At 53.5% G+C, this 58,663-nt stretch overlaps 3 protein-coding genes and 1 long non-coding RNA gene across 10 annotated transcripts; 3 read left to right on the top strand and 1 right to left on the bottom strand.

Moving 5' to 3' along the window:
* Nucleotides 1–11,235: 11,235 nt before the first annotated feature.
* Nucleotides 11,236–21,025, top strand: GIPC1 (GIPC PDZ domain containing family member 1). 2 transcript variants are annotated; one of them, XM_059160237.1, is made up of 9 exons: nucleotides 11,236–11,364; nucleotides 13,553–13,639; nucleotides 15,259–15,345; nucleotides 17,301–17,621; nucleotides 18,380–18,565; nucleotides 18,664–18,844; nucleotides 19,610–19,722; nucleotides 19,999–20,080; nucleotides 20,216–21,025. In XM_059160237.1, the coding sequence occupies exons 4-9, from the start codon at nucleotides 17,334–17,336 to the stop codon at nucleotides 20,365–20,367; spliced, it is 1,002 nt and encodes a 333-aa protein (XP_059016220.1). In that variant the 5' UTR covers nucleotides 11,236–11,364; nucleotides 13,553–13,639; nucleotides 15,259–15,345; nucleotides 17,301–17,333; the 3' UTR covers nucleotides 20,368–21,025. The 2 variants fall into 2 exon arrangements, with proteins under 2 accessions (XP_059016220.1, XP_059016221.1); XM_059160238.1 differs by lacking the exon at nucleotides 13,553–13,639 and having other exon boundaries at nucleotides 11,275–11,364.
* A 2,025-nt stretch (nucleotides 21,026–23,050) lies between these two features.
* Nucleotides 23,051–26,196, top strand: PTGER1 (prostaglandin E receptor 1). Its single transcript, XM_059160236.1, has 3 exons — nucleotides 23,051–23,356; nucleotides 24,275–25,224; nucleotides 25,830–26,196. The coding sequence occupies exons 2-3, from the start codon at nucleotides 24,283–24,285 to the stop codon at nucleotides 26,094–26,096; spliced, it is 1,209 nt and encodes a 402-aa protein (XP_059016219.1). The 5' UTR covers nucleotides 23,051–23,356; nucleotides 24,275–24,282; the 3' UTR covers nucleotides 26,097–26,196.
* Nucleotides 26,197–26,795: 599 nt separating this feature from the next.
* Nucleotides 26,796–47,458, bottom strand: PKN1 (protein kinase N1). 4 transcript variants are annotated; one of them, XM_059160234.1, is made up of 22 exons: nucleotides 47,250–47,458; nucleotides 42,647–42,950; nucleotides 41,353–41,504; nucleotides 40,125–40,260; nucleotides 37,395–37,540; nucleotides 36,882–37,095; nucleotides 35,893–36,087; nucleotides 35,121–35,230; nucleotides 34,884–35,027; nucleotides 33,202–33,277; nucleotides 32,980–33,121; nucleotides 32,796–32,889; nucleotides 30,565–30,644; nucleotides 30,410–30,485; nucleotides 30,236–30,327; nucleotides 28,888–29,064; nucleotides 28,615–28,677; nucleotides 28,415–28,491; nucleotides 28,069–28,211; nucleotides 27,691–27,798; nucleotides 27,530–27,610; nucleotides 26,796–27,076 (listed from the first exon to the last, which is right to left on the bottom strand). In XM_059160234.1, the coding sequence occupies exons 1-22, from the start codon at nucleotides 47,268–47,270 to the stop codon at nucleotides 26,873–26,875; spliced, it is 2,835 nt and encodes a 944-aa protein (XP_059016217.1). In that variant the 5' UTR covers nucleotides 47,271–47,458; the 3' UTR covers nucleotides 26,796–26,872. The 4 variants fall into 4 exon arrangements, with proteins under 4 accessions (XP_059016217.1, XP_059016218.1, XP_059016214.1 ...); XM_059160235.1 differs by lacking the exon at nucleotides 47,250–47,458 and adding an exon at nucleotides 47,082–47,216; XM_059160231.1 differs by lacking the exon at nucleotides 47,250–47,458 and adding an exon at nucleotides 46,197–46,268.
* On the top strand, nucleotides 46,329–53,631 carry LOC131823648 (uncharacterized). 3 transcript variants are annotated; one of them, XR_009350628.1, is made up of 3 exons: nucleotides 46,329–46,466; nucleotides 48,021–48,261; nucleotides 49,214–53,631. It is a non-coding gene; the product is annotated as an uncharacterized LOC131823648 (long non-coding RNA). The 3 variants fall into 3 exon arrangements; XR_009350629.1 differs by lacking the exon at nucleotides 46,329–46,466 and adding an exon at nucleotides 47,127–47,239; XR_009350627.1 differs by lacking the exon at nucleotides 46,329–46,466 and adding an exon at nucleotides 47,519–47,766.
* The last annotated feature ends 5,032 nt before the right edge of the window (nucleotides 53,632–58,663 follow it).

The raw sequence follows: 58,663 nt of genomic DNA, 5'->3' as shown, positions 1-58,663 counted from the left end.
AAATGTACATTTGGCCTGTGAAGAACAGTTGAGTCCCCTCCCTCTTCTGGGCCTGCAGTTCCCTTGTCTGCCATAGCACTATGGAAAAGGCATGGCATCAGATTTTTGCCTTTAGAAAAAGAAGAAAACAGACTTTGGTGCAGGAGTCTGTATATATACACATAAGCATAATTCTAAATTTCTAGGGTTTGGGGCTGTGTAATCACAGTACTAAACTCTGGAGGGGACAGAATGAAAATCCTCTCCCCCACCCTGCAATTCAAGTCTGCCCCCAACAAATGTCCCATCTCTCAGGTACCTTTCCTGAGATGCACATATCAGCTTTTCTATTTTTACACAAATGGGATGAACTGTATGCTGCAATTTCCCCCCCTCACATACAGGGGAAATAAAGAGCTTCCTCATTCCTGTTATTGTTCATCTTATTCTGCCAGGACTACTTACCTGGGAGTGAAGATCCAGATCAGTGTTTGGTGGCCCCTACCCCTCCCTTAGTCATTGTTCTTGCTTCCAGCTTTGAATCCCACGGCAATCACTTTCTAGCTGTGTGACCTTGGGCAAGTGACAGCCTCTCTGTGCCTCAGACTCTTTGGCTGTAAAACAGGTATAATAACAGTACCTCTTCTAGAGTTGTAAGGTTTCCAGAGATGGAAATACACAAACACACACCAGGGCCCAGCACAGAATAAGCGCTGTGTGCCAGTCACCATATGAAGACTTCTTTGTCCATAGCTGGCAGCCCTAAAGGCTGAGGTGAGTCCAAGGCCTTTGGGGGTGCTCTCAGCTGAGCTCCAGGAACCCAACTGCCAGATGATCTCCTGAGACACTCCAATCCTGGCCCCGACCCAGCCTGAGGAAGCTTTACCTGAAGCGGGCTCACTTCCATGCTGTTGTGACCACCAGCTGACTGGAAAGATAAAGCAGAGCACCGGGCTCCAGACCTGCAGCTCCCAGTTTGAATCCCGACTCTTTCACGTTGCTGACATGTGTCCTTGGGCGGGTGACTTCACCACTCTGGGTCTCAGTAGCCTCCTTTAAAAAAACGAGACAAATGAGGTGCAGATTTCACAGTGGTCTAAGTGAAGAGTGGGCAAGGTAATGCATCCAGGAAGCAAGGAACAAGACGTCATGATCTTGGCTTCTGTGCACCCTCAGAGGGTGCTGAGTTCAAATTCGCTCACTGCATTCCCCCAAGCAAATGACAAAACATCTCAGGGCCTCAGGTCCCTCCCGTATAAAACAGGACAATCACCACAATTTAGCCTTCTCACTGCCCCCAAGTTAGAGCTAACCCCTGAGAAGGCCTCTGTGCTACAGGCCTGGCCAGAACAAGTGTACAATCAACATGAGCAAATATTCCTATTTCTAAAGCACTTAGCAGAAATCCTGTCTCAAGTCATCTTTTAATTTTTTTTTTTAAAGATTTTATTTACTTGGGGCACCTGGAGTGGCTCAGGATATGATCCCAGGGTCCTAGAGTTGAGCCTTCCATCAGGCTTCCTGCTAAGTGGGAAGCCTGCTTCTCCCTCTCCCACTACCCCTGCTTGTGTTCCCTCTCTTGCTGTCTCTCTCTTTCAAATAAATAAAAATCTTTTTATTTTATTTATTTGAGAGAGAGAGAGCATAAGCAGGGGTTAGTGGCAGGCAGAGGGACAGGGAGAAGCAGACTCTGCGCTGAGCAGGGAACCCAATATGGGGCTCAATCCCAAGACTCAGGATCATGACCTGAGCGGAAGGCAGACACTTAACCAACTGAGCCACCCAGGCACCCTCAATTTTTTTTTTAACTAAGCTCTATGCCCAACATGGGGCTTGAACTCCCAATCCAGACATCGAGGGTCGCACTGACTGAACCAGTCAGGCACCCCATGTCCCAGGTCTTCTTTAATATTATTCTTTTTTTTTTTTAAGATATTTTTTATTTATTTGACAGAGAGACAGAGAGGGAGGTGTCACAAGTAGGCAGAGAGGCAGGCAGAGAGAGAGGGGGAAGCAGGCTCCCCGCTGAGCAGAGAGCCCGATGTGGGGCTTGATCCCAGGACCCTGGGATCATGACCTGAGCCGAAGGCAGAGGCTTTAACCTACTGAGCCACCCAGGTGCCCCTCTTTAATATTATTCTTAATAATTAATTATTGAAGTACACAACATAGCACCTGACACATAGTAAGTATTTTTCCACTGAGTCAACATTGATTAACTCCCTACTATGCGCCCTGCCCTGTGCTTGATCCTGGGGACACAGTGAACAAAAGTGGCAAAAATTCTGCTCTTCTAGAGCTAAGGATTGACTCGGGGGAGAAAGAAAATAAAGATAAATAAATAAAACATCTAATGTACTAGAGAGTGGGGAGAGTGATGCAGAAATATAAAAAATTGGGGGGTAGAGAGTTTGGGGTACTTTTTAAATAGCATGGTCGGGGAAAGCCTCCCCAAGAAGATGACATATGAGTGAAGATTTGAAAGAGGTAACTTCTTCAAGTGGATACTGAGGGAATGGAGTTCCAGGCAGAGGGAGCAGCCTGTGCAAAGGCCCTAAGGTAAGAGTGTGCCTGAGTTGTTTGAGGACCAGCCAGCAGCCAGGGAGGCTGGAGCAGAGTGAGCAAGATGTGAGTGGGAGGAAGTGAGGGCAGCGGGAGACAAAGCAGACGGTGCAGGATTTAGTGGACCCCTGGGAGAACTTCAGGTTTTCCTCGGAGTGAGGCAGGAGCTTGCAAGCACTCGGGGTTTGGTTTTTTCTTCATTTTCCTTTGCTGGGATGGGAGGTGGGGAGTGTCATTTGATTGTATAACTTGAAGTCCCTGATATATGTTATCAGTCTCTTGAAATTTCAATGCACCAAACTTTCATATGAAAACAGCACAACACACACAAGTGTCTATATTTTCTATTAAAACCTAGTCCCTAGGGTTGCCTGAGTGTCTCAGTCGATTGGGCATCTGCCTTCGGCTCAGGTCATAATCCCACGCCCCTGGGATCAAGCCCCACATCAGGCTCCCTGCTCAGCAGGGAGACTGCTTCTCCCTCTGCTGCTGCTCCTGCTTGTGCTCTCGCTCTGTGTGTCAAATAAATAAATCAAATCTTTATAAATAAATAAATAAATAAATAAAATCTAGTCCTTAAAGTACATGTATTCGTGTTCCCTCCCACACACCTGAGAATGCTTTCCTGGTCTGCTGATTCCACGCCTACCTGGGGCATCTGAATTCTGAGTTCTCAAAATGTGATGATTCAGCCAGACATCTCCCCACTTCGTCACGAAGGGAGGAGACAAACCTCGGGAATGATCCACAAGGTCTCCCTCTAGAACAACCCTAGCTTCCTCAAGGTCACCAACCATGCCCTAATAATCTTTCATCACCAGCACTGAGAGCAGTGCTTGGTCCAGAACTGCACTCTGAGTGTTTGGTGAATAAGTAATTGAGTAACCAACTGGTTAGGACAAGAGGACCTGCAACGTCTATCCTATGACCACTCATGTTAGAGCATGTGCAGAGGAAGGACAACCCAGCCCCAGGGGGCTGCTGGTGGTTTCCCCTGGGAAGGATCCCCTGTGGCCCACTTCCTCCAAGTTCCCACCTGGTAGAAGTGGAAGTTCTCTGGCTCCAAGAAGCCCCTCTTTCCTGGGGACCTGTCCTACTTCATGATTAACGGGTTAGTCATTTAGCACAGTTCCTGAGTGTCAGGTCAATGCTAGGTCCTGGGAGAACCTGGGACAAGGCGATGTGGGCAGTCCTCCAGAAGCTCATCATCTTCTCCGAAACACAGATCTAACTAAAACAGAGATTTTAGGTTCTCGTGGCTTCCATAACAGGGTGCCACAAACAATGTGGCTTGGAGCAACAGGAAGTCACCCTTTCACACGTCGAAAGGCCAAGAGTCTGGAACCAAAGTGTGAGCAGGGTTGGTTCCATCTGGAGGCTCCGAGAAAGGATCTGTCCCATGCATCTCTGCTGGATCCTGGGTGTTCCATGCTCCCCACCCCCCCCCAACCTCACACGGCCCTCCCCCTGCACCCCTCTGTGTCTTCTCTTCTGTCTCTTCTAAGGACATTTGTTGGATTCAGGGCCCACCCTGATCCAGGCTGATCTCAAAATCCTTAACTTAATGACCTCTGCAAAGACCCTTACTCCAAATTAGGTCAAATCGACAGCATCAGGGACACAGACATATCTTTGTTGGGGGGGCACCATTCAGCCCATTACACTGGGCAAGGCACTTCCCATGACCAGAGGGCTTGGAAGGAAGAGGTCTGGCGCGCCCTGAGGAAAGAGGCCAGGGGACCGGCATATGTCAGGATGGGCCATGGGAGCCGAAGCCCCCCGGATGAGGCTGTTAGGCACCTGATGGGTGCAGACTGACAAAGGCTGGGCTGAGGGGCATGAGACCCTGTAGCCTGGGGTGGCTGGAACAGATAGTAGGAGAAAGTTAGGTGGGGCCTGGCTGGGGTGAGGCAGGCCAGCTGCCAGGGCCTTGCGGAGGCAGGCCTACATGCCTGAGGCAGAAGGAAAGCCTGTTGGAAGAGTTTGAGTCAGGAAAGACATGGCCTGATTTGCCTTTTTGGGAAGTTGGAGCTGAGGCCTGGGTGGTTTGTCTCAGTGGGGGGGCCACCTTTCTTTGGGAAGGTATTGGTGGACAGCAACATAGCTTAAGCCCATCTCCAGATGGAATACTACAGCAAAGGGTGTTTTGAGGGCAGATGGCCTCCTGTCCGGGAGAGGCGGGCCTACGGGGTCTTCAGCAACGGAGGGACAGGACCTGACTCGGCTGCTCAGAGGCGCCCTCTGGCCGCTGTTAGGGTTGCAGACCTGGTAGTGGAAAGCGGACAGAGCTAGGAGCTGTGCTGGAAGTCAACTGCTGGGGATGATGGGGCTGGACCCGGGTGGGGGCCAAGGCGGTGGTGGGAAATTACCAGTGGTGCATTTTAAAAAGAGGTCTTCCCATCGGCCCTCCAGAAGACAGCACTGCTGCTGGATTTCTTATCAAAAGGCAGGTGCCTGTCCTGGGTCTGAGGGACCTGGGGCCAAAGGACCCAGCCCGGTAAGGGCCACCTCCTTTGCTTCCCCTCCAGGTCTGTCAGACTAAGATCACTCCTACCAGGCTGACAGGGCAAGCCCAAACACAGGCCACAAACTCCGAGATCACTCTGCCAGGGTATTGTCCCTCTGCAATCTTCCTCCTTGGTCCTCTCTGTCCCCCAAGTCTCATCATCAGGCCCCACACTGAGGCAAGTTTGACCCACCCACCCAGAGGGATGTCATGTGTCTTGGGGTTGAAGCTAAAGCACCATACTGATGAGTCACTGTTCAACTTTGAGTCAGTAGTTCCCCCACTCTGAGTCTCAGTCTCCCCCTTTATAGAATGGGGGTGATATCCAGTGTGATTATTCACAAAAAGCAGGCAGCACAGGCCATGGCACAATAGTAAGAGCTTAATAAAGGCATCTGTTTCCAGGGGCACCTGGGTGGCTCAGTCGTTAAGCGTCTGCCTTTGGATCAGGTCATGATCCCAGAGGGATCCTGGGATTGAGCCCTGCATTGGGCCTTCCTGTTCTGCGGGAAGCCTGTTTCTCCCTCTCCCACTCCCCCTGCTTGTGTTCCCTCTCTCGCTGTCTCTCCCTCTCTCTCAAATAAATAAATAAAATCTTTTTTTAAAAAAAGGCATCTGTTTCTGTCCATTTCTATTATGATATAGTGTGTTTATTCATCTGTCTGACCTCAACACTGTTCATTAACAACAGCTGGTGTTCCCTGAGCATTTACAATCTATCTGGCACCACTGCAGGCATCTGACACAGAATAGCTCATTTCATTCTGCATAATCATAATAACTTTAGGAGGTGTGTTCTATTATTATTCCCATTTCACAGAGGAGGAGACTAAGGCACACAGGGCGAAGCCCAGGGTCACGCAAAGCTGCACAGATGATGGAGAAAAAGCAGACTGTATCCTATCCCAGAACCTGAGGTGGCCTAGAGATGGAATAAGAGACCCAGGGAAACTAAAACTGTAGAACAAATAGAAGAAAATATAGAAGAATAACTTTGTGTTTTAAGGGAAGAACCTCTTTAATGAAATTTCATGGGTGTGAACCACAAGCAGATAAGTCCTGTTATACCAACCACAGTTAGGAATTTTCACCCAACGAAGGATATAACGGATGAAGCAAATCATCACGTGTGAATATGTTTGTGATGCCTAATACTTTACCTTACCTCCCAGGGTCGCTAGGAGAGTTAAATGGCTTACTAAGTGTAAAGTTCTTAGAACAGTGTCTGGATGTGGGAAGCTCTGTCTAAACAGTATTTACCATTACTGAAGCTGCCAAGTGCTCAATATCACTGCGCTACCTAGTAGAACTATGCAAACGCACGTGTAATTTTAAATCGTCTAGCAGCCACATTAAAATAATAAAAGAAATAAGTGAAAGGAATTTGAGTAACACATTTTATGTAGCTCAATATATCCACATTATTATTATTATAACATGTTATCAGCATAAAAATGAATTAATGAGATATGATATTTTACAACTGCGCTTCTTTGTACTGTGTCTTAGAAACCTGGTGTGTATTTTCCACTGCCAGCATATCTCAATTTGTTGGGGTTTTTTCCTTAAGGTTTTATTTATTTATTAGCTAGAAAGAGAGAGAGAGCACAAGCAGGGGGGATGGCAGGCAGTGGGAGAAGTAGGCTCCCCACTGAGCAAGCAGCCCCATGTGGGACTTGACCCCAGGACCCTGGTATCATGACCTGAGCTGAAGGCAAATACTTAACCCACTGAGCCACCTAGGTGTCCCTGGCACATCTCAGTCTGTATTAGACATATTTCAAATGCTCATAACCACATGTGGAGATTTCACAGAGACGGAACAGACTGGACAGTGCAGGTCTTGCCTCCATGATGCAAATCAACAAATAAAAGATAGCAAGCCAAGTGGAAATAGGGCCAAGAGTATGAACAGGCAATTTACAAAAGAGGACAAACTGAAGGCCACTGAGTGAATAAGGAGAGGTTCAAAGTGACCAGAAATCAGAAAAATGGGAAAGATAGCAATGCTGTTGGCACTTGACAGTGAGTCCAAGTGGCAAAAATTAGAAGTTGGAAAAAGCTAGGCCCTTCTGCACTGACAGAAGATGTGACTGGGGACAGCAAGTCCAAGAGGCCACATAGAAATTGATTGTGCCCTGTAACCCAGCACCTCTGCATCCAGGTCTCTCTCCTAGGGGGATTCCCACCAGGTCAGTAAGGGGACATGTCCAAGGCAGCAGTGTGGGGAGCTGGAGGCTGTCTGGTGTCCATCCCCAGGGGACACAGTAGTGAGATGTGAGGGATATATCCATGGAGGACCAAGTGGAAATTAGAAGAAAACAGGGGTGCCTGGGTGGCTCAGTGGGTTAAGCCTCTGCCTTCGGCCCACGTCATGATCCCAGGATCCTGGGATCCAGCCCCGCGTCGGGCTCTCTCCTTAGCGGGGAGCCTGCTTCTCCCTCTCTCTCTGCCTGCCTCTCTGCCTACCTGTGATCTCTCTGTCTCTCCCTGTCAAATAAACAAATAAAATCTTAAAAAAAAAAAATAGAAGAAAACAGATTTAAGAGATTGGCAACATGGATGGATCTTTAAGGCCTACAGCAAAACAGGCAAACAAGCAAGCAAGCGATACAGTGCTAACTGGAAAACAAAAGTAGAAAACACCCACATCAAACAATGCACATTTTCAGGGGCACCTGGGTGGCTCAGTCAGTTAAGCATCTGCCTTCAGCTAGTGTCATGATCCCAGAGTTCTGGGATGGAGCTCCCTGTTGTCAGGTTCCTTGCTCAGCAGGGAGCCTGCTTCTCCCTCTCCCTCTGACTGCCTCTCTCTCTGCTTGTCTGTGCGTGCTCGCTCTCTCTCTCTCTGTCAAATAAATACATAAAATCTTTGAAAATTTGAATATTTTCAAGAAAATACTCAAAATGGGGCATGTTGGGGCACCTGGGTGGGTTAAGCCTCTGCCTTCGGCTCAGGTCATGATCCCAGGGTCCAGGGTCCTGGGATCGAGCCCCACATCGGGCTCTCTGCTCAGCAGGGAGCCTGCTTCCCCCTCCCTCTCTGCCTGCTTCTCTGCCTACTTGTGATCTCTCTCTGTCAAATAAATAAATAAAATCTTAAAAAAAAAAAAAGAGGGGGCATGTTGAGCCTCCTACCGTGCTGTACTAGAGATGGGAGGAAATTGGGGGTATTTTCCCCTAATGTTTATTTTGAAATTTTCAAAGATATAGAAAATGCACAAAAATGGTAAAATGAAAACCCATATGCTACTCTCCTGGATTCGGTGGTAATTGTTATGACCTTGCCACAATTGTGCTCACCTGTATGCACTCTCTCTCCCCACTCCCTCCTCTATATTAATATTAATGTATACCATATTATGATATTGTATATAGAATATATACATATATATTTTTGTAAGCCATTTGGCAGTTGCCGTTATCACAAATTTACCACTAAATAATTCAGTGTGTTTCTCCCCAAAATAAGAACATTCTCTTATCTAACCATAGAGCAATGCTTACATTCAGGAAATTTAATATGGCTGTATTATCTAATATCCACTCCACATTCAAATATCCTCGAGTAGCCCAAGAATATCTTTCACAGCTGTTTTATTTATTTTATTTTATTTTATCAAGGATCCAATCAAGGATCATATACTGATTTTGGTTGTCACCTCTTCAAACTGTTCCCCAGCGTTCCATTCATTCATGAAATTAATGGTTTGATTTTTCCTTTCCTGATATACATCTGTTTGAACACTCCAGGCGTTTTTGGTTTTTGTTTTTTGGTTTGGGGTTATTTGTTTATTTGTTGGCAGAAACTCCCTTAATCGGGAAGTATGTGGTTGTGTCCTCATGAGTAGATCCGGGTTAAACACTTTGAGCAGGACCAGGTACTTTGTAGGTGATGTCACAGCAAGGGGCATGTGAGGTTGGCCTGTCCCATCACTGGAGATAATAGTTTTGATCACTTGGTGAAAGTGGTGACTGCCAGGTTTCTCCCTGGTGCTTTTTCCAAAGTATCCTTCCCCCACTGTAATTAATGAGCAATTTGGAGCCTGGTCCTTTGAGACTGTGTGAATATCTACTTCCTCCACTGAGGAGCCTCGCCTGAATTAATTATTTCTCTCCTGACTGCAAAATGGGGATTTTCCAACTCAATCTTTCCTTCTGTATGTATTTTTTTAAAAAAAAAGATTTTATTTATTTACTTGACAGATCACAAGCAGGCAGAGAGGGGGGTGGGAAGCAGGCTTCCCGCTTAGCGGAGAGTCCGATGCGGGACTTGATCCCGACCCTGAGATCATGACCTGAGCCGAAGGCAGAGGCTTAACCCACTGAGCCACCCAGGCACCCAGCCCCAAGCTGGCATTCTAGATTATTTTTTCCAAAGGGAGCAGAGGCAGCCCTGGAGTCTGAACTCCTCAGCAGCTGGGCCTCCCAGCCTCTTGAGCTACAAAACTGGATAAAGAGGTGGCCTGCTCTGTGCCCTTGGACAACCCCCTCACCCCTCCCTGGGGGACCTTCTCATCAGCCAAAGGGGGGTTCAAGTGGACTCTGCTCAGGACTCTACTGTCCCTGTGGCCCCACATACTGTCCTATTCAGGTGTATAGAGGGCAGCTCAGATGCCAGGCGCAAACAAGGCAGTGGGTACAGTCCCACAGAGGGCACTGGCCCGGCCATAGCAACTGATCACCCAGTGGGGATGGCAGAGGTCAGCAGAACAGGAAGAGAAGGACAATAGCTGTGGCTGTTGCCACGGCAGTGGCAGTGTTTGCCAGCTGGGTGGGGCCAGACTCGCAGCCCTCAGTGGCTAAGCCCAGGCCTCACGCTCCTCTTTCACTCCGCCAGTCTGTAGGACCTGAGGGGCTGGAATACACAACAGCTCACCCTGGGGACTTCAGAGACCCAGTCATTCAATGAACATTGAGCAGAGTCTCAGCCATTAGAGGACTCCAAGTACTAAAATTCCCAGAACAAGCTCCTGGTCCAATGCCAACTGCGCCAGAGGTCGGTTTGGAGGTAGAACAAGGAAATCTCACCTGTCCTGGGAACTGAGTCCTGGTCTGTATGAGGTGCGTTTGTGCCTTTGTTTCTTGGATCTACTCCTGCCTGAGAAATCCCAGTTAGGAGGCAGACCTGATGATGGTGAGATCACCTGTCCTCTCATTCACACATGTACTGAGACGCTCCTCTCTCGCTGTCTGTCTCCGGACCCGGGCGGGGGGGGGGGGGGGCGGAGGCAGTTAGATGGAGGGGACAGCCTCATGAGAGGGCAGAGGCTTGGATTGGCTGGATACCCTTTGAAACCTAGACATATTATGTGCTCAGTAAATATTTGCTGGTCTAACCAACAGCCAAGCATTCCATCTCGCCTTTGTCTTTCCTACCATGCACCGTTTCATACAGTTTTGCTAGCTCCTAGGATATTGCACTCTCCCAAAATGTGCAGTATCTCGCTGTTCAGCCTCCGGACCTTTTGCACGCGCTGTTACCTCTACCAGAAGCACATTTAGTTTACTCGTTGAAATATCTGCAGAGATAGGACAGAGCCTGGCACGGAGCAGGGGCACATGAAATATTTGACAAGTGAATGAATGAATGAATGAATGTCCTTGTCCATTGTACACCCCAGGAAGCAGGGACACTCGGGACCCTCCCTATTCATCTCGATCCTCCGCCCGTTCGCCCGCCTGCCTAGAATGAATGCATCCTTTTTATCCGCTCCGAGGATGGCCGGGCTGGGGCAGGGGCAGACCGGGAGGAGCACTGGATTGGGGGCTGCCCTCGGCCCCCTCCCAGGTCTTCTAAAGGGTCAGCTTTTCCGGACGTGGGGAGTTTCCTTCTGCCCGAAACTTAGCCCCGGTCACCTGACTCCCACAACCAGCCCTCCCGCCCCTTACCACCCCGGACACCCTAGACCAACACTCAGCCAACAGCACGTGGTCCAGTGGGCCCAGCTTCCCATTGGTTGCCGGTCTTCCTTCCTCGCGATTGGCAGGGGCCCAGCCCCAGGTCCCCCCTCCGCGCCCTGTGGTGGTACAGCCTGTCGCGGCTTTAGGCGGGGTGGGAAGGTCCACTGCGCCGCGGCGCCGGGGGGGGCGGGAAGAGCCGGGCGAGGCGGAGGGATCCCTCTGGAATGTTTCCGTCGGACCCACCCGGGGCAGGGCGGCACGGCGAGGATTGGCCACGAGTGTCGGGCGGCGGCTCCTGATTGGCCGGGCTCGGGCGCGGACCCCGCCCCCCTGGCCGCGGCTGAGGGAGAGGCCCGGGCCGGAGTTTGCGGAGGGCCGAGCCGGGCGCGCGCAGGGTGGCGGCGGCGGCGCAGGTGAGTGCCCCCGCGGGCGGGGCGCGGCACAGCGGCTCCGGGGACCCCAGCGCGGACCTGCGGGGTAGCAGACCCACGGGGACTCGGCGGATCGAGCGGGGTGGGGCCAGCCCCATGGACAGGGCTGGAGGTCTAGGTTGGGCTCCAGGATGCTCGAGGCCCCTTCCCAGAGGGACGCCTGTCTCCCCGACGGGTTAGGGTCAAACGCCTGCCGCCACTGGGTTGGAGTCGACAGCCCACCCTGCTCCCTGCGGTCCTCTGGACAGTCCCGGTCCCCAAGGGGACGGGCGCGGGGTCGGTATTTCGTGAGCCCTGCCTGGGCACCTCCCTGGAGGTGCCTCGTCCCAATCCTCCAGGGGCCTAGTGGAACCTGGAGAGGACCGAGGTCCCGATAATAATAATGAAAACATCACCCCGGCTAGCATTTACTGAACGCTTCCGTATCAGGTATGTACCATGCATATCATTGAGTCTAAACACCTTATGGAAGGTGCTGTTACTTCTTTTAGAAGTGAAGCAACGAACCCAGAGAGGTGGAGTGACTTGCCCAAGGTGGCACAGCTAGTGAGTGACAGATCTGGAACTCAGACCCGTGCTTCAGAGTCCAGAACTGCAGTCTCAACCCCTAGACTAGATGACTTGGTGGCCCAGTGGCTTCATGGTTCAGGTGTTCCTGGACCAGCTCCTTTGCCGGCTGCTGTTCCCACCCCCCACCCATGCACACATCTGAGCCACACCTCCTGGTCTTTGCTTTCCCCCTTAAGAGGTCACCAGACACCAGTCCTACCTTGTCTCCCCTGTGCTAGAAAGACAAGACATGAACACTTAGGTCCTCAGAAGAGAGTGACACCTGCAGGGGAGACAGGAGGCCTGGGGTCGCTTTGCCCGCTGGGCCCCTCTGGGAAGCTTGGGCTGAGGCCTGGGCAGTAGGCGTTCTCCCCGGAAACGAAACGCCCAGGAGCCGGTTTTTCAAGACTGAATCAGAGGCCTCCCGCCCTCCTCTCCAAAGCAATATCCTATTAGAAAGGGGAGGCTAGGTGTTGGTGGCCCCCTGCCCCCAGCTTATGTCAGCTCCCAGGAACCCCCTTCCCCACTTCCTGCTGCCCCCATCATGATTCTCCATGGTTGTGGAGTTGCTAAGTTTCAGGCCCTTCCCAGGGAAGAGACAGTGGGATGCTGGGATTCAAGCCAATGTGCTTGGTGCTCAGGCTGGCACTCTTTTTCTCTATCCCTATGTTCAGGTTTGAGGGGACACTGGGAACGTGGGGAGGGGGTGGCAGTTAGCAACTCCATGGCATGTTCTGAGGATAGGAGGGCTCAGAGAGTAGTCAGAATGAGGACATCAGGTACATCCGTCCATTCTACAAACATTTATTGAGCACCTGCTATGTGCCAGGCATGGTTCTTGGCACAGAGGATGCAATAGAGAACAAGACAAAAATCCCTCCTCTGTAGGAGCTGCCATTCTAGTTGTGGGGGGAGAGGGACAGGCAACAAGCAAGTTAACAAGTAAATAAAGAAGGTACCTGCAGATGGTAGAAGTGCTAGGTGCTATGAATAAAATATGAGGGGGTGGCATGGTAGAATCTGGAGGGGGAGCTCTTGGAGGAGGTGACTTTGGAGACAGGATCTAAGGACAAAAAGAAGGTAGCCTCGTGAAGATCAGGCAAGGGGCTCAGCCCCATTAAGGACTCTGACACTAGATGGAGCTTGGAATAGTGTGGCTGGGCCACCAGCTGCAGCTAAAGTGTCAATTCTGCAGGGGTCTGTGGCTCATATTAAGGAGCTTTTCCTCTGTAAGGTGGGAAACTGTTGTAAGTTTTGAAGCTGGGGAGTGACACGATCTGGTTTACGTTTTAAAATAGAGACACGAAGTGAAATAGCAGCCTAAGACTGAAAGACAAGAGTCCTGCCAGGGCAACATGTAATTAAGTGCATGGGCCTGAGCCGTCTGGACCACAGGGGCGGTTCCAGCAGGCTGAGGCAAGCCAGGGAGGCTGCCTGGAGGAGGTGGCCTAGTCTAGCCCTCTGCAGGCCGATTTGTGTGGACTGGGAGGTTTCTGGGCCGGGCCATGCAGGGGAGGAGGCCATAATAATAATGACAATAATAGTAACAGTTTCCTTAAATCAAATGTCAGGCAAAATGCTAATCAGGTTGTTTGCATAATCTCTTTGGATTCCTGTACAGAAATTCTGCTGTTTTTTGGGGTTTTTTTTTGAATGAGAAAACTGAGGCCCCATCACATGAAGTGACTTGCCCACGGCTACACAGCTGGTAAGTGGCGAGGGTGGGATTTGAACCCAGGCTGCCCTGCCTCTTCTAGCCTGGAAGGCAAATTCATTAATCACTTACTTTCCTCACTGCCATTATTCCCTCCTCGCAGGTGAGCATTTGGAAACTCACCTGAACCAGGGCAGCAAGCCTAGGCAGAGTAATGAGCTTGGGAATTGGTGATCAGGATGCGGGGGCCCTGGGTCAAGGAGGAAATAGTAGTTAAAAAAAAATCACCATTTATAGAACCCTTCTCATGTGCCAGGAACATGTTCCAGGCACATGTATGATTTCCCTGGAGCTCAGAGAAGATAAGACACTTGCCCAAGGTCACACCGCTAGTAAGTGGAGAGGTCGGGTTCCAGATTCATGTTCACAGCATCCTGCTGAGATGTGTGAGGGGCAGCAGGAAGAGAACCATTTTAATCTTTTTAAGCATCACTGAGTGTGATGAAATAATCTGAGGGGACAGCATTGGTTTATTCATTCAGAATTTGCTTTTTGTCAAATATTCAGCAAATTCCTACTGTGATGGGTGCTGTGGATAGACAGATGAAGTAACCAATAAAATACTAGTATCCCAAATATATAAAGAGTTTCCACAAATCAATAAGAAAGACAGGCATTACAATAAAAAACAAACAAACTGCAATTTTTAAAAATGGGCAAAGACTTAAATAGGCAGTTCATAAAAGGACACATCCAAGTAGTTAATAAATGTCTTAAAAGTTGTTAAATGTGGAGCGTGGGTGGCTCAGTCGGTTAAGCATCCAACTCTTGATGTCAGCTCAGGTCATGATCTCTGTTGCAAGATCAAGCCCCTCAGCGGGCTCTGTGGTGGTGCCACAGAGAGCCTCAGTGGGCTCTCTGCTGGTGGTGGAGCCTGCTTAAGATTCAAGTCCCTCCCTCTACCTCTGCCCTTCCCTGCCACCACCCATTACAAAAAAAAAAAAAGTTGTTATGCATCCTTGATTATGAAGGGAGTGAAAACAAAACCACAGTGAAAAGTGAGGGAGATAGTCTGTGTCTGTGTGGCTGGATGGAGCACCTACCCTGTCCCTAGCACTGTGCTGGGAGGCAAAGAATGAGAACCACAGAGGTGGGGCTTGCGCTTTTGCGGGCAAGACAAGACTCCTTCGGGGCAGGGCCTCCAGCCTGTGCTCCTCTGCCTCCCCAGAGCCAGGCACAGGGACTGGTGGGCTAAGGAATATGAGGATCACTCATCCATCCATTCATTCAGCAAATATTTATTGAGCACCTGCTACACACCGGGCACTGTTCTCTGCACTGAGAGTATAGGAATGAAAAAGGCAGACAAAATTCCTTGCCCTTTGAGAAAACAGTGAACAAGAACAGTGGATGAAATGAGTTGTGGGAGAAGCAGAGGGCAGAGTCCGGTGCAGAAGCCCTGAGTCTGGGCTGCACCAGGGATGCCCAAGGAACAGGGGAAAGGCCTGTGTGCCTGGGAGGAGAGGAGGGGAGGGCAGTGATGGAGGGCAGATTTGGGGAGGTCTGTGGGTCAAGGGAAGGATGTTGGCTTTTACTTTGAAGGAAGTGGGAGCCCTGGGTTGGGGGGGTTGGTCAGAGCAGAGGACAGGTGTGATGTGACATGTGTTTTACAGGATCATTCTGGCTGCTGTGTTGACATAGACCGTGGAGAGTGAGGGCAGAAGCCGGCAGACTTGGAGGAGGCGACTGCACTAGTGTAGGTGAGAGATGCTGGGGCTGGAGCAGGGGTGACTGGAGGAGGTGTTGGAGAACAGATGAATGAATGCAGGTGCAAACAAATAGAGGCATGAGAGTGGGTGCAGCCAACTGGGCTTGGCTGAATCCAGGATGGCCCCCTGGAGGAAGAAGTTTTAAGGGAGGGAGCCAGAAGTCCTCTTTACACAGAAGAATGTGGCATAAGGAGATCCTTACCACAGCCTGGCCAGGTGGGTAGAAGTCCCCCCTTGCAGAGCAGACATCCCAAGTCCAGGGTGGATGGAGTTGCTTAGGGAGCCATGCTGTGTGGGCGTCAGACAGACCAGAGAGTGCAGCCGGCTTCCGTGACTTTGGACGTGTGACTCAAAAATGAAATCTGATCTCTTTCCCAGTCTAGAAGGCCTGCAGAGTCGACCCCTCCCACCCCCTGTTGCTTCCTGTAAAACCCCTCTTCTGTCTCCCATTGCTTGCTGCACTCTGGTTACACTGGGCTCCTGCTGTTCTGTGAGCCTGAGAGTCTGCTCAGAACCCTCCCGTGGCCACCACCTCACTCAGAGCAAAGGCCTAAGTCCTCCCTGGGCGCAGGAGGCCCTGCTAGCACTCTGTTCCAGCCACATAGGCCTCCTAGCTGTTCTTCAAACACACCAAGCATGTCCCCACTTCAGGGCCTTTGTATTGGCTGTTCCCTCTGCCCAGAGCCAACCTGCTCACATCCTCATGTGGATACTGCTTCCTGTCACTCAGGTCTCAGGTTCAGTTTCACCTGCTCAGAGAGGCCCTCCTTGAACTTGGGTGTAGAAGAACTTGCCTTGTTTTATTGTCTTCATAGCACAATTAGGAATTATATTAGACTTTCACACATGTGCTTGCTCACTGTGTGTCTTCTCTGGACTATATGTTCTGGACAGCTGGACAGAGCTCCAGCTAGCATACATGGCATCTAGAGGGGAATTGGAACGAGGCAGCCCTTCCTCCCGGCAAACACATCAGTTTGACAAGCAGAGCACAGGCCGAATGAATTTCAGTCCCACTTGCAACCCTGGTCTGGTGCTTTTGCACAGTGAACAACCTGTGTAACTGCACATAGTGGCCCTGGTCAGGGAAGTTGGTTATCTTACTGAAGGCAAGATCTGCAGTGCTGCATGGAGTATAGTAAGTATGCAAAAAATATTTGTTTGAAAGGAGGGAGGAAGAAATAAGGGAGAATGGAGGTAAAGGAAAGAAAAAGACTGTATCAGTCAGGACAAGTTTTGCAACAGTAACAAAGAATCCCCCAAATCTTAGTGGCTGAACTCCACAAAGGTTTATTTTTTTTGTTCCTGCTACATCATCGTAGCTCAGCAGGAGGTTCCCTTCATTATAGTCAGTCAGGGCCTGGCGGATGCAGTCACTACCACATCAAACACACCCTGCCCAGGAAATAGAGAACCCTGGCATCTCTCACTCCAGTGAGCAAATGCTTCAGCCCAGAAGTGTCATGGGTCACTTCCTCTCACAACTCATTGGGCAGAACTATAGTCATATGCCCGCCCAGTCACACAGAGGTCAGCAAGTGTCACCTGCCTGTGTGCTTTGAAGGGAGAGTCAGTTTTTTTGTGCACAGCACTAGTGGCCATCGGTGCCAATAGAAAAATAAAGGAGAATGTAACCACTCCGAGCCTCCATTTTCTCATCTGCTAAATGGGCATCCTCGTAACATAATATCCAGTGTGGCCACCAGCCGATGGATGGTGGACGTGTGAGGATGAAGGAAGGTCACAGCATAGTTTGCTTGGGGTCTTAGCAGGTTATTAGCTGCTCATATTACTTCTCTACAAGGTTTGTAAGTGCTGGGCCCCGGATTTGAACCAAGGCCAGTCTATTCTCTAAATATTTCCTAAGCCCAGTAGGGGGCTAACAGTGTGGGAGAGGCAACCTGAGGCCACCGCCCAGGCCCTGAGTGCATTTTCCTGCCCTGCAGATCTCCTGAGAGAGCTCACGCTTCTCGCTGCTCATGCCGCTGGGACTGGGGCGGCGGAAAAAGGCGCCGCCTCTGGTGGAAAATGAGGAGGCTGAGCCAGGCCGTGGGGGGCTGGGCGTGGGGGAGCCGGGGCCCCTGGGTGGGGGTGGGGCAGGGGGGCCCCAAATGGGCCTGCCCCCCCCTCCCCCGGCCCTGCGGCCCCGCCTCGTGTTCCACACCCAGCTGGCCCACGGCAGTCCCACGGGCCGCATTGAGGGCTTCACCAACGTCAAGGAGCTGTATGGAAAGATCGCCGAGGCCTTCCGGCTGCCAGCTGCCGAGGTACCCACTGGGGAGCTGGGCACCAGGGTCCCTGATGGTGGGCTGAGGCCTGGGCATGCCTCCTCCTTGGGAGCTGTGGCTCAGATGCTGAAGTTCCATACACCGAGGCCTGCTCCCTAGTGGATCGTGAGAGCTGGTGGCCACACTGGATGCCAAGTTCCCATCAGTCATTAGGATGCCTGCACTCCAGTGAACTATGGAGAGCTGGAGATTAGGGCTGAGTGCTGAGTTCCCATTAGGCACTGGGAGGCCTATGCCCCGTGGACAGCAGAAATGGGTGACCAGGGTTGGATGCGACATTCCTATCATGCATTAGAAGGCTTGCGCCCCAGTTGATTATGGGATCCGAAGGTCAGATGCGAGGTTGATTTCTCTGTGATGCATTGGGAGGCCTTACCCCAAGGACTTGGGAGCTGAAGGAAGAGAGGCAAGAAGAGCAACAGTAGGACTGAGCAGGAAGTAGATGCAGGGGTCCCAGTAGGTGCGGTGGGTATCCTGTGCCCCTTTATTTGTTCCACAAGCCCTTACTGAGCATCCACTGTGTGCCAGGCTCTGTGCCCTGGGAGCTGCAGGGAGTTTTTGCTAGAACAGAAATCCCACCCCTAGCAGAGCTGCCTCCTGGAGGGGGGCACTCTGGGGCGGTCAGGCACTGGGGTGGGGACCCACAGCCCTTTCCCAGCTCCCTCCTTGCCCCTCAGGTGGTAGTTAGCAAAGGGTGAGGGAGGGAGGTAAGGGTTGAGTGTCTCCCGCCCATGCAGGTGATGTTCTGTACCCTCAACACCCACAAAGTGGACATGGACAAGCTCTTGGGGGGCCAGATCGGGCTGGAGGACTTCATCTTTGCCCACGTCAAGGGGCAGCGCAAGGAGGTAGAGGTGTTCAAGTCAGAGGAGGCGCTGGGGCTCACCATCACTGACAACGGGGCCGGCTATGCCTTCATCAAGGTGCTTGTGGGGATGGGGCCCCCGGAGTCCTGAGGGTGAGGATGGGCCGCGGGAGCGAAGGCCAGAGCCCTGGGGGCTGACAGCTGCTCTCCCCGCAGCGCATTAAGGAGGGAAGCGTGATCGACCATATCCAGCTCATCAGTGTGGGTGACATGATTGAGGCCATCAACGGACAGAGTCTGCTGGGCTGCCGGCACTATGAGGTGGCCCGTCTGCTCAAGGAGCTGCCCCGAGGCCGCACCTTCACACTGAAGCTCACAGAGCCCCGCAAGGCCTTTGGTGAGGGGGCTTCCACCTCCACCTCCGTGGAGGCCCTAGTTGCTTGGGTTCAGGCCACAGTGGCAGGGAGGCACCAGCAGGTGGCGCCCAAGGCCAGCCAGCTGCAGTGGAGTAGGGGGATAGCTCCGCCTTGCCCTGGGGAGGGGGTGCTGGCTCTACGCCCAGCCTGGGAGGAGGGTGAGAACAAGGAGGAAGTTGCCCCCACACCCAGCTTCCCCGAACCATTAGCCCAGCCAAGCGCCCCCAGCCCTGGCAAGCTACCCCCCCAGCCCTGAAAAGCCAGGGTTGGCTGCCCTGTTCCTGCACCCCCACTTTTCTGTCTGACTTCACTAACTCTCTGGAATGGGCCTAAGGCCCCTGAGGTGGGGGTGGGGGACTCTCAAACACTTCCCCCAGGCAGATAGGGTTGGTCTTTGACCCAGCAGCTGTATCCCCTTGGCCTTGGGGAGAACAGCTCAAGACCCAGACCCCACCCCCTTCCTGTCCCTCAGGCCCTGGGAACAGGGCCCCCATCTGTCTCCCCTCCAGCCTTTTCCATTCTCAGCCCCTGCCTGTCCTTACCCCCTTGCCCCGCTCCACCCTCCATGCCAAGCCTGGGTCAGGAGTCCTGCCCTCCTGGGGTCACCTCAGACCCCAAATCCCCAGAGCCTGCAGAAGCTTGGAGAAGGTAGAAGGGGGTATCAGAGGCCAGGCTGCTGGGGTTCCTGCCCAAGGTATGGTGGAATTGAGCTTCCCAGACCCTTACCCCCTCCCTGCCTTCCACAGACATGATTGGTGTACGCTCAGGGGGTGGCCGCCCAGGCTCTGGCCCCCAGCTGGGCACTGGCCGAGGGACCCTCCGGCTCAGATCCCGTGGCCCTGCCACAGTAGAAGATGTGGTGAGTATTCTAGCCAGGGCCCAGCCCTCCTTCCCGGGGCATCCAATAGATTCAAATCCACCTCTGCCACACACCAGCTCTGGGACATTTGTTGGGCAGGTGGGCCTCAGTTTCCTTGTTTGTAAAGTAGGGGGAACAGTAATACCGTCACAGGTTGTGGTGAGGATGAGCTGTGGGTCCGTATATGTAAAGTGGTGAAAAGAACATCCCGCACTTAAAGGTACAATTATAAACACATTCACATTATTGTGATGTCACTGTCCCTCCCCCCGCCAGCCCTCCGCCTTTGAGGAGAAGGCGATTGAGAAGGTAGATGACCTGCTGGAGAGCTACATGGGCATCAGGGACACGGAGTTGGGTGAGTGGGGACGTCTGGATCTGGGTATGGGTGTGAGCCTGGGGAAGGGGGCTTCTAGGTCATGTGGGGCTGGGTCTAACCTGAGGACCTCGGTCATCTGTGCTTCCATTCTGCCCCCCCCCAACCCCTGTCCAGCGGCCACCATGGTGGAGCTTGGAAAGGACAAAAGGAACCCAGATGAGCTAGCCGAGGCTCTGGACGAACGGCTCGGTGACTTTGCCTTCCCTGATGAGTTCGTATTTGACGTCTGGGGTGCCATTGGGGATGCCAAGGTCGGCCGCTTCTAGGCCCCCTTCCAGACCTCTCAGTGACCTGGCTCCGCTTGGTGGGAGCCCCCCGTGGGAGGGCCACCATGGCCTGGATCCCAGCATCTGGCTTGGACCTTTGCTCCTCACCCCAAGGATGACACAGAGAGTGGAGGTGGGCCCGGGCCTCTGCCCCACTCCAATCGGTACCACCCCTCCCCAGTTCCCACCCTGGCGGTGCCCGGTCCCCCCTTGCCATGTTCCCCACCTACCTCAGCTGGGTCAGGCACAGGGGGTGGGGGGAGGGACCAGCCAGATTGGGCGGCCACCCCCGCCCCCAACACTTTCCGCATCAGCTGCCAAACTGGTCTCTCATCTCCCTGGGGCCTGTTTGGGGGTCGTGACCTCCCTCGTTTCCTGCTGCAGGGAATGCAGAAGGGGGGCATCCCCCCCTCAGCAAATGCAATAATGCCCTCCCCCGACCCCGTGCCCCACCCAGAGAGGAGCCCCCTCACCGTGGAGTCTGTTACCTCCGTATTGGAAACACTAGTCTGCTGTGAACCCCGAACCTCCCTCCTTCCCCTGCCCTCTGTGTCTCCCTCAGCCCAGCCCCAGACAGAAGGGGCAGGAGAGAGGATGGCAGCGGGCTTTTGTATCTGAATTTGCTGTCTTGAACATAAAGAATCTATCTGCTGTTGGACCTGTGTGGTGGCTTCAGCTTTGGCTTCGTGGTGGGAGAAGGGGGTGAGCCAAGGCTGGGAAAGAATGTAGCAGCTGAAATCCATCCTCCTTGGGCTCCAAATTGAATTAGGAGCCTTCATGGGCCACCCCCCCCCCAACCCGTTCCGCCTGATGAGGTTTCTGGCTGCGGGCCACCAGGCTTCCAGTCAAAGGCCGGAGCTTCCTGGCCTACTGAGGTTCAAATCTTGCTCCCTCTCGAACAAAGCCTCCCGCCACCTCAGGCCTGATGTGAACAGTGGGTGCAAGGCTGTTATCACCCAGGGCCACGGGGAACACCTGGGCCAGGCTGGGGGGCGGTGCAGAAGCTTGGCTTGGGAAAAGAAAGATGGGGGCCTGGGATGGAGGCCTGCTAGGGCAAATGCTGTGGGGAGGAGCCCTGCACCCAAGACCGAGGGGAGCAGTCATGATGTGGCCCCCGTTCCTACTGACCCTGGATGTGTGGGGTCCGCTGGCGTCCATGGCCTGCACTGGACATAAACCCAGCGTGCTTGTTTTGACAACCTACTTCATCCTTGAGGATTGAGTGGGGATCAGGGAAGGGGGGTGGGCCCCTGGCCAGACCTGGAGGGAAGGGCAGGAATTGAAGCAAGGGGAGCCAGGCCAGAGGTCCTTGCAGGAATGTCTGAGGTCAGCCCGCTCCCCTTTTTCATCCCTCCTTTCAGCAGGAGGGCCTGCCGGGGAAAGGAGCTGGGAGGGGTGGCTAGGCTTGGGGTGTGTGTGCAACCTTCTTGGGGTGGGATGGAGACAGCTGTTGGTAGGATCCCTCTCAGTGTCTCTGTGCCGGTAAACAGCTCAGGTCGTGAAAGGGTGTAGCTGTGTTTCTCAGCGTTTAGGCAGTAAGACTGTGTCTGACAGAGTTTTGGTTGTTTTTGACTCTGTCGAGGGAACAGGATGTAGTGACTGTCTTCATGTTCCAAGGTGTTTGTGGGTGTAACCTGCAGCAGTCTGTGTGGAGTGTGGCCCTGTAAGGGCAGCTTGCGTTGGGTGCGGGGGATCCCAGGCTGTGAGGGTGTGAGTCTCTGGGTATTAGGAAACACCTAACACCTGCGTGGGGTAGGTGTGTTGACCAGCTAGATCTCCAGATGTCCAGGAGGTGGCACTCCTGTATGTGTATGGTGTATGGAGTGTATTCGTGGTGCTGGTCTTGGACTGTTGGGGTATCTGTGGGTGATATGGAGTGTGGCTAGTGGGCTGTCTCAGAGTAGGGATTGTGTGGGTCTCCGTGCTGAGACTGGATCTCCCAGCACTTTCTCATGGGAATGCATTTCAGCGTTGTTGAGAGAAATTAAAGCAAGTAACAATGGGGGCACCTCTGGGGGTCATGGAGGTGACACAGTCATAGTGCATTCAGGTGTATGACAATGGCCTACCCCAAAGCTCTGAGGAACATGGCTACTGCTGAGCTGGAGACAGGCTGACGGTATCTGGTCTTAGGGTGTTAAGAGGTATGATGGTGTGTAAGTGTAAGATGTGTGTGTATGTGTGTCCTTCCTTCTCAGGGCAGGATGTGAGGCTGCAGTTGTGTGTCTCAGGAGAGAGTCCCTGGTCACCTGACCTCTTGGTTCCCCTGCCCCTCTTCAGCCTCCTCCCCTGCCCCCCTCCCCCAGGGTATGACTTGCTGCTGGCCCTGGCTGGAGCTCTAAGCCCCTGTGTAAATAGTGGGCGAGTCTCCTGGCCAGGCTGGGCCTGACCCAAGTTGGTCCACATGAGGCACTGCCCACCATCACCGACCCAGCATCCACGAAGGCTTTGGCAGGGCAAGAGAGTGTTGCGGACCCCAAACAGGGTTAGCCCCCGACCTCACAGTTCCTGTGGGGGCAGAGGCACCCCCTGCAGCCGCCCCAGTGCACCGCCCTGGGCGATGCTCACATTTTCCAGTGTTTAGATTTTATCCGCTTTATTAATGAGGCAGGCGAAAGGCCCGCGCCTGGGGGGAGGGGAGGAAGAGGGCTACTCCCGCCCTGCCAGGGGGAGGGGGTCATGGGGAACCAGGCCAACTCCCCAGGAGCCCCCTTCCTGATGGGGCAGCTGGGGTCCAGAGTGGCCCCTGCCCACTGCCAGGAGCACAGAGGGGTCTCTGTCACTTGGGGGGGGGGGGGGGGCTGTGGGCGCAAGATGGCTGGAGCGGCCCCTGGAGGCCAGAGCGGGCAGCGGGAGGAGGCAGGGAGCCGAGGAGCCGCCCCAGGAGGGAGGGAAAGGGAGCGGCCAGGCCTGCCAGAGAGCTCTAGTGCAGCGGGCGCGGGTGCAGCAGGCAGCAGGTGATGGAGACCTGGAGTCCCAAGCTGTGTGGGTAAGAAGCCTGGGGCATGGGGATGTCTGGTGGGGGAGGAGGGTTTGGAAGATGGGACCATGGCTACTTCAGTCACTCTGTCCTGTGTTCTTGACTCCCAGCCCCATCTGTCTGTCCCTGTCAGTCTTACTGTCTGTCTAACTGCCTTTCCCATGTGGCCAGCAGGCAGTTCTGCCCTTTTAGTCCTCACCTCCAGGTTATCAGGGATGGGTGGTGCTGGGTCTGCCTTGAGGTCTTTGCGGCAGAGACTTGGAGCTGGTGGGAATGGGAACCAGAGGGCATCCATGGTGAGGCAGCTGTGATCAGGGGCAGAGCCAGGGTGAGACAGTAACAGAACCCTCGGGAGTGTAGGGACAGGGATGGTGGGGACAGAGATGTGGCTGTGGGGAACAGGACAATGAGGTGGGGAGAGATGTGCCCATGGTGGCAGAGGGGGTGCTGTGAATATCAAACATGGGACTGGAGAAGAGGTGACGTGATGGTCGGGGATGGGGCAGTGAGGTCAAGTGGGGCCCTGCGATCAGAAATGGGTCGGCAGGTGTCAGAGCCAGGGGCAAGGACTTTGCTGTGGTGCAAAAATGAGGTGGGTGTCAGAGCTAGATCTGTGACGCCCAGCAGTGGGGACAGACTCGAAGACCAGAGACCCAGAAACCAAGGTGGACGGAGAAGGTGGTGAAGGCAAGAATGAGGCCCCAAGCAAGAGATGGGCTGATGAGGCAGAGATCAAAGGGGTGGGGAATAGGGCAGCCAGGGTCATCTGCAGTGGCCTGGGCAGAGTCGACAGAAGAATGCCATGGCATCAAATGGGTCCGGTTGATCCGAGGTGGGACTGCCTGCTGGTCCCATTCGGATGGTGGGCAGTGTGCTCCTAGCTGGCCTCACCATGCCCTCTTCTCCTCTCCCCTGCCTCCACCCCAGCATCTGACATGAGTCTCTGCGGGCCCCTCAACCTGAGCCTGGCTGGCGAGGCGACCACATGTGCGGAGCCCGGGGCTCTCAACGCGTCGGCTGGGCCTCCCTCTGGCCGGGCAGGCGCGTCGCCAGCGCTGCCCATCTTCTCCATGACCCTGGGCGCCGTGTCCAACGTGCTGGCGCTGGCGCTGCTGGCGCAGGCCACGGGCCGCCTGCGGCGCCGCCGATCGGCCGCCACCTTCCTGCTGTTTGTCGCCAGCCTTCTGGCCACTGACCTGGCAGGCCACGTCATCCCTGGGGCGCTGGTGCTGCGCCTGTACGCGGCGGGCCGCTCGCCGGCGGGTGGCGCCTGCCACTTCCTGGGAGGCTGCATGGTCTTCTTCGGCCTGTGCCCGCTGCTACTGGGCTGCGGCATGGCCGTGGAGCGCTGCGTGGGCGTCACGCGGCCACTGCTGCACGCGGCGCGCGTGTCCACCGCCCGCGCGCGCCTGGCGCTGGCCGCGCTGGCCGCCGTGGCTTTGGCGGTGGCGCTGCTGCCCCTGGTGCGCGTGGGCCGGTACGAGCTGCAGTACCCCGGCACGTGGTGCTTCATCGGCCTGCGCCCGGCGGGCGGGTGGCGCCAGGCGCTGCTCGCCAGCCTATTCGCCGGCCTCGGCCTGGCGGCGCTGCTCGCCGCGCTCGTGTGCAACACGCTCAGCGGCCTGGCCTTGATGCGCGCCCGCTGGCGCCGCCGCTCTCGACGCCGTCCTCCTGCATGTGGCCCCGATGGCCGCCGTCTCCGGGGGGCGCGCGCGCCCCGCTCAGCCTCAGCTTCGTCCTCCTCGTCCGTCGCTTCGGTCCCCGGCGGCTCCCCGGGCCGTGGCTCAGCACGCCGAGCCCGCGCTCACGATGTGGAGATGGTGGGCCAGCTCGTGGGCATCATGGTGGTGTCGTGCATCTGCTGGAGCCCGCTGCTGGTGAGGGGCGCACACGCCCCTCCGGCCAGGCTCCTCCCTGCCCCCTCCCTGGCCCCTCCCACCCCTTTCCCTCCTAGGATTCCTGGGTTCTTCCTTTGCAGCCAGGGCCCCACCCCCTCGAGGCCCCAACTGTCAGGAAAGACCGCCTTTTGGCCTCTCCGTCTGACATCCCACCCCCTCCACCCAGTCCCCTTTTCTTACTCCCTCCCTGGGTCTTTGTAGTTCACCCCAGCCAGGCAAGCTTCCTCCCAGCCCCACCCCTCAGACCCGGACGCTTCATTCCCTAGCACCTTCCACCACCACCCCATCCCGTCTCTCTTCTCCCCTCGGTCCCCAGCCCTTGGGGATCCCTGGGACGTCTCTCCTTTTCTCGAGCCCCCACTCACTGAAGGCCAATGCTTCTGCCACGCTTTCTTCGCCCCTCTCTCCATAGTTCCTTCTTAGGAAAACTTCCATTTCCCCTTCCTGTAAGCCCCTGCCCCCCCCCCCCACCCCGTCACAGCTCCCTTACCTTCCGGCCACGCTCCCATCCATCCCAGCCCCACCCTCGGCCAGCCCCCTTCTCTTCCACCTGCCCCAAAGGCTCACACCGGCTTCTCCCGCAGGTGTTAGTGGTGATGGCCGTCGGGGGCTGGGGCTCCAGCTCCCTGCAGCGGCCGCTGTTTTTGGCCGTGCGCCTCGCTTCATGGAACCAGATCCTGGACCCCTGGGTGTACATCCTGCTGCGCCAGGCGGTGCTGCGCCAACTGCTTCGCCTCCTGCCCCCGAGGGCCGGCACCAAGGGCAGCCCTGCGGATCTGGGCCTAAACAGGAGCGCCTGGGAGGCCAGCTCGCTGCGCAGCTCCAGGCACAGTAGCCTCAGCCACCTGTAGGCGAGCCAGGAGTCCCAGCTGCTAAGTCAGACTACCCCGGGCCGGGCCCAAGACCGCAGCGCGGAGCCTTCGGGGGAATAAAGTCCTTTTGAGGACCTGCGCGCGGGGCATGTGTCGGGTCGGGGCTGTGGCAACCCTGTGACCAGGCGGGGGCGATAGAGGCGCCGCCTGAGCCTCCCGGGTGTGCAGTTCCGGGACTCTCCATGCAGAGGCGCAGAGACGCCACACGAGGAGCTGGAGCCGCTGGAGCCTGCGCAGAATTTGCCACGGCTCCAGCCCCAGAGCCCTGGTTGTCTCGAGGAGCAGCTGAGTCGGAACCCTCGGCGCTTTGCGCTCCTGCCGCCGACAGAGCTGACCCCAGCAACAGTTCTCTCATTGTGGCCCTGCTCCTCTAACACATCCCCAAGGCCACCAAACCACACCCATTAAGGGCCTCAAACTCCAGTGCCCATAAACACAGCTCCCAACCCTTTCCCATCTCGCCTGCCCATGCCCAGAGTGCCCACCTCCCCCTAACCCTCATCAAGTGACCCCCCGCCCCGTACCATAACCCAGGGCATCTCCCCGTCACTCCTTATGCCCCCCTGGCCACCCACCGGATCTGCACCCACCAACTCTCCCCATTTCCAAGTACACGAGCTCCTGCCCCGCCCCCCATGCCACCACTAGGTGGCATGCACACAACGAGGAGTCAAAAGATGCATGGATGGGGCAAACCCCAAAGGCCTTTTTAAAAACTACTGAGAGCTTGGTCGGGGCAGGGGCAGGGGAGAGGGCTAGCAGCCCCCGGCCACGAAGTCGAAGTCCTGGAAGGCTGCTTGCTCTGTGGCCGTGAGGGGCCGCGCGTCGCGGGGCGGGCTCAGTGTGGGGGCCTCCCCCGTGAACTCCTCATCGAAGTTGCTGACATCAGTGCGGCCTGACAGCTTGGGCACAAAGGGAGGTGGCAAGCGCCGGGCCAGCAGAGTGTCCCAGCCCAGTGTCTAAGTGGGGGAGAAGGGGGAGAGAGAGGAAGAGGTCAGCCAGGGGTGGGGGTGGGGGGCAGGAGGGGGGTGCTGCAGACTGCAGGAGGGGCCAGCTCTTTGTGCCCCATCCAGCCCTGCATCTGTGGGGATAAGCATAAGGAGTCACAAAAGAGAGGCGTCAGGCGGGGCCTGTGGACCCAGTAAGGATCACAGTGTGAGCTTGGGGAGCCCTGGGGTGGGAGAGAGGGGTTCAAACCCAGGGCAGTGGCCCCACCAGGCCAGCCGGGAGTAGATGTGGGTGTAGGAGGGTCAGTGGGTGTGAAGGAGGGTGTAGGAAATGGAGAGGACAGTGTTGGAGGGGAAGTGTCTAGATCTGGGTAGGGGAGAAATGGACAGGCCCTGAGGGACTGGGGTGGGGGGAATGACCAGGTCTCTGGTGGGCAGCCGGCCAGGCACTTGGGGTGACCTCACCCTGTAGAAGGGCTGCTTTTTCACATCCTCTGCATCCCTCTCACTGGATCCCAACCTCCGCTCTGGGTTCCTCCTCAGCAGCTGGTGGGGAGGGGAGGCATCAGTTTTCCCCTTCCTGGCTCCCGACCCCCTCCCCAGGCCCAAGTTGGGGGACTCCTCACCCTGCGCATGATGCCAATGGCCTCAGCTGACAGGAAGCGTGGGTAGCGAACCTCATCATTGACTATGCTGTCAAATACCTCCTCTTCATCGTCCCCTGGGAATGGGGACTGGGGACAGGGAAAGCCAGGATGAATTAGACCCCGCCTCTGACCAACCCCATCTGAGCCCTCTGCTCCTCGCACCACTCCACCTGGGTGCTGGCTGAGGTGGGAAGGGAAGCACCCCATTTTCCAGACTCAAAAATTGAGGCTAGGGAGGCAAAGCCAGCTGTCCCTATTACACAGCACATGGAGGCACTTTTTGATCCCACCCCTAGGTACAAGCAGTTTCCAGCATGATCCCAAGGTCAGGCAGGGCGGGGCAGACTGGGGCCTCACCTCACCAACCAGCATCTCATAGAGCAGCACGCCCAGCCCCCACCAGTCCACTGCCCTTGTGTAAGATGTGTCTGTCAGCACCTCGGGAGCCAGGAACTCCGGGGTCCCACAGAATGTGCTGGTCCGGTCCCCATAGCCCATCCCTGGGGACAGTAGGGCCATGTGAGGTTATGGGGAGAAGGGGGCTCCTGGTGGTAGCCCAGCCCAGCATGGGGTGGCCCAGACAGCCACCCCATCCCAGGGTCAGGGTAGGGGGTAACCCAGGTAGGGCTTGGAACTCCATTCCCTCCCCCACTCTGTCTAATCCCCAGAGGCCAGCCCTTCAAATCCCAGCCCCGCCCCTCACCCTCCTTGCAGAGGCCAAAGTCTGCGATCTTGACATAGCCCTCGGTGTCCAGGAGCAAATTGTCCAACTTCAGGTCCCTGTGATGGGTTGGGGGGATGTAAAGAGGGATGAGGCGGGGGAGTCTGGGCCCTGCCTGAAGCCTGAGGGCCCCTAGTGGGCAGCATGTGCATACGAGAGCACAGGCACGCAAGGGCACACACCTGTAGACGATCTTGTGTTCGTGGAGAAACTGCAACCCCAGCACCACACAGGCTGAATAAAAGCTGCAGAGAGAAGCTAGTGTGATGGAGCCAGGCCTCCCAGCAAGGCAGGCTGGCCACAGAAGCCAGGCTCCCACATCCTTGACAGCTCCCCGGTCCCCCGAAAACTCCAGGAGGCTGGGGGGGAAGCTGGGGCCAAAAGGTGGAGTGGTAGGAAGGGGGCTGCCGCAGCCTGTTGGGTGCTGAGGCACGGGGGTAGGGGGGGTAGCTCACACAGCACGAGGCTCTGAGAACACGTCACTGTGGATGTGCAGCATGAGGTCCCCGCCGGCCGAGTACTCCATCACGAAGCACACATGCTCGGGCGTCTGGAAACAGCCGAACAGGTTCACCAGGAAGGGGTGTCCTGCTCTGGTCACTGCTGCCAAGATCCGCTTCTCACACATCAGGCTGGGCGGGGCAGGGGGGTGGGGCTCAGAGACCACAGCAGCCCCCTCCACCCCAACTCCCATACTCACAAGAAGTCCCTGATTGTCAGCTGTTTGCTGAGGACCTTGCATGACTGTGCAACCTTCGGCAAGTTGCCTAAGATTTCTGAACCTCAGCAGCTTTGTCTGCTAAACAGGTCCCCAGAAGCTACCTGTCATCCCAGTAATAGTCCCCCAGTATCCCTTTGGGTAACACAGCCAGGGAGGGCTAACTGGAGCACCCACCTTCCTGGCCAGAAATTGGTTTGGGAATGGGCAAGCCAAGGGAGTGGGGCTCAATCTCAGGATTTCTGCAGTTATTATTAAGGACGAAGGGCTAAAACTAGTGGATGAGCCTTACTCTGCTGGGGTAGGGGGCTATTTATGCCCCCTGGAGAGGACTGCAAGCAAAGCCCACAAAAAGGAAAGCTGACAGAGATGTCATCTGAGCACCTGGATATAGCCGTGCCTGAAGTACTCCACCCCTGGACTTTTCTGACCCAGACCAATAAACTCTTTTGCTTAAGCCTATCTGAGTTGGGTTTCTGATTAACAAAAGGATGTAAGAAGATTAGGGACAACCTTGATGCCTCTACTGGGCCTTTTTACAGGGGGCCAGGTACTGTAGTATGCTCTAGATGTATCCTCTTACTTAATCTGCCTGAAAACCCTACAAGAAAAGCATTATTATGCCCCTTTTATAGATGGGGAGGCCATCAGAAGGGCAAAGTGACTTCCCCAGGGTTTCTAAACACACTTGTGGCAGGGTGGGATTTGAACCCAGGGCCCTGATCCAAAGCAGAGCCTGGGCAATGGTGCCATTAAGGGTACAGACTTCAGGGCCTGAGTCCCTAGGTTTGAATGCCCGACCTGCTGCTCACTGGCTTTGTGATTTGGGGCAACTTGCTCAACCTTTCTGTGTCATCAGCAGAATGGGAACAGTAACAATATTTACCTCATAGGGCTGTCATGGAGAGCAAGTGAGTTACTGAACAAAAGGCGCACAGTGGGTGCCTTCCAAGAGTTACTATCTTAGTAAGTGCCAGTGACTGGCATGAATCACTGCCCAGCAGCTCCAGAGAGGGGACTGCTCTGTCTCCCATCTCCCAGAAGAAAAGACTGAGGTTCTCAGAGGGCTTGGGCCAGGTCCCCACCTTTCAACCTCATCTCGGGCCACAATGTCGCCTTTCTTCAAAGCCTTGATGGCGAACAGCTCCCCGCTGGGCCGAAATTCAGAGAGCAGCACCTGGAACCACAGTGGGGAGCAATGGCCTTCATGGCCAGCCCGGGGACTCCCCATTCCCCCAACTCCTTGGCCCCCGCCTCACCTTCCCAAAGTGACCCCGGCCCAGCACTGCCAGGAATTTGAAATCCTCAAGGGTCAGGGGTGACTTCTTCAGAGGGCTGTGGAGAGAGGACACTGGTGGGGACAAGGACAGCAGGCAGCGGGGGAGGGGGATGGTGAGTAGGGGAGAGGTGTCACCTGCACAGGGCAGAGCCTGGGGTCTCCTGAGTCTCTGAAGGCAACTCGGGGGTGGTGGCAGTTTCCGGAATCGGGGAGCTCTGCAGCAGAGAGAGGGAAGTCAGAGGCACCCCATAACTACAAGAGCTGCCAAGGCTCCCATCACCTCTGACCTCGCTTTTCCTCCCACTCACCCTCTCGCTCACTGCCCTCCAGCCACACTGTCCCTCCCACTGTTCCCTGAACACACCAGGCATGTTTCCAATCCAGGACCTCAGCACAGGCTATTCCCTCTACTTGGAATTCTCTTCTCCCCCCACATCAGCACAGCTGCTCCCTTACCTCCTTCGGGCATTCATTCAGATGTCACCTTCACGGGTGGTCAGCCAATCATCACAGCAAACAACCAGCAGAACCCCCCACACCACACACATACATATTCCCTGACCCCTTTCACTTTTCTTTCATGCTGTAAATATTTTTTACTGTTTGCCTACATTTTTCCTTTACAGTTACTTGTCCTAAGAACTACTTAATTCTTTGTTTGTTTGTTTTTAAAAGATTTTATTTATTTATTTGACAGACAGAGATCACAAGTAGTCAGAGAAGCAGGCAGAGAGAGAAGAGGAAACAGACTCCCAGTGAAGCTGAGAGCCCAATGCGGGGCTCAATCCCAGGACCCTGGGATCACGACCTGAGCCGAATTCAGAGGCTTGAACCCACTGAGCCACCCAGGCGCCCCTGAACTACCTAATTCTTCATGGCACATGTGTGCTTATAACTGAAAAGACTCAAAATTACTATTGCAAATGGGAACATATGACAACCGGTTCCTCCTCCTCTACAGACACAGCTCTAAAAGGCCATCAGTCCAAATAGGCATCTGGTGGGACACACGGGCCTCTCGGGCCCCCACTACCATCCCTAGAACCAGCTACTGTTCATGATTTCCTGAGTACCTTTCTAGATACCGTCTATACCCACATAAGCGAAAGTGCCGGTAGAGGCTTCATTTTCCTGGCACCTTCATCCTGCCTCTGCTGCTGGACAATCTGTCTGGGAAATCACCCCAGGACGTGTCACACACACGTCCTACTCCACTTTGCGGTTTACTTAGCGCTGGCTCTCCTATGGATGGACTCTGACATGCCCACTTTGGCCTACACTAGGCCACTGCAGCCAACTTCCTGGGAGTGCGCTTGTGTGAGTGTCCAGACTGGGAACTCCTAGGTCAGGACGATGTCCTGATTTCAGCCCAGCGAGCTATGCCCTCCCGAGGAGATGCAGCAACTGCTCCCCTTCCACCGACTGCATTTCCCCGAGTCCTGCCCAGCATTTGGCAGTGTTAAACTTTGGGGTTTTGTTTTGCCAAACTCATCTGAGGATGTATCTCCTTACGTTATTATTATAAATATAATACAGAAGCATATGCTGTCATCTTCAGTTCTTTTTAACGAGGTATGAAATGCACCCAGTGAGCTGGGCCCAGGGGCATGCCCCTGCAGACGTGTCCACCTGGGTATGCGTCGCACGGAGCGGGGGTGGGTAAACCAGGTTTTGTACAGTCTGTGAGCTGAGACTAGCTTTTACATTTTTACATTTTTAAAGGGTTGGGGGAACATCAAAAGGAGAGTGATACTTGGGATCTGTGAAAGTGACATGACATTCCAAACATCGGTCGCCATCAAGAAAGCTTTAGTGGAATACAGCCACGCCCACTGGCATACATGTGTACCATCTAGGGCTGCTTTCTACAAGGCCACGTTGAGTCATTGTGACTGAGACTCTCTGGCCCACAAAGCCGAAGATACTGACTCCATGCCCCTTTACGGAGAAGGCACACGTGCTGATCTCTGACCCAGAGAAGATGCACAACGTCGCCCTGACCCCCACAGGCTGCCTTGGATCTCCCTCCTACCACAGCCAGAGAAAACCACCCTCATGACTTCTAGCCTCGAAGTAAGTTTTAAACACACCCGTTCTATGGGCCAGTGCACTGAGCACAAGGTGAAGCAGCTTGCCGTGGGTCACACAGCTAAGAACTGGCGGAGGAGGGACATGGACCCAGGTGGCCTGGCTCCTGAGCTTATGTTTTGATTCAGGATAGAAAGTGGGACCCTGCTTCTAGCAGAGATGCGTGACCCGGGAAAGTTCCTGGTGGTCTCTGGGCTCTGAGCTGGGAGAGAGGCCTGGAGGAGGAAGCTTTGATGCTGCCCAAGCCAGGCTTAGGGGGACAGGAGTGGGACACTCACCACACTCGATGGGCTGGAAGGTGGACCCAGAGGACTCTTCTGGGACAAGCTATCCAAGTCAGCCCCGAGGTTCAGCTTCTCCACAGATATGTCACTGCAGAACAAGGAAGGAAGGGGTGTGTGGGACCCAGCACCCTGGCAAGCAAGCAGGGACAGCCTAGACCTCAGGGACCTCCCTCCTTACCCTGTGCACCGGGCCTCAGTTCCCGGAGAAGCCCCAGGGCTGAAGGTGCCTGTGCCCGTGGCATTGGGGATGAGTCTCCGAAGCAGCCGCACCCAGGTGGCAACGTCAATGTTCATCTGCCGAGCGCGCTGAAATGCTTTCCCTGGGGCAACAAGGATGGGCTCACCCTTCACGGTAACTGTGGGACTCCTGGCCTCTTCTCCATTTTGCCCACCCCCTCACCTTGTTGCTTGGAGAAAATTTTCTTCTGCCTTCGGAGCCGGGGTATCCTCTCAATGACAGGGTTGCGGAAGGTAACCTGGGAAGAGGGGCCAATGGGTGGGAACCCACCCCCACCTCTAGGTGGTGGGGAAGCCCTTAGGAGTACAGGTATGCACACCCTTATGTTTTGGGGGTTCCAATCACTATGGCACCACATCCAAAACAGCATATTAAGAGAATGTAACCTATTTGGGGTTACATCATCTAGGGTCTTGATTTCCCCGAGTGTGGTCCCACACCAGCAGCATCACCTGGGGACTTGCCAGAAATGCAGATTCCTGGGCCCCCGCCTGGACCCACTGAATCAGAAACGCAAGGCTGGGGCCCCACAGTCTGTGTTTCAACAATTCCTCTAGCGGATATGGGGAAGCCCCCAATCTAGCTGAATTCTCCCAACTCCGAAGCATCTTCTGGAAGGTGCTAAAGTCACAGAACTGTGTGACTTAAGTGTGTGTGATATCGTTGCCACTAGTCATACAAGGCTATTTAAATTCAGTAAAATTTAAGTAACATTAAAACTTTAGTTCCCAGGTCCCCCTAGGCACATGTCAAGTGGTTGGCAGCTAATATGCTAGATGGTCCACGTATAGAACATTTCCACCTACAACAGAATACAACTATTGTAGGCTCATCCACAAGAGAATTCTAGAAAGTTCTATTGGCTGGCACTTTAGGGGAGGCAGAAAAACCAAAAAGAATGCTCTAAGTGAACCTTGAGGGTGAGCAGGACTGCCTCAGAACTCACCCCCACTCCCACCCCCACCTTTCCCACTTGGTTTTGGCTGGTCTTCCTAACGGAAAACTGTTTCACTGCCCTGCCCCTGAAGTCAGCCCTTCTCCTGCTCTTTTCCTTCAAGCACAAGCATATGTTAGGGGCACATTTAAAGAATTATTGAGGAAAATTTTGGCTGACTTTCCTACTCTGCCTGTTTCCTCCTCTGTCAGATGTGACTAAGGATGATTCCTCCTGAACTGGGCTGAAGTGGGTTTACAAATTAATTGAGGATTTACAAATTAATGCCGGCAAAGCATGTAGGGCGGGGCTTGGCTCACACCACAAGGGGTCAGCTAGGAATGTTATTTAGATCGTGGGCTCTCAACCAGGGGAGACAGTGGCAATGTCTGGAGACATTTTTGACTGTTTCAACTTGCAGGGAGGGTAGTGCTGGCTTCCTGTGCGGGCAAACCAGGGACGCTTCTCGAAATCCCACAGGGCAACTAAGAGTGATGTGGCCTGTTAGGGTACATCTGTCCATAGTGCCAAGGGTTGGGTACCCCAATTTAGATCTTAACCCTGACATCACTGCAGAAGGAATTTCTCTCTACTGGACTGTAGCTTTGGTCACAATCACCCTGACATGTCACCAGGCTTTTCTTTTTTTTTTGGCTTGGTAAAATTTTGTAATTTCTTTTTTCTTTCTTTCTTTCTTTTTTTTTTTTTAATTTCTTCCCTTGGAACAAAACCAATCCCAGCTTAAGTGGTGTCACTGACATAGTGATATAACTAATACCAATTACTAACTAATTACACGTATTTTTTAATCAAGGTTCCGAGACCAATCCAGAACAGATCTCCCCTTCCAGCAAACTGGGAGCAGGAGATGCAACAAGTGTCTTCGCAAGGTCAGGGGTCAGGGCTGTACCTCAGCCACCAGGCAGCCCTGGGGTTCCATGTCCAGCTGCACTTCATGCCTCTCATTATCCAAGAAATCCTCCAACTTCAGGAATTTGAGGGCACACAGACCCCGTTGGTCCCGCCAGAACACGGCCAACTCCAGTTCCCGAGCCTCGAGGGAGAGGAAGTGGGCCATCACTGGGGGTGCCCAAGGTCTGGAACCCCTCCTCCTCCTCCAGGCCCTGCCATCCCCCACCTAGCTCACCCTTTCCAGCTCCAGAGTAAAGCTCTGGTCCCAGGCATTGGGGCCACACGGCTTCCATGATGTCTGCCCCACCACGGTGTTATCCAGCTTGAGCACAGTGCTAACCTCGCCTGGAATGAGGGGAGAGGAAGAAATCAGAAACGTTTGGAGTTGGGGGGAGCACAGCTCATATCTTAGTAAAGAAATCCCCCCCCCACATTACACTCTGCCATGTGACCCTGATCAAGAGTTATGGTTCTGCCTTTCACCTCAGGTGTTTAACCAACTTCCAGGGGATTTCTGCATATGGTGTGAGGTGGAGATCCAAATTCACTTTTACTTCATATGCAACTTCCAGCAATATACTCCTAAGAATTTACCCTGGAAAAATGCATGCAGGTATACACTGGGACGCAAAATGCTGCCACATTTTGGCCATTGTGAATAATGCTGCTAAAGACCTGAATGTCCAGATATCAACTCGAGTCCCTGCTTTCAACTTTTTTGGGTATACACTCAGAAGTGGGATCACTGATCGTAGGGTAATTCCATGTTTAAGTTTTTGAGGACCGCCATAACATTTTTCACAGTGGCTGAACCACTTTACCTTCCCAACAGCACTGCAGAGGGGTCTAATTTCTCCACAGCCTCCCTAACACTTGTATTTTTTTTTTCTTTTAAAACAATCCATCCTACGGACTGGAATATAACAGTTTTTTTTTAAAGCGTTACGAGTGTGTGATCCCAGGATCCCCAGGGCATCTCATCCCTCCAGGGCTTAACGCCCACTCACTGGTGTTCTCAGCTTCCACTTTGAGGCTGCTCCGGCCACTGAGGCTTCCACTTCGGCTGTAAAGGCCCCGGGCTGGGCGGCTCAGGAAGGTGGTGCGGCTGTCAGGGGTCCCGGGCCCCCCGACTGGGGGGGAGGGGTTCCAGGGGATAGTCTCTGGAAGGTCCTTGCAGCCTACCACACGTACCTCCAGGGTTCCTGAGGGAGGGGCAGGCTCAGGGAGGCCCAAAGGTAGGCCAAGACAAGGGGAGGGGCTGCGGGGGAAGTGGGCATGTCCAGAAGTGGCCAGCATATAGGTGGGATTCGGTGAGGGACAATTAGAGTGGAGCAGGGGGGTCTGATCCTGGGATGACTGTGCCCAGAAGTGAAAATATGGGGCAAGAGGGAGGGGGCGAGGCTGGGGTTGGGCCAGGCTGGGGAGGCGCTCTGAATGCTTGGGATTTAGTGACAGAAGATAGGTTTAAGGCATAGGTCAATGACGGAGACAGTGGGGAGCCAGGTTGGACTAGGAGGTTCAGGGTAGGACTCAGGGAGCTGACCTGAGGCCCGAGATGGGGGCAGGGACCTTGGGTAAGGCTGGTCTAAGGCAGAAGTAGTGGCTGAGGGGTCTAAGGAAGGAGGAGCTGGCTGGCTTTGGGGGCAAGGGGCAGATAGTGGTTCAAGGCTCAGGGTTCTGAGAGTGAGGGGTTGTGGGACTGGGCTGGAGGGCTATGGCTGAAGGAAAATGGCCAGGTATGAAGGGGTAGTGATGGGGACATGGTGAGCATAGGGACAAGAGTTCAGAATCAGAGGGCAAGCCGGGGCCAAAAGTCCAGAGTGCATGGGGCCCAGGGCTACAGGGTTGGGATGAATAGAGAACAAAGGAATAGTAGGATGGAAGTCCAGGGGTAGGGAGAGCAGAGATCTAGGTTAGGGGGCCTTACGACTTGGAGGAGAGGTCGAGAGTACAGAACTGCGAACGTGGGGTATGGGTGGGGTAGGCAGGGACCCACCTGTGAGTGGCGCGGGCTTGCACAGGGTGCTATACTGCGTGGGGGGGAAGGGCTCAGTCAGGCGAGCACTAAAGGCTGCGGACGAGGCCGCAAGAAGCTCCTCACGCAGCAGCCGCCCCTTTGGATGGTCTGCAGGCAACTCCCCCAGCCGCCGCTCCAGCGACTCCCGCAGCAGCCCCAGCTTCTGGTTGGACTCCATTAGCTTCTCCTGGGCCTGTAATAGGAGGGACAGAGTGGGGCTGGGGTGGGGCCTGGCTAAGTCTTACCCGGCCCAAGCTCTCAAATCTTCTGGGTCCTATTCCTGGGCTCCCCATAAAGCTAGGCCCCACCCCCTGGCTGATGCCCCACCCCTGGCTGAGGTCCCGCCCTGCCGAGGCACCGCCCCTTGCTGAAGCCTCACCCTTAAGGCCCTTGCTGCCGATTCCCGCCCCTTTGCTGGGGTCCAGCCCCTCACCGAAGCCCCGCCCCTCACCGAAGCCCCACCCCTCACTGCGCTGAAACCCCGCCCCTCACCTCGCTGACCGCCTTGCGGTCTGGGGTCTTGGCTGCACCGAGCAGGCGGAGCACATTCTTGGCCCCCTCGGCCACAGCGTGCTCCACTCGGAAGTGGTGCCTCAGTTCCTCAATGCGCAACTCCACGGCCCCCAGGTCTGGACTCCCTGTGGGCGTTGAGCGCAAGGTGGTGAGGCCAGCCTAGAACCCAGGCCCAACCACCCCAGCCCCAGACATGCACTCATGCGCAGGGACGGGCACTGGGGATAGATACACCACCACCAGGATGCATCACGTTTTTCCCAAGCGAGGGGTCATGGTCAGTCAGGCACATTCCCACAGAGATGCAATCGCTCTTTTTCCAAACACCCACAGGGGCCATCCCAGGGACGGAGCTGGGCTGTCATACAGGGACAGTCATATACACAGGTACACTATCAACACAGGCTTAAAGGACAGACGTGTTGGCAGGGTCCCATTTCATCGCCAGGGACTGTCACAGGGACACTGTGGGCATTTGGACAGCCAGAAGGAGATAATCACACAGGCACAGGGACACATGGAGGCAGAATGGCCAGATCTATCAAAATCACAAATGAAATTGCCCTTCGATTCAGCAATCCCAGTTCAGGAACTTTATCCCACAGAAACACCTCTGCACTTGACACGTGAACATGGTATTCACTGCAGCTTCTTTCTAGGAACAAAAGATTGGCAATAACCCTGTTTCTTGCAGGAGGAGTCCGGGTAAATGAATGTGTTTGTCCACAAGGTGAAATACAAAGCAGATGGGAGCACAAGGGCACTGTCACACAGAGACCATCACACTGTCACTCACAGGGTAACAGTGGCATTATCGCTTTGTCACCAGTGTAGGCACGCTGTCACCCACAGGTGGAGGAACACACACTCACAAAGATACAGTCACACCGCCACACAGGGACATTGTCACATGGCAGAGAGACATGATCGCAAGACACAAACATCCTCATGGGAAACATTTACACCGTGGCAAAGTTCCTGGGGCTCTAACTCCGGCTCCGGGATAATCATAATCACACTGGCACGTGGATAAGGCACAGGGACAGGTGAAGAAATGCCATCACACGGTCACACATGTGGAGAGGCACCCACAGGCACAGAGACCCAATGTTGCAGGGAAACAGACTGGCTATGTCCCAGTACGAAGTCCCAGGGATACAGCCATGGCCCAATATAGGATGGCCACAGTCACCCAATGGCACAGGGATAGCCATAAGAATACAAGAGGCACAAGGCTGTGGCTGGCCACAGTATCCATAGCTGTAGGTTCCAAGGACAGTCCCCCTGTCCTATATATTGACCCCAACTCAGACTGTGGCACTCAGAGAGAGTCACAGTATCACTCACAGATGTGTGACACTCACCTAGGCACCAACAACACACAGTGTTACAGCAAACCTCATGTCCGTACGCATGTTGTCTGACAAACACAGTCACACTCTTGCCCCTTGGCCTGCTGTCACATGTGCCCAGATAGTCACCAAGACTCTTACACTTAAAGGGGCAAAACTGCACCAGTAATCAAGGTTTCAATGTCACCCAGAGGCACAGGGACATGATCACACCATCATATACAGTTACTGAAAAGCCCATGTCAGTATTCCCAGCACAGGTGAGTAATCACACGGAGGCCTCCCCTACCCCAAAGACACACACACTGTCACAGAGTTACAGACCCCACTGCTATGGGCTGAATGTTTTTCTTTCCCCCAAATCCACATATTGAAACTCAACCCCTAATGTGATGGTATTAGGGGTTAGGAGGTGGGGTCTTTGGGAAGTGAGGATGGAGCCCTCATAAGGGAGGCGCTTGGAGAGCTCCTCTACCCCATCCACCATGGGAGGACACACAAAGCAAGAAGGCAGCTGTCTGTGAACCCAGGAAAGGGCTCTGGCCAGACACGAGAGTGGCACCTTGATCCTGGCCTGCCCGCCTCCAGAACTGTGAGCAAGACATTTCTGTTGTATAGAACTGTTGTTACGGCAGTCCGAATGCCGTAATACCCTGTACAATTCATAACGCTCTCTCTGTTGTGGTGACACACAGACTCCCGTAGTTCCTGGGCCACACACACAGCCCCTGGTCCCCATGGTCAGTGTCCCCCCAGCAATGGCACATATGAATAGCACGGCCTCTGTAGCCCTTGCATAAGTCACGATCCTGTCACAAATTCAGGTGAACAATTAGCTTAAGGCACCCCTGGGCATTCACATAGACACACACATGGAAACAGACACGCCCGGTGAACGCCCACAGTTCTACACAACTGAGGCCATGTGACAAGGCAGCCACCTAGTCCAGGGGCCCGCAATTTCTTCTCATGAGGAGCCGGGGGTAGGTATTTTCAACTCTGTGGAATATGTGGGCTCCATGACCCCTGCCTGGCCCTGCCGCCGCTGTGCAACAGTGGCCTTCAGAAATAGTAAATGAATGGACATGGCTGTACGTCAGAAAAACTTTATTCACACCAGTAAAAAGGCAGGGGCAGACTGGGTCCCCAGGGTGTGGTCGGCCAGTAGACCACCTAGTGCAAAGCTTCTATGGGACAAAACAGGAAACAGGCCCAGGGACAGTCAGGAATGGGTTTGGGTCATCCTGTGAGTCACAACAGCAACCTCCCTGCCTCAAGCAGCATCCCCCTATGGGGCCAGGAGCTGAGTCCTGCACAGCAGTATGCAGGCTACACTATATTGGGGCAAGGGGCTCACCTTGGGCCTCATCCAGGGCTGCCTGGTTCTCCAGCTGGCCTGCCTGCAGGGCGCGGTGAAGCTGCATTCGGATGATGTCTATCTTGGTCTTACTGTCCTGCAGCATCTGCTGGGCTGTCAGCAGCAGTTTCCGGTCCTGCGGGTGGGGAAGGGCAGTGAGGGGCAGGCTGGGGAATGGGGTCTGACTGCTGGCCTTCTATCCACACTGTGCAGGCTCTGATGACTGTGTCACAGGGGAGGATGTGTGGGTGTGATAGCAGGGCTATCCGTGCATTCCCAGGTGCAGAGGCGAGAGGTAGCCCCCAGCACTGGAATCCCTGCCACCTAACAGCTGGATAACTCCAGGCAAGCCGGTCCTCCTCTCTGGGCCTCATCCGCAGCGAGGAGAGTACCAACAGTACTGTCTGCCACTGGGCTGAGGGTTAAAGGAGCTAATCCACAGGCAGGGCTCCAACCCATGCCTGGCATCGGGAGGCACTGTATCTGTCAGCTGTCAGAATGGCACATATGTGGGTGAGGGTCCCGAGGGGAGGGTGGGGCCCTGACTACAGCCACATCGGGGAGTCCAGCGGGGACAGGGTAGGTGTGGGAGACACCAGAACTGGGCTGTGGGGGTGTCTGTGTGACAGCTCCAGACTCTGGGTGTGAATGTCATGGTCTGTGTTTCTGTGTGTCCAGGTGTGCTGTGGGCCTGTGCTATGTGTCCTGGGTGTTATATGACAGGCTGTGTCTCTGTGTCTAGAGGAGGCCGGGGTGGCTATCCTCCACGTGTCCCCCAGTGCTGTTACTGCCGTCTCTCTGGATGTCAGGATAGGGCACACGTGTGCCTAAGTGTTGATACGACCCTGTGTGTCTCTAGATGTTGCTCTGACCGTGGGGGAGTCTCTGGATGTTAGGTGTTGACCGGACCATGTGTCTATGTGTCAGAGAGCGGCCACCAGCAGAGGGTGAAAGTCGCCCTGACTGTGGACATCTCTCGAGTCTCTGGGGTAACTGGGTATTGGAGGGACAGCCTCTGCCTTGCGTCTACCACCACACACAGCCATCCTGTTTCTCATATGCCCCCACAAGCTGCCCACATCCTGGGCCTGCCTCCAAGTCACCTGTCAGTCCCTCCATCCCCAACCCCAAGGGTCTCAGTTTCCCAAGGGGCAGACGGATACAGGTGGCTCCCCGGTTCCCACCCCGCAGCCCGTCCTCTGCTTCCCAGTGAGCAAGCCGCTCTTACCTTGGTGCTGCCGTTGCTGTATGTCTGGATCATGTTTTCTGCTCCCTGCTTCACCTTCAGCTCGATGGCCAGCTGCTTCTCCAGGCCGGCCACACGGCTCAGGTTGGTGGCCGAGCAGGCCTGGGTACCTGCGCCGGGGGACTGGGGGGCATCTAAAGGTGAGGGGGGGGGCAGGTGGGACAGAGTCACAAGAGGCCTCACCTCCATCTGCCTAAGAGGCTTTGCCCAACTGAGAGGATCCACCCTTTGCCCAGCCTGGGTTCTGCCCCCAAAGCCAGGGAGAGGAGGAAATGAGGGCCAGGGCTCAGAAGATCCCCCCGCCCGCCCTCCCAGGGAAATGTCCTCAGCTCCAGCGCAGGACAAGCATGAATGAGTGTGGACAAGCATCCAGGTGTACATGAGTCCTTGGTGTTAGTGTGACTGTATACAGGAGCCCCCAACCACTTCCCTGGCTGTGCGGGAGTCTGTGGGTTTGGGTATGGTCATGTCTATGCCCAGAGGGAGCTGGCATGGCTGAGTACGTGTCTCCCCAGGTGCTCATGTAACTCCATGAAACGGCAGGTGTTACTCAGCATGACTATGTGAGGTCTGGGTGCTGGGGTGACCCTGAGCACATTTCCAGCTGTTGGCAAACGGTCCATTCAGGTCTCCAGGTGCTGGTACGACTGTGTCTGTACCGGGTCTGTCTGGGCGTTGGTACAGTCTGACCCGTACGTCCCTGGATGCTGGCATGGCTGTGTGTGTGCTGGGGAGCGGTGTGACTGGGGGAAGGGCGGACCCTATGTGCGCAGCTCATTGCACCAGATGGTCTCTGAGCACGGACATGACAGTGTCGCTCTCCAGCTGCTGACCTGCCACGGTGCTGTATGGGTGTCAACGGAGTCTGCAGGTCTTGTCTGACTGTACATGGGAGCATCCAACTGCGGCTGGGACCATGTGCGTCTGTAAGGGTTGGACAGCTGTGTGCATGTGAATCCTGGGGTTGGTGTAACCATGTGTAAGCGGCTCTAGACACTGTCTGTGTGTTGCTGTAACTGTGTGTGCGTCTCTCTGGGTGCTGGGTGGCGGCGTGGAGGTCTCTGGGTATTCCCACAACAGCGTCTAGGTCCTCAGGTGTTGTCTGGGTGCTGGGGTGATAGCGCAGACCTTGCTCTGGCTGTTGGGTTTGGTGTTTCATTGGATCGCGTGTCGAGGTTGGTGGCAGTCATGACCTGGCATGTCTCCCTGGAGATCCGCAGGGTCAGGGCTAGCCTTGCTCCCAGAGACCACAGTGGAACCCCCAAGCCCCTCTCACCTCGGGCAGCGGCTGCAGGGTCAGGCAGCACCACGTGGGCATGCAGCTCCTGCAGCTGCTGGTGCAGCAGGTCAAGGCGGCGGGAGGAGCCGCGCAGCACCAGCTCCACAGGGCCGAGGCTGCGGCCCAGGTCCGTGGTGGCCCGCCGCAGGTTCTCAGCACCCTCCTTCAGCTTCAGCTCCTTGCGGATCTCGCGCCGCAGCCGCTCCCGCTCTAGCTCCAACTGCTGCTGCACCCCAGGAGCCGCCAGGTCAGCACCTGCCAGGCCCAGCTGCTCCAGCAGGGACCAGCTGCGCGGCTCGCTCTGCAGGAGATGGAGCACAGTCAGTGGGGCTGGGAGTCCGGGGCAGGGCATGGACCACCACACTCAGCCAGCTTGGCTTGGCCTCTTCCTGGCCTGGGTGCTTCCAAGATATAAACTCTGCCCCCCAAAACTGAGAGGTGAGACAAGGTCCTGACCCTGCTTCCTGAGTACCCCAAACAGTGAGGTCCCTACTATAGGGCCCTCTTCCTTCCATGTCCCCTCAGCCTAGGGGACCCCATAAATACAGTCTTGTCTCCCTTCATCTATTCCTTACACAGTAGAATTCTGGAGGACAGGCCCCATTATGTCACCAATATGCCCCCAAACTAGGAGGTCTCCAACTTCAGGCCCTATTTCCCATTGCCCCCCCAAAAAAGGTCCTGAGGGCAGACCCCCTCCCTTCTGTTGTCCCCCTAAATTAGGCAATCCTGAGCATGGGCCCCAACTCCCCTCTACTGTCCCTAAAACCAGGTCCCAAGGGCAGGCTCCATTTTCCCTCTGCTGCTCCTCAAACAAGGAAGTATCAGGGTAGGTCTCTGCTGCCCACCCCCAACCAAAAGAAAAAAATGGGCTTGAGATCCAGAAAGCAGGCCCTTTTCCTCTCTGCTATGTCCTCAAACTGGGAGGTGCCAAGGGCAGGCTTCTCTTCTTCCACTATAACCCTAAACTACGTCCTAAGGACAGGCTCCCTCTCTCTCCTGCTGCACCCTCAAAGTAGGAGGTCCTGGGACAAGCTCTGTCTCCCCTCCTCTCATTGTCTACAACTAGACCCTAAAAAGCAGAGCCCTGTCTGCTTCCTTCTCTATTTCCCCGACCTGGGCGCGTCAAAACACCCCACATAATTTCATCTTCAAAACAGAAAACTCCAAACCCATCTCCTCCCCTTGGTCCAAAATCAAGAGAGGGCGGGGCCTCCAGCCTGTGTCACTGGGGTCCTCTTTGTCCCCCAACCCCGACCCCAGCCCCCACCTCCAGCTCCTGGTCCAAAGGGGGATTGGCCTCCGCCATCCTGGGTCCCGGCTGAGGGCCCCGCCCTCTTCCTGAACCTCAGCCCTGCCAGGGCCTCTTGACCGCCACTTCCTCTTTCCTGCTAGCTCCCAGCAGCCCCTGCGTGGGGCCAGCTCTGGGGCTCTGGGGCATCTAGGGGACCTTTTCCCTCAGTGCCCTTCTCAGGAGGCAACCAGAGATAGCCCCCGCTCTACGTCCTAGGAGGTTGCTAAGGTGCACACACACCTCGCACGCTTACTGGTGTAGACAAGGAGACCGGCTCCCTTGAGTGTATACAGGCTCCAGGGACTGACCTACAGGCACGTGCACAAAACACAGGCAGGCAGATGCGTGCACGCCCCTGTGCCCACCCCATGTACGCTGATATGCACATGCCGGCCAAGGAGTGCTCCTATGGGCCGACCCCTTCCTTGCAGACGCAGGCCGTCCCAACTTCCGGCTTCCTCTCAGTCCGGTCACTCACCGCTGTGACCACAGCTGGGGCCCACCCAGGCCAGGGGCACCTCCCTGAGGCCTACATCATGAGGAGACAGTGCTGGAGGGCTGAGGTGAGGGTACCCACAAACCAGTAGCCCAATAAAGACCAAGTACGACTATTAATAATAAGACCAATTATTGTGAGCTCCACCTAGGTCACCTAAAGCAGGTCCACAAGGTGGGTGCTGTTATCACCCCATTTTCAAGACAAGGAAACTGAGGCCTGGAGTGGTGACATAACTTGCCCTGAGGCCCCACAGCCAGCAGGAGGAATGGCTGGGATTTAAAAGGGGAGTGCCCACAATCTGATCACCAGCTAAGCATCAGGCCTGGCACTAAGTGAGAATCCCCACTGGGTGAACCCATTTCACAGATGAGAAAAGTCTTTGTTGGCTCCCAGCCAACCCGGAGGGCAGCTTCCCCCAGCGAGGTTTAGCGCAGGTCACCATCCTACCAACCCATCACACGAATCCCGAGTGGCTGCCACAATTCTCCCCCACTTTCCAGGCAAGGAAACGGGCTGAGAGAGGAGACAGCTGCAGATTGGGGTGCGGGGTGGGGGGGGGCAAGTGGAGTGGGAGTGGTGATCACCACACACACCTCCAGGGGCACTGGGCAACAACCAGAAACATTTTTGGTTGTCTCAGCTGGCGGTGGGGAGGGAGTGCTCCTGGCGTCTGTTGGGCCGTGACCGGAGAGCCTACTCCACATCCTGTTGTACACAGGACAGCCCCCCCCTCAAACAATGATTCAGCCCCAAATGTCAACAGTGCTGAGACTGAGAAACCATGCATTAAAGGACAGAGACTCACACCCAGGGCTGCGACCATGACCACCGTAAGGACTGCCTAGCAGCCCCACCTGCAGAACACAGGCCCATCTACACCTCTTCCCTTTGGACAATGAACACCCTCATTGATGGACACGCCGGTTTTTCTGGCGGCAGAACCATGGCTCAGAGAGGCAAAGGCACTGGGTCCAGGACACACAGTGAGAAAGTGAGAGAGCTGGAATTTAAACCCATGTTCACGTAATACTACTAGCTGGTGACCAGACCTCACCCACCACCCAGCCCCATTCCATCCCTAGCGGGCAGAGCAGGGGACAGCCACGATCAAGCCAGCTCAAATAAGGCAAGTCCAGGCAGAGAGGAATAGAAGCTGAGGCCTGAGAATACCCAGAGCTGGGGTGGAAGAAGGGAGTCCCAGCCTCTTGGGTTCTCTTCCCTTGGGTGACTCACTCCTACCAAGAGGGCAGGGGTCACCCAAAGGCCAGCAAGGCAAACACATGATCAGGAGCCTGGCCCAGCCTTGGAGAATCCCTGCTCCCCCACCTCCCACCATGGCACACGGGACCCAGGTCCAGAGGGTCCATCTCGCAGAATCCCCCCCTTCCCAGGACAGCCAGAGATCTAGACCCTCATGTCCGGAAATTTCAATGCTTTGGGCGTTTCCGGAATCTGGACAGGACATCCGTTTGCCGGACACAGAACAGACAGGCATACGTCGGGACAGACAGAGGTAAGGGGTGGCAGGCCCAAGCAGGCACAAGAAAGGGATGAACAGGAGGGGAAAAGAGTGGGGAAGAGATGGGAGGGGGGACCACAGCACAGGTCCAGCCTCATTCCAGGAATCACAGCCTCCACCCAGGTCATGTTTCGCACATGCTAAGTGCATGCATGAGCCAGAGGAATCCTCTAGAGCCCTCCCAGGGCTGAGGGTAGAGGCAGAAACCCCGGCCCACCCAGCCCCAAGGTCTGACCTTATGTGATCGGCAACACCAGATACGCCCAGCTCCACGGCAAGGCTGACAGGCCATCAGCAGGACTGGGGTGGGGGACAGGGGAGCATGGGGGGAGACACAGAGGGGTTGGGGGCAGGTGCAGAAGGAGACGAAAACCCAGTTACACAGCAACCACAGGACAACAAAGGGATTTTGAGGCACTGAGGGCACCAGAGCCACACAATGTGCCTCAGATTCTGAACCAAAGCTCAGGAGTCACTGAGGCCTTGCTTGTCACAGATGTGGAAGGTGAGTCCAAGGCTGTGATGTTCACAAGGTGGTACCTGGAGAACCTGGCTGGTGGCAGGTTGGTGCCAGGCTGTGTGTGTTTATGTGTGTGGGAGGGGTGACCCAGCCCTGCCACCCGTACCCAGGTAGAGTTCCAGGTACAAGAGAATCCCCCTCTGGGATAAGGCTCCACCTGGCAGCCCTGAGCATAGCCATGTGGGTCCCCCATTCTTCAACCTAATGAGGTGACTCTTGCACTTCCTCCAACAGGTGCCAATCTGGGTGGCGTGGGGACCATCATAAAGCTCAGTCTGGAGGCGGGGGTGGGGGGCGCCAGAGCTTTGTTGTGAGGGGGAGGAGCACGGACTGAGCGGCCTCCTCCCCTCCGGGCCACTGCGCCAGGCACCTGCCCCAGGTGGAGTGGCACCTGCCAGGAACCGAACGCGGGGGGGCGGGGTGTTGGTGGAGGAAGGAGTGCCGCGTTGAGAGGCGGGTGCGACAGGCACCGGGACGCACAGCCAGCCACAGACACTCGAGTAGCGCTTCCGCCGCTCCCCCTCTAATTTTCGGGGAGGGGCGGAGCGTGGGGGTGCGGCGGGGGCCTTCGGAACCTCCCCGCTCCCCCTCGGTGCGTACCTTCACCTGCCGAAAAGTGGACAGTGCTGGCTCCACGGTGTCGGCCCAGGGAGGGGGCACGGGGCGCTCGGGAGACCCCCACCTTGACCGCCCGGGCCCCGGGGGCCCCGGCAACGCGCGGGCGGGGGTCCCCGGCCGCCGGACGGCTGCGGACACAGGTGCGCCTACCTGCACGGCGTCGCTGGCCATGTCCTCGCGCCGCCCGCCAGGGGTCCCCGCGCGGAGGGAGGGGCGGCAAGAGGAGCGCGCGTGCGCCCCGCGCGGGGCGGGGAAGGGGCGGGCGCCGCGCAAGCCCCCGCCAGCGCGCGGCCCGCTCCGGCCTGCTCCGCTCGGGCCCCGCCTGGCCAGGCCGCCGCGTCCGCGCGCCGCGCCCTCCGGCCCCAGCGGCCGCCGGGCCCGGTCACGTGACCACCGAGGTCGGCGCCCGGGGAGGGGGCGGGGCCGAGGGGGCGCGGCTCCCGGCGGCCCCCGGGGCTGCGGGGTCTTGCCTACAGGCTTCTCGCAGTCGGCAGCTGAAATCACCTCGTCTGCTCCCCACCGCTTGCCTGGTTCTGCATCCCCACTCTGCCCAGGGGTCCCCTATCTGAGCGCGCGGGAACCCGAAGAAAAGACTGAACCGCGTTAAAGCGGGGAGTGGCAGAGGCCTTTGGGCCTTTCGGAGCCCCTCTAAAAACAAGAACAATATGTATGTCTCCGCCCCTCCTTTGCAAGCTCGGGTCTTCTGGGAAGGATTCCCCTATTACCTGGAGACACGCTCTGGGCAGATCTGGGTTCAAATTACAGCATCCCTTGCTTGGGGGAGCTCCAAAGTCCTAAGAGCGCCTCATCTGTGAAACGGGTTTTATCTACCCACCGCTCGTGCATGCCAAGTGTTGAAAACACAGTAAGCGCTCAATAAATGTTAGCTGTTGTCATTTTTAATGTTATTGTTGTTGTTAGGAAAATGGCTTGAATCCCGACTCCTTCACTGACTCGCCGTAAGATCCTGTGGCTGCTGAGCCTCAATTTTCTCCGTTGTACAATGCAGACCTTGTCTGCAGAGCTGTTGCATGCAGGTGGAGTTCCATAGATGCAGACTTGTGCCCAAGCGGAAGAGAATGGAGGCCTCTACGGAGCTTCTTCGGGGTCTCTAGAACGTGCAGCTTGGCTCTTGGCCAACCCGCACTCCCTTGGAAACCCGGTGAGTGAGCCAAACCTTGGTCCTTGGTCCCCGGGGCTCGGGGCGGGGAGCGCTCCCTGGCGACTGAGCCTAAACAAGGGCGCCCTGCGGGGACGGGCCAAAACACAGAGGGCTGTGGGAACCTTGGTTACCTAGAGACCAGGGCGCGATGTTTTCTCCCCACCCCTCCCCCCTTTTTTCTTTTAAATTTGGAGAGTTTTAAACAGAGAAAGAAAAAGGAGAAGGAGGAGAAGGAGAATGACACCCATCCAGAATCTGCCCACTTCTCACCCCTTCCACAGACCCCACCTAGTCTGGTTTCATCCCTCACCTGGACCAGCACAGGAGCTTCTTCCCCAGGACTCCCAGCTCCGCCCTTTACTTTCTACTTTATTTTCCTCACAACAGCCTAAGGATGTCTGTGAACCCCTGAGTCAGGTCACATCTGTCCTCTGCCTAGATCCCTCCATGGCTTCCACTTTCTTTAGAGTAAAAGCCAAAGTCCTACCTGAAGACCACAGGCCCTGCACAATGTACCTCCTTGACCTTGCCTTTCCCCTCTTCCCCTTGCTCACTCCATTCAGCTACACCAGCCTCCTGGCTGCCCCTCAATTATTTATCAATTGAATTAAAGAAACCTTTGAGCTATTTCTTTTGCTCCCAATTTACAGATGAGGAAACTGAGGCATACATCTCCCCAAGACTTTGACAATTTAGGTCTCCATTTAAATGTCGCCGTCTCTGAGAGACCATTCTATACAGCCATATTTATTTAAAATATGGCCTTGTTTTATTAATTTAAACCGTCACTCCTCTGAAATTCCCCAGCATTTGGCTTATGCTCGCTCAGTTTTTGTGAGATGAGTGAGCAGACACGGAGGCTAGGTGTCAGGAGAATCCCCAGTTATGGAGGTGGGGTGTTTACAGCCCTTGTCCTGTCTTCTTCTAATTCTTCTGCCCATCTGTTTTACAGGTGGAGAGAATGTGGCAAGTCTAGGCTCCAAGCTGGCCCAGGGATTAGGCCACTGTGTTTGGGGATGGGCTTTCTGCTGCCTGCCAGGTCCCAGGCTCCCTCTTCCCTGGATGGAGCTGGGGAACCCTGCCAAGTTCTCGCTCCAACCTTCCAACATTCGTTTATTCAGTGAATATTTATCGATGCCCGCTGGGGACTTTGGTGGCACTGGAAACAGAGTCGCACTTAGGCTTGCAACAGGGAGACCAAGGACTTTTTGTGCAATCTCAACCGAATATGATAACTGCGCTGGCGCCTCCCTGCAGCTGCTCTGGCCCCTCTCCAGGCTGCTCTGGGGCCTCGGAAACCCTGACCTGTTCCTGGTTCTCTAGAGGTCGTAGGAAAAACACCCACCCCTCACCCTGGTCTACAGGGTATTCTTTTGTTGTTGTTGTATTTAAGATTTTATTTATTTATTTGAGAGAGAGAGAGAGAGAGAGAACATGAGAGGGGAGAGGTCAGAGGGAAAAGTAGACTCCCCACCAAGCAGAGAGCCCAATGTGAGACTTGATCCCAGGACTCCAGGATCATGACCTAAGCAGAAGGCAGTTGCTTAACCAACTGTGCCACCCAGGCGCCCTGTCTACAGGGTAGTCTTATCAGGCCTGTGCCAACCTGTCCAGCCACATCCCCCTGTACTCCCCTTATCCCCATCCAGCAACACTGGTCTTCCTTCTGTTCCTCAAATGTTCTCACTTTACTTCCAACCACAGGGCCTTTACACTGGCTGTTTTCTGGTCTGGAATGTCCTTCCATCACATCTCCCAATACTAGCCTTTTCTGATCATTTAGGTCTTTGTTTAAATGCCCCCTCCTCCAAGAGACCTTTCGGTACCCTGTCATATTTATTAAAAATATGGCCCTGTTTTCTTTATTTTAACTGTCACTCCTCTCTGAAATTGCTCAACATTTGGCCTATGCTCACTCAGTCTTTGCAGAATGTGTGAGCGGACACAGTGTGAGGTGTCAGAAGAACGGTATCCCAAGACAGCCCATGCCTTAAGGAGGCAACTGCCCTACTGTGGGAGAGGCAGAAGGGCTGGCACGAAGGACAAATTGGGAAATTACAAGGGCGGTAAAGATGAATAGGGTGTCTCACTGAAGGAAAAGCAGGGCAATGTCCTAGAAGAGGTGAGGGAGAACCTGGGATGTCCTGATTCTTCGCCTCATCTCCATTCCGTGGCCCTCATTCATACCACTCTGGTCGGATGGTCACCACCCCTCAAAAATGCTTATTCCTATTATTCCTCATCCCTTATTCCAGGGCCTCTGCCTGCCATATTTTCCTTCTCCTCTTGGCATTCTTTCTTCTCCACTTCATTTCCATCTTGGCTCAAATGCCTCCTTAGAGAAGTACTCCCTGACTGCGTCTCTACCTAAAGCAGGCCCCACCCCATCTCTACTAAACTCTACCCCTCACACTGCTCCATTTTTTTCTTCCTTGCAAATTTTAATAGACTTTACTTTATTTTCTTTCTTGTCTGTCTCAATCAGGATGTCAGCTCTCCAAGAACAGGGATCATTGTCTGTCTTTTCACTGCTGAGTCCCCAGCTTCTAGAACAGTGTCTAGCACATGGAAAGTGCTGGAATAAATAGCTGTGGGATGTACAGGTGGTTGAACAAGCAGAGCATCATGGGGTATGGCTGCAGGGTTTAGTGCTGATGAACCTGGAGCAGGGACAGTCTCCAGATACCACAGATGATGGGGATGGAGGGCCTCCAGCACCTCCCTGAAGTTCGAACTTGACCCTGAGGATTGTGGGTGCTGCTGACGGATTCTTAGCAGAGGAGGAACTGAATGAGGATTCTTTCTCAAAAGGCTCTTTGCAAACCAAGTCTCCCACCAGCCAACTGGGGGTCAGAAAAAGAAATGGGAGTAGATTCATCTGATACTAGAAAGGCTAAATGTATCAACAAAGCTAAACTCAAAAACTTTGGGTTGAGGGGGACAAAAAAAAAAAAAAGTAGAAAAAAATGATACAGGGGCTCCTGGGTGGCTCAGTGAGTTAAAGCCTCTGCCTTTGGCTCAGGTCATGATCCCAGCTTCCTAGGATCATGCCCAGGATAGTACTGCATTGTGCCCCCAAATAGGCTCTCTGCTCAGCGGGGAGCCTGCTTTCCTTCCTCTCTCTGCCTGCCTCTAGGCTGACTTGTGATCTCTGTCTGTCAAATAAATAAATAAAATCTTTTTAAAAAGAAAGAAAGACATGATACAATTTGACACTGCTTATATCAATTACTGAAAAACAGAAAGTGAAACTATGTATCAAGTTTATTTTTAAAAAGGGGCGGGGGCAGGGAGAAACATGTTCCTGGTGTGCCTGGCACCCACGATGAGGTGAGTGAGGTGAGTGAGGTCATCTCCGTTCAAATCCCGGCCCCACTACACACACGAACAGTACGATTCTGCGATTCTGGGCAAGCTATTTCTCTGCTCTGTGCTTCAGTTTCTTCATCTGTGAGACAGGCTGATAGAGGGGCACCTGCCCTCATAGGGCTGCTGGGAAGCTTAAATGAATTAATTCTTGTAAAGCGCAGAACAAAGGGTCAGTTCAGTGTCATCCTTTTTTTTTCCCCCCAGTGTCATTCTTTTTATTTAGGTTGTTGTTTCTGCAGTGGGGCAGTCAAGGGGAAGTGGGAAAGTGAACGTAGGTGACTTTTATTTTAACTATAAGGTGTGTCTTTTAATTTTGATCTTTGATTGTTAATTATTTTGATTGAGGCACAACTTAACATCTGGTGAAGTGCACAGATCCTTTGGTGTGAAGCTCTGTGATTTAAAAAATATATATTATTTATTTATTTATTTAAGAAAGTCAGAAAGAGAGAGAGAAGAGGGAGGAGTAGAGGGAGAGGGCAAGTGGACTTTGCACTGAGCGACCCAGGGTTCCATCCCATGACACTTAGATCATGACCTGAGCTGCAATCAGTAGTCAGAAGCTTAACCAACTGAGCCACCCAGGTCCCCCACTCTGTGAATTTTTATATATGTCTGCACATACATATATGTGGCCTATGGCCACCGTCTCGTCTTCTCCCCATTGTATGCATTTGACTTGTGTCTTTTGCCAGGCAACCTTAGGGAAATTCTATCATCATAGATTAATTTTGCCTGTACTTGAATTTCGTACCACATGGGATTGTTTTATAATTTTTTTAAATTTATTTTTTCGACAGACAGAGATCACAAGTAGGCAGAGAGGCAGGTAGAGAGAGAGGAGGAAGCAGGCTCCCCGCCAAGGAGAGAGCCCGATGTGGGGCTCGATCCCAGGACCCTGGGATCATGACCTGAGCCGAAGGCAGAGGCTTAACCCTCTGAGCCACCCAGGGGCCTCTGTTTTATGATTTTTTAAAAATATCTGTGTTTTTTATGCCTGGATTCTTTCACTCAACATGTTTTGTTTTTTCTATTGAAATTAAATTCATGTACCATAAAATTTCCCTTTCTTAAGTGTACGATCTGTCTGATTTTTCAATATATTCACAAAAACATGATTTTTATTAATTTTACTTATTTATTTTTCGTACACCCAACTTGGGGCTCGAACTCATGACCCCGATCAAGAGTCATGCTTTTCAGGGCGCCTGGGTGGCTCAGTGGTTTGGGCTGCTGCCTTCGGCTCAGGTCATGATCTCGGGGTCCTGGGATTGAGTCCCGCATCAGGCTGCTGAGCGGGGAGCCTGCTTTCCTCTCTCTCTGCCTGCCTCTCTGTCTACTGTGATCTCTCTCTGTCAAATAAATAAATAACATCTTTAAAAAATAATAATAAATTTAAAAAAAAAAAGAGTCATGCTTTTCAGACTGAGCCAGCCAGGTGCCCCAAGAACATGATGTGTTTTTGAGATTCATCCATGATATTGTATATATCAATAATTTATTCCTTTTTACATGCCAGGATATGGATGGACCACAGTTTCTTCTTTTATTAATAGTTGATTATGTATGTATATATGTATGAATGTATGAGTGTGTGTATGTATTTAATTGAATATAGTTGACATAAATATTATGTTGTATGTAATATTAATTTCAGATGTACAATATAGTGACTTGACAATTATATGCATTATGAAATGCTCCCCACTGATGAATAGTTACCATCTGTTCCCATACAAATTGTTGTCTATATTCCATATGCTGTACTTTTCGTCCTGTGACTTATTTATTTTAAAACTGGAAGTTTGGGGGCGCTTGGGTGGCTCAGTGGGTTGAGCCGCTGCCTTCGGCTCGGGTCGGGATCTCGGGGTCCTGGGATCGAGTCCCGCGTCGGGCTTTCTGCTCAGCAGGGAGCCTGCTTCCCTCTCTCTCTCTGCCTGCCTCTCTGTCTGCTGTGATCTCTGTCTGTCAAATAAACAAATAAAATCTTTAAAAAAAAAACTGGAAGTTTGTGTTTCTTGATCTCCTCCCTTATCTCGCCCATCCTTCCAGCCCCTGCCCCTCTGGCAATCACCAGGTTGTTCTCTGTATTACTGTGTCTGTTTCTGATTTTGTTTGATTGACTCTTTTTTTAGACTCCACCTATAAGTGAAATCATATGGTATTTGTCTTTGTCTGACTTATTTCATTTAGAATAATATCCTCTAGGACCATCCATGTTGTTCCAAATGTCACTTTTCTTTTTCTTAATAGATGAGTAATATGCCATTGTATATGTATATCACATCTTCTTTATACATTCATCTATTGATAGACATTTAGGTTGCTTACATAGCCTGGCTATTATTATAAATAATACTGCAGGAGACTTAGGGATGAATATATCTTTTTAAGTTAGTTTCCATTTTCTCTGGGTAAATACCCAGAAGAGGAATCACTGGGTCAGACCACAGTTTCTTTATCCATTCACTATTGTTTGGGGTTTTTAGATTTTTTTTTTAATTTAATAGAGAGAGAGATCATAAGTAGGCAGAGAGGGAGGCAGAGAGAGAGGGGGAAGCAGGCTCCCCGCTGAGCAGAAAGCCTGATGCGGGGCTCCATCCCAGGACCCTGAGATCATGACCTGAGCTGAAGGCAGAGGCTTAACCCACTGAGCCACCCAGGTGCCCCTGTTTGGGGTTTTAAAATATATTTTATTTATTTATTTAAAAGAGAGACAGAAAGCATGAGGGAGAAAGAGCACGAGCCAGGGGGGAGGGGCCTAGGAAGAGGAAGAAGCAGACTCCCCACTGAGCAGGAAGCCCAATGTGGAGCTCCATCCCAGGACCTTTGGATCATGACTTGAGCAGATGCTTAACTGACTGAGCCACCCAGGTGCCCCTATCCATTCCCTTGACAACGGACATTTAGGTTATTTCGTTTGGGGTTATTATGTTAAGAACTTTCCTTGTTCGTATCTTTCGGGGGGCAGTAAGTGTTTCATTAACTGTTAGATCCATACCTAGGAGGATTGCTTAGTCATGACATCATCGTATTTAACCCATCTCATCTGGAGTGATTTTGCCCCCACCACCTGGTGAACATTAGCAATATCTGGAGACATTTTTAGTTGTCACCACTACTGGCATCTACTGGCTGGAGACCAGGGATGATGTTCCACATCCTACAATGCACAGAATGGTCCCACTGGGAAGAATGTTCCAGGCCAAGTGCCAGTAGTGCCAAGATTGAGAAACCCTGGTTATGACAAACTGCCAAATCATTTTCCAAAGTAATTTTTCCCGTTGCACATGCCTGCTAGCAAGTGGATGAGAATTCTTGGTCATGCCAGAGCTTCTTTAGCCCTTGGTTGTGTCTGTTTTTTTTTTTTTTTTTTTTTAGCCATTTGAGTGCTTTTTCTTTTTTCTTTCTTTCTTTTGAGTGAGTGTGCTTTAAAATACTTTATATCTTAAAATAATTCTGAAGTGAATCAAGCCAATATGACAAAAGTTAACATTTGTTTATCTTGAATGGTGGATGTACTTTAGGAAGATTTGACCTTCTCTGGCCTTAAAATTGGTGTTTTGTTTCTGAATAGTAGAAGCTCCCCCTGGCTGCATGGGTGGAGGTGTGCTGGGGTATTTTCCTGTTTCCCCAGAATTTTGTTAACCTTAAAAATAAAACCATTATAGGCGCCTGGGTGGCGAGTCATTAAGCATCTGCCTTTGGCTCAGGTCATGATCCCAGGGTCCTGGGATCCAGCCCTGCATCGGGTTCCCTGCTCAGCAGGAAGCCTGCTTCTCCCTCTCTTACTCCCCCAGCTTGCATTCTCTCTCTCTCTCTCTCTCTTTCTGTCAAATAAATAACTAAAATCTTAAAAAATAAATAAGTAGAACCATCAGTTATTTTACCAGCAAAACAGTTTATTTGGCAATAGCAGAGAATTGTAATGTGCAACAAGCAAGCTATGGCAAACCCATAGGCAAGTCCAGAGAACAAGGTGGAAGAATGCACTTTCATTGTGGAAAGAGAGAGTTGGGAGGAGCTATTATAGACAAAATTCCATCGGAATAAATTGGGAGTTCGAAGTGTAGAGGGTTTTTTTTGTTTGTTGGTTTTACAGGAGAGAGGCAGAGGGGGGTAGAGAATCTTAAGCAGGCTTCAAGCCCAGTGCATAGCCTGAGACCCTGAGATAATGTCCAAAAATCAAGAGTTGGAGGCTTAACCAACTGAACAACGCAGGCACCTCTTTCTTTTCTTTACCTTCCCCCCTTCCTTCCTTCCTCCCTTCCTTCCCTCCCTTCTTCTTTCCTTCCTCCTATCTATTTATCTATCTATCTCTATGCCCAGTGTGGGCCTCAAATTCACACTTCCTGAGATGGTTTCCATGCTCCACCCACTAAGTCAGCCTTGTGCTCCTCAAAGTGTAATGGCTTTTCATTGGCTGAGTTGTGACTGTCTCTCACTGGCTGGGCTGTTGCTTGCTCAGAAGAAAATCTTCCTAGGGCTAGGGCAGTAAAAGTATAGGCTTCTTCCAGGTGAGACTGTAAAGGGCTCACAAGGAGTGATATTGTGTGAGAGCGCCCCCTTCTGGCCTCCCAACTCTATTTTAGTGAGATTTCCCTTTATTAATCTCACACCTGTCAACAGGATTTAACTGGCTTTGTCTCCTCTGTAACTCACTTTAGATTATTTAATTATCCAAGCTTGCCTCTTCTCTGCTTTCGTGGGGCACCTCTTCTCTCCCCAGGGACAGGTTTTCTCTGGGCTTCCAAGTTACCTGCCTTTGACTTCTAGCTCCACCTTTGTAGGATGTGACCAAGTCTAATGGAGGGAGGTAGCTTGGGTTTGGATCCCTGCCAGCTGTGTGATCTTCAGGCTGGGCTAACCCTCTCTGGACCTCAGGTCACCCGCTTGACAATGGATATGCTAGTATGTGCACTAATCGGCTCCAGGTGGGGGATTTAGTCAGTTGATTTGCTTAGATTTCTCAGACTGAGCACACCAGTGTGGGAATTAGGGTTGAGAGTGAGGCATTTGCTTCAGGTACAACATTTAAGGGAGTCCCAAAACTCAAGACACAGAATGCATTAGTGCAATAATTTTTGAAATCAAAATCAATGCAAAAAGTCCAGATAAAGACACGATCAGTAAACCTGATCTTTCCCTTTTGCCTCAGGCGCTGATATGGCTTTGCTCCATGCAGCACTGTTACTGATCCTGTTTTTACTTAACATTTTGGTGTTTTGTTTATCACAGATTTTATTATTTATTATTATTTTTTTAAGATTTTATTTATTTATTTGACAGACAGAGTTCACAAGTAGGCAGAGGAAGCAGGCTCCCTGCTGAGCAGACAGCCCGATGTGGGGCTCGATCCCAGGACCCCAGGATCATGACCTGAGCCGAAGGCAGAGGCTTTAACCCACTGAGCCACATCACAGATTTTAAAAGTTAATTTTTATTTTATTTTATTTTAAAGATTTTATTTATTTGACAGAGATCACAAGTAGGCAGAGAGGCAGGCAGAGAGAGAGAGGAAGGGAAGAAGACTCTCCGCTGAGCAGAGAGCCCGCAGGGCTCAATCCCAGGACCCTGAGATCATGACCTGAGCCAAAGGCAGAAGCTTTAACTCACTGAGCCACCCAGGCGTCCCTAATTTTGATTTTAAAATAGTGCATTAAAATTATTTATTTAGATGACAGCTTTCGGTGCCCCTTAAATTTTGCATGCCTCACCCTCAAGCTGGGTACACAGGAGGTGCTCAGTAAGTGTTATGGTACCTACAATATCTACCTTTATTATGTAAAGCCTCCCTCTCAATTGACTGGTTTCTCTTTATTTTATTGGGTTTTTTGACTGAAGTTGTACCTCTGGCAGTTTTCAGCTCTGAATCTGTTGTCTAGAACATCGACCCCAAAATAGCCTACACTAAATGAAAGAGAAAGGCTAGAATCTCCCTGGAGAACTGTGGAGCAAGGTTTAACTGTGTCGGGGCTTGGGGAGATTGGATTGCTGGGGCAGGATTATTATGTTTGACCAGCTTATCTCCCTCCCCTCCATTTCCCCCCACCATCCCAAATCCCCAAATCAAAACACAGCTGAGAAAGACTGATGATACCAGGTAACTGGAACTTTCACAGGGTGCCCAGTGGGAGTGTAAAGAAGAACAACTTAGGAAAACTGTCACGATCTACTAAAATTGAACATACACATCACCTACAGCCTACCATTCCATTCCTTGGCATTTGCCCTAGAGAAGTGAACTTACGTTCATGAAAATACTTCTACAAGCTTCATTAATAACGGCCAAACACTAGGAATAACCATATGTCCGTCAGTGGGTGAATGGATAAATTATATTGGCTATATTGTGGTATAACCACAGCGTGGACTACTACTCAGCAAGGAATAATAACTATGGATACAGGCAGCACATGGACAAATCTAAAAAACAACAACCAGTTTTTTGAGCAAAAGAAGCCAGATAAAAAAGACAAACTATTGCATGCTTCTGTTTTTATGAAATTCAATAGCACAACTAATCCATCATTATAGAAATACAAATAGTGTTTTTGCCTGGTTAGGGGTCAGGGAGAAGAGGGCGGTTCACCTGAGAGGGGCACAACAGAACTTTCTGGGATGTTGGAAATGTTCTGTATCTTCATTGGGCAATCGTCACTGGCTGTCAATCTTCAAAACTCAGTGGACCTTTTCTTTTTACTATAAACTTTTACCTCAGTAAAGTACCGGAAGTGGGGGTGGTGGTGGGTAAGGTGGAGAAAATATAATACAAGGAAAAAGTAAAAATAATAAGAAGAAGAAAAAGAAAAAGAAAGTTTTATGACTAAAACATCTTGGTTTGGATTTTGTGGCCTGAACCTGCATGGCCACCAGCACAGTCTGACCCAGGAGAAGACTCTCAGCAAATGGGAACTGTCACGGTGGGTGCAAACTGCCTTCACCCTGCAGTCATTCCGACCTCCCAATCCTTTTCAGGACTCTTTCAGAGCCTCCACCCTGGACTACCAAGTGGCCGCGGGCACACGCCCAC

Source organism: Mustela lutreola, chromosome 2 (assembly GCF_030435805.1).
Source record: "Mustela lutreola isolate mMusLut2 chromosome 2, mMusLut2.pri, whole genome shotgun sequence".
In the NCBI taxonomy this organism is placed as follows: domain Eukaryota; kingdom Metazoa; phylum Chordata; class Mammalia; order Carnivora; family Mustelidae; genus Mustela; species Mustela lutreola.
Note: the sequence above shows the minus strand (reverse complement) of the source record. Positions and strands in the feature narration are given on the sequence as shown.

Coding starts and splice junctions, on each gene's coding strand:
- GIPC1 (XM_059160237.1), top strand. CDS start 17,334: ATGCCGCTGGGACTGGGGCGGCGGAAAAAGGCGCCGCCTCTGGTGGAA. Junction 18,566..18,663: donor CCGGCTATGCCTTCATCAAG/GTGCTTGTGGGG, acceptor CTCTCCCCGCAG/CGCATTAAGGAGGGAAGCGT. Junction 19,723..19,998: donor CTGCCACAGTAGAAGATGTG/GTGAGTATTCTA, acceptor TCCCCCCGCCAG/CCCTCCGCCTTTGAGGAGAA.
- PTGER1 (XM_059160236.1), top strand. CDS start 24,283: ATGAGTCTCTGCGGGCCCCTCAACCTGAGCCTGGCTGGCGAGGCGACC. Junction 25,225..25,829: donor TCTGCTGGAGCCCGCTGCTG/GTGAGGGGCGCA, acceptor CTTCTCCCGCAG/GTGTTAGTGGTGATGGCCGT.
- PKN1 (XM_059160231.1), bottom strand. CDS start 46,253: ATGGCCTGTCAGCCTTGCCGTGGAGCTGGGCGTATCTGGTGTTGCCGA. Junction 32,890..32,979: donor ACTGAGGCCCGGTGCACAGG/GTAAGGAGGGAG, acceptor CTTGTTCTGCAG/TGACATATCTGTGGAGAAGC. Junction 28,678..28,887: donor TTCTCAGAGCCTCGTGCTGT/GTGAGCTACCCC, acceptor TTCTCTCTGCAG/CTTTTATTCAGCCTGTGTGG.